Source organism: Bidens hawaiensis, unplaced genomic scaffold (genome assembly GCF_021521415.1).
Source record: "Bidens hawaiensis isolate Kalapana, Puna unplaced genomic scaffold, B.hawaiensis_p1.1 tig00004618_1, whole genome shotgun sequence".
Taxonomy (NCBI): domain Eukaryota; kingdom Viridiplantae; phylum Streptophyta; class Magnoliopsida; order Asterales; family Asteraceae; genus Bidens; species Bidens hawaiensis.
In genome coordinates this window covers 1,475,987-1,548,075 of record NW_027491282.1, presented here as the reverse complement: position 1 = coordinate 1,548,075, position 72,089 = coordinate 1,475,987, and the positions used below count along the sequence as shown (strand labels likewise).

At 35.2% G+C, this 72,089-nt stretch overlaps 1 protein-coding gene and 2 pseudogenes across 1 annotated transcript; 2 read left to right on the top strand and 1 right to left on the bottom strand.

Annotated features, from left to right (window-relative positions):
- Positions 1-29,074: 29,074 nt before the first annotated feature.
- LOC143627267 (cytochrome P450 87A3-like) lies at positions 29,075-41,423 on the top strand. Its single transcript, XM_077097127.1, has 9 exons — positions 29,075-29,280; positions 30,130-30,448; positions 30,523-30,672; positions 39,833-40,084; positions 40,164-40,253; positions 40,727-40,805; positions 40,889-40,995; positions 41,084-41,211; positions 41,330-41,423. Exons 1-9 carry the CDS (start codon positions 29,075-29,077, stop codon positions 41,421-41,423), a joined length of 1,425 nt encoding a protein of 474 aa, XP_076953242.1.
- Positions 41,424-41,746: 323 nt separating this feature from the next.
- On the bottom strand, positions 41,747-53,617 carry LOC143627266 (protein HAPLESS 2-like; annotated as a pseudogene).
- A 5,570-nt stretch (positions 53,618-59,187) lies between these two features.
- Positions 59,188-61,694, top strand: LOC143627265 (cytochrome P450 87A3-like; annotated as a pseudogene).
- Positions 61,695-72,089: the final 10,395 nt, after the last annotated feature.

Genomic DNA, 72,089 nt, shown 5'->3' with positions numbered 1-72,089 from the left:
ACAGTTACAACAGGTGGGTGTGGATTGTGGGGAAACATTCAGTCCGGTTGTTAAGCTGGTTACTATTCTGACTGTGTTAACTTTGGCACTCGCGTAGTCTTGGCTTGTTCATCAGTTGGATGTTACCAACACATTTTTACATGGCAACCTTTATGAGACTGTTTATATGTACCAACCTATGGGGTTTCGAAACAAAAATTTTCCCAATCTTGTTTGTCGGCTAAAGAACTTATTATAAGGCTTAAAACAAGCACCGCAGGCGGCTTGGTACCAACGGCTCACAAATTATGTGCTAACTTTGGGTTTTGCTCAAAGAAAGTGTGACAACACTTTGTTCACCATACATCATTACACTCATACGGCATATATTCTCCTGTACGTTGATGATATTCTCCTTGTCACCTCTAATGATAGTCTTTGGGAACACCTAATGGAGAGTCTTGCAAAAGAATTTGCCATGAAAGATCTCGGTCCGGTTAATTACTTTCTAGGTATTCATGTCTCTCAATCTGGATACAATATGTTCTTATCTCAACATGCGTATGCTATGGATATTATTCAAGGGGCAGGTATGCGTACATGCAAACTGGTTGCTACACCGGTTGACACCAACCCGAAACTCGGTCTCAGACAGGGGCACACTTTGAAGACCCCACCCTCTATAAAAGTCTTGCCGGGGTACTTTAATACTTAACTTTCATTCGACCCGATATTACATACGCAGTACAACAAGTTTGCATGCACATGCATGACCCACATACAGAGCAGTAGGAAGCCTTGAAACGAATAGTTAGATACGTTCAAGGCACATCAAGTCAGGGCCTCACCCTATCCAATAGCGCGGATCTCAACCTTCTTGCCTATACGGATGCGGACCGGGTCGGGTGTCCGGACACCTGCCGCTCCACCTCAGGATATTGTGTATATTTTGGGAATAATATTCTATCGCCAACCCACAATCTCCCGCTTCAGTGCCAAAAGCAGAGTATCGTGGGGTGGCCAATGTGATAGCTGAAATATGTTGGTTGCGCAATCTCCTCCTCGAGCTTCGACACCCTTTGTCACGGGCTACCCTCATTTATTGTGACAACGTGGTAACCCCGTTCAACATCAAAGAACACATCAAAGAACAAAACACATTGAGCTAGATATACACTTTGTGCACAAACAAGTTCAGAGAGGTTGTATCCGGGTTCTCCACGTGCCGACTCGACACCAAATCGCGAACATATTCACCAAAGGTTTACCTCGTTTTCTTTTTGAAGACTTTCGATCCAGCCTAAGCATTCGGTCACCTCCTGCTTCGACTAAGGGGTGTAATAGCATGAGCCTATGTACAACAATGATTTGATTTGATTTGATTTGTGTAAATATTGTATAGTTATAGTTGATATGGTTTCCATACTTAGGGCATGTATGTATTGTAATTATATATATTGTTTCATGATTGAGGAGCCAAGGTTCCAATAAGTGATTATCATATCCCACAGATTCAATGTACAGAATATATCACAATTGCACTTTCACACAAAATACTCTTGAGCCTCCTTTAATTGAGCAAATTCAGGCCCACATCTATGATCTAACCAGCCCTATCCAGGACTAACTGCTGGCTACTTAATCCATGATTATATCGAGGGTTGTACATGAGATTTTAGAGGTAACATAATATCTGGTATTTAACAATCAAATTATCTAAACTAAAGTTTCAAGCTAACATAATAACCTTAACAATCTAACTAAAGTAGACTAAATCAAGCAAATAAATGAATACTTAAATAGTATCTCTCTCTCTCTCTCTCTCTCTCTCTCTTCTTTTTTTCTTAATAGCATAATTTTTATAAAAAACACCGACTAGCAAGAAAATAGATTGATTTAAAACCAGAAAGAAAATTACATGACTAAAAGAGGATTATTTAACCACTCCAAGATAAACTACACTACACACACAAATCAAAAGAAAAACATATACTTTTACTCGAGTACCGATAAATAAAATGTAAACAACTTCATCAAATAACAATTTTGTCTTTAGACGACTCTTCAAGAAAAGTGTCATTCTGAAGTTTCCAAATAGCCCACGACAGTGCAAACATTGTTGGAAGTAATTTCAGACTTCAAGTCACAAGTCGGTGAAATTGAGGGACCAATATTGACAAGTAGGTCATAGTGGTTATTTTTCATAATTGTATTGTGATTATAATAGGTAATGTCTTTGCTAGCAAGTTAGGTTAGTCTATATAAACCAAGTTATGTTAAACATTATATATTGTGGTGTGAGGTGTAACCGAGTTAAGGTTCATCTGGAGCTCACACGAGATGTAACCGAGTTAGGGCTCATCAAGAGTCAAATCGAGTTAGGGTTTTGAGGATTGTAATAAGTTTTTTAAGTGAGATTTTCTGAGTAATATAAACGAGAGTGATATAATGCTAAATATATATGTTTCCCTTGTTCATTTTAATTAATATTTTAATAGTTTTTGTTCGTTTTTAGTCAATATTTGTATACTACTAACATTTCTATGTTTCGTAGGTTCCGGGATTTGATCGTGATTAAAAAGGGCAAAAAACAAGCCGAAACGGAGATCCGAAACGTGTTAGGAAGAACCAGAACAGAGAACCGGTCAGACCGGGCCGGTCTGACCGGCCCCCATGGAGAAGCACGCCCGCGCTGCACGAAGGGGAAGGCCAAATGCCCTTAGCGCGGCGCCTAGGGGCTGCTGATGGGTATTAATTCGTTTTTGCTTAATGCCGGGCTTTGTTTTCGCTATTTAAACACCTTTAACTTAAACCTGACATAACCTGAAACCCTTGGCCGATTTTGGAGAGTTCTTGGAGCTATTTTACGCGTTTGTTGGTGATTTTGAAGGCGAGATTACATCCGGTGAAGAGCTACACGTTCACGTTCGAGTTTACGGTTTTATCATCTTCGATTCCCCGTTTCTTATACTTTCACCATGTTTTCGTTATTATTTGTTTTGTTTGATTTCGATATTAATATGCTAGGCTAAATTCCATAGACTGCCTAGGTCGTGATGAACCTTAGTTCGGTTTGATTTTATTTGGATTTTCGTTTCGTTATGGATATTATGTTCTAAGTAAACGGTTGAGTTTTATTTAGTTGATGCGTATGATTGCTTGGTTTTGTTTACTTGAATTTATTGTTTCACATTGCCCTTGTTGATTGTTTCATAGGATAGGGTTTTGTTAGGTTATTTACTGTGTGTTCTTGACTAGTTTATGATTGATATCGATTAAGATCATAGAAAAAATAAAATCAATTAAACAAATAAAAGTGAGCCGCTAGTCTAAAAAGCTGTAAAGTGATAGGCTATTAATAGATCTTTGATTGTTGGGATTGCTAGATTTAGTTCTTCGTAAGGAGTCCGTCTAGATTTGATTGTCAGCTTAGTCTATTAAATTAATTGGGTTTGCTTTGCTATCTTTTGAATTCCGCGCTATAAGGTAGGTTTTCGTCATAAAAGATACTTAGACATAAGCAATTAAATAACCGTAAGGAAGTTTAATATAAAACTGGTGAATCTTAAAACTTGTTAGAAATCCATAGGCATCTTCTTGAAGTTCAAGGGTCCTGTTCGGGTTTTCTGTCAAGGGTCTATCTTATGATCCCGGTTCCATAACTTGCGTTTTTCCATTTAAATTAATAACCGTAACTTTGGGGATTCCGGCCTGGGTAGTTATTTTAATCACCTGAATTAATCCAAGTTTTCTAAATTGTTTATTAGTTAAAATTAATTAGGGTTTAAGTTTTATTAATTAATTAATAAGTAATGATTATGTTTTATTATTATTCTAATAATTAGGGTTTGTTTTATTATTATATTAATTAGTTTATTAATAGTTTAATTAAAGTAATCATTAGTTAATTATTATTAGAGTTTTAATTAATTAGTTTTAAAATCCCCCTAAAATATTATTAATAAATAGTCGTGTCTTGTAGTTGAGTCTAATTTGCTAGTTTCGTAATTTAAAGAGTCTCGTGGGTTCGATATCCGAACTTACTTAGCTGTACTAGAGTCGACCGGTTCACTTGCCGGTTAGTAGTTTAAGGGTCTAGAGTACTACTTAGTGTCTAGATTAGTTTATTTTTAGTTAATAATTATTTGACTACTTCAAGCACATCAGAGAGTTATTCGTTTAGTTCGTGTTTGATTATCGATTTGGGACTTGAATTAATATCAGAGCCAGGTTCTAGAAATCGATAATCGTTTGGTGGCGATCCAGACAACAAGCGGATTCTTTTGATCGATTTTTTCCGAGTAGCAGTTTCAGGTTGTTTCTTGCGAGAGATTGGAGATTGGGATTTCGAATAGATAACTATTTGGTTTTCTTTATTCTGTTTTGTGATTACCGAGGGGTCACGAAAGTCTAGAGTGGTTTTCTTGAAGCAATTTAAGGGTTTGTCACGAAATTCAATAGGTGAACTCTAGGTTACGAGGAAAAAAAACCAAATAATAATTAGTTGCAATTAAGTTATGTTTGATTTTTCTTAGTGCAGACGTAGAAGGAAAAAGGAAAGAAAGAATTAACAAGCTGTGGTTTAATTCTTTTTGGTTTTCTTGGTTCACCGAAGTTTTTGGTTAAACAAGAAGGTTTAACCGTCGTTGGGTTTTTTATTTGGGTTGAACAAGACAGTTTAATTTAGAGTTCGTTTTTTTATAGGGTTAAACGAGTTAGGTTTTAACCGAGGTTTGATACTGTGAGAAAGCGGGTTCGGTTCTGAAAAGTTGTTCGGAATTGATTTGTTCATATTGTTCCGACGGACTGGAGCAAGGGGTTGGACGAACGCGTTTAATTTGGAGTTCATTTTATAAGGGTAAAACGAGTTATATTTTAGTCAATGTATTGATTTAAAAGACGTGCTCATGTTTTGATTCGGGAACAAAAGGAGAAAGAAATATTGATGTTCGCTCGATTAGATGACCGGAATCATAACCATAGGAGTGGATATGCTAGTTCATACGACTGAGTGAATGGTTGGGGACATAGTCACAGAGGTAGTTGAGTTCAGGAGAGCCGAAAGAACATAGTCATGGATCAAGGGGAGTTCCGGGAGATCAAGACCAAGATGGTTGTGAAAGGCGTGAAGGTCAAGATCAAGGGTCAAATCACACGGGTCAAGGAAGACACGTTTGGAGACAAAGTTTCACATATTTCGAGTCAGAAATTAGGGGGTGATTGTTGGAAGTAATTTCAGACTTCAAGTCACAAGTTAGTAAACTTGAGGGACCAATATTGACAAGTAGGTCATAGTGGTTATGTTTCCTAATTGTATTGTGATTATAATAGGTAATGCCTTAGCTAGTAAGTTAGGCTAGTCTATATAAACCAAGTTATGTTAGACATTATAGATTGTGGTGTGAGGTGTAACCGAGTTAGGATTCATCCGGAAACAGACATGAGATGTAACCGAGTTAGAGTTCATCAAGAGTTAAACCGAGTTAGGATTTGAGGATTGTAATCAGTTTTTTTAGTGAGATTTTCTGATTAATATAAACAAGAGTTATTCGTTTAGTTCGTGTTTGATTATCGATCTGGAAGTTGAAACATAATAGCTCATACCATCTCTTTCTTTACCAAAGTTAAGACCGAATTATCAAGCCAAACTACAAGATCTTAAGGGAATCTCAAAGCCGGGAGATTCAATTCTAACTAACCATCAATTAAATCCCAATTCTTTTTCACCGAGTTACACTCTCCAAATATATGAAGACTCGTTTCCGACGCATCCTTGCACAAGGAACAAAGAGTGGATGGAACCACAACTTACTCACCCTTTCAACCAACAAAAAAATAAATCCTTATAACAACTCTAAAGCATATAACCTTGATCGTTTATCACCTAGGCATATATTTTGACACAAAGTATCCTTCCAAAACAATGTTTCGTTGCCACAACCTATATGCTTCTGTATCGAAATTAACAGAACAATACCCAACTCATTTAATTTTTGAAAACCTTTCAACATACTTTGCCACACTATTTCCTTTACCATGAGAGTAAATACCCGCCTTCTAACCATACAGAGATGAAATAGTTTTCATATAAATAGCATCCAGCTCATTTACAAGTCTCAATCTCCACTTTTACAATAGAGCTTTATTAAAACCTTCCAAAGATCCAATACCTAAGCTAACTTTCCCTTTCGAAGCTAAAACCAATTTTCAATACTCCCAATGCTAATCTCTAACCACTTTACCCCACCCTATTTTCATAATGACGACTTTGTTGTATTTAGGCTACCACACTTTTCAAATTTAGAGAGCCCGTTGTCCCACTCTAGTCAAACTATGTTGTCTTAACTAAGCTCACGCTGGTTTTCAGAGTTTGGCTTGGGTGTCCTCGGGAAACCATACCTCTGACCGCAACTTGACTGTCATTGTGTCACCAAAAGAGCAGAACTCTGTAGCACAACACATGATGAGACGAAAACCTGGGTAGGCTCATGGTTCAAACTGACAATCTTTGCACGAGGCTTAGCTCAATTCCTTCATTGCCAATATCTACCGAAAGTGACACAAGTGGAATCGAACTTGAGTTTTCATTGAAAAACCTAAACCTCCTACCACTAAACCACAATTAAGGAATTACTCCACCCCCTCTTATCGATGCATTTTTGGTACTTATTATTTTATACTAGTTATCATAAAAATACATCGTTGTTATTATTAAACTAGTGTTTTACCTATCGCAACAGCAATAGTAAAATCCAAGCCGCAAGTGTTAAAGCGGTAAGTCGACGCAAATTCGGTCGGTTCCGGTTACGTGTGTTATTGTACTAGAACTAAAACAAAAAAAACAATGATAAAAAAATTTGAGGTGAACCAATGGGTGGTGTTGGCCGGTGAAACTCGGGCGTTGGTAAAACCCGATCGCTGTTGATCCCGGTCGTTTAGGCAGTGAGTCTACACAAATTTGGTTGGTTTATGTCACATTTGTGACGATACCGAAACTAAAACAAAAAAAATAAACAAAATAGGCACTATGCCGATTTCATTATGTTTGCCACAGTAAAACGCGATACCGAAACTAAAACAAAACGCGATAAGTTTACTCGAATTCGGTCGGTTTCCGTCATGTTCGTTATGGTATCTTAACTAAAACAAAACAAAACAAAAATTACGTTCGGTCATTTTCGGTACGTTTGTTACACACCGAAACCAAAAAGTACCAATAAAGTGCCACAAAGTTGCCCAATCAGGATTTTACGCCACCAAACTTCTTGTTTATATTATATAATATTATGTTACCTTGAGTTATTTTTTATATTTTATAGGTTTGTTGATAAAACGAGTAAAAATGATTAATATTTATAATGATTTATTAAACTATTAAGTAAAATAATAGCACGTAATTAGAAAGCAACCTCATTTTTCGTCACTATGCACAGTGAGTAATGAAACCAATTCATGTTTATTAAATTTTCTTTATTATTTTGAAATGTGATTTTATAGCTCCAAGTCTCGTAGACTTTAGTTGAAAGCTTATTGGGCTGGCTGCTGGAAGTAACAAGGGGCTCAAAAGAGTAATTAAATGAAAAGAGAGATGAAATCGGTGGACGACTGGACGCATAGCTGAGAGGAGACGACATTCGGTAGGGGTGAGTTAATCAAGCTGAAACCAAATTAATTGGAAAGAACCGAACTAAAGCATTAACCGACAACGAATTCTAAAAAAACCGAATTTTCAGTTTTGGTTAAGTTATCCATTTTTATATATAAAACAAACTGAACCGATTGATGGTGATTAAGATTGAGACTTAACTTTGAAGATGAATAAGATACTAAATGAAGGATCGGGACTAAACTTTAAGTGTTTTTTTTATTAAAAACTTTATTGAATTTTAAACTTTACTAGCAACTTTGTATTCTCGTATGGTTCTACGTAACATGAATCTATTTTTGTTTTTTAAATTCAGTATATAGGTGGTACTCTAATACATTATTACAAGCTTAAAATCTGCATTCTCATTTTTTTTTTTTTTGCAATGTCTACACAGAATTGCAAAAAAAAAAAAACCAACTACAACCGAACCGAATCGAAACAAAAAACCCGAAAAACCTAAAAACAAAACGGTTTATATATTCAAATAACTGATGACTTTGGTTTCGGTTTCGCCTAATAACCGAATCGTGCTCAGTATATGATAGATGATGTTGAATTGATATTAGCAAATCTAAGATATTAATTTTGATCCATTAGAACCAAACTTTTCATGTAAAGTCAACTCTAGTTTTCGTATAATCTGAAACCCGGGAGTGATTTTGCTTTTATAATTGTTACAGTCCGTTTAAGTGTTCGTTTGTTTTCCAGTCAAATTTTCTTGTGTAATTAGCACTCAACATAAAAATTTATAATTGTTCTTTACATTTGTTTTTTTTATATTAATTAATTAATTAATTAATCGAATGAAACGTATAATATTGACCACATGCTTGTCACACCCAAACCTACGGCGAAACATGCCGGAGAGCGACTATATTTATATCATAGGTCAAAGACACTAAACTAATATAAGTGTCAATACCTAATTTATTTCATTCATATTAAAGTACAACAATGTCATTCAACAAAGAAATAAAACAAACCAAAACCATTACATCGATCTCAATTCACTAAATCCTTTATGTTATCCTAAGGTCCAATCTAAATTCCCCACTCAGTTCATATGAGATAACAACCTGCAATATGCGTAAAAATAATTTGTCAACAACACATGTTCAGCGAGTTACCACAATTTGATATATAATATTATTAATAATTTAAAAAATATAAACAATTCCTTGCGACATGTGAATTACACAAATTAATATAATAACAAACTAAAATAAATGTGTCATTTCCCCTTGACCCAAAAATTTTGTCAGGTTACTCTGACGGCGTATGATGAGGATGATGATGAGATACCAACCAACCATAAAAATGGTAAACACATAGTCATATGACATTTAGCAACTAACTGAGGAGTTACACAATCCTGCAAATAATGAATTGTATTTAAAGTATATATAAATAATATGATAAATGATAGAGTATTGTACGCGTAAATCATCCAAAGCATAATTAGGAAAAGAGGATGTGATTACTTATCTTGATTGGTGAATGAAAAGATCGGGTCTTTGGTTAAGGTTGGGTGAGTCCTAACGAGTAATTCCTAAATCCAAGTAATTAAGGCTTCTTTAGAATATGTTTGATAAATAAAGGTTAAAGATACATATGTGTATTAAAATAAGACAACTAGAATTTGAAAAAGAAACAAGAAAAACAAAATCAATTTTGAACATATTTCTATACCCATTGCATAAATGTTTAAAAATATCAATAACTTCTCAAAAACTGTAAGAATACGCAGTCAACTAAATTAATATGTAAGTACCGATTTAGATTTAGAAAGTTTGCCTAGATTCAGACCCGAGATAGACTAAATTAGTGGATCTTCACATATGGTACAAATTTGCGCACTAATTTTAAAACAACGATTGTGAAGCCAAGCGAAAGAATGAAATTACAAATAAATAATCGTTAGAACCGTAACTCAATAAAGTTAATGATAAGATTTAGACTTGCACCGTTCTAGTATGTTATGATGAAGCTATGGCTCAACCTTTATCGAACAATTCTGTTGTCAAATCTGGAACATTGTAAACAACAATGTTTTTTGATAATTTGGATTGGATTTTTTTAATAAAGAAACTATGCACAACTTTTGGTATGATAAATACAATATGTTTGGTCATGTATCATAAAAATCCTTATGGTTCTTGAATCAATATAAATAAAACAAATAAAAACTTCAAGAATGTAGGAACTTGTTAAGGTGTAACCATTAAAGATCATCTTGTAACCTTATGTTTTGTCTCCTCCACCCTATGCATCATAGTAAATAGATTACGTGAGATCATAAACATAATTATGTGATGGTCTTAGAACCATTATAACAATAAGAAAATAAGAAGAAACGAAGAACAAGTGCAAGAACATGAACAAGAACAAAACTTTATGCCTACCTTGTGATCTTGAGATGAACAAACACAAGAACATATAAATTAAAAACTCCACTGTTTGGCTATTTTCGATCAAACCATACCCCAAGAAAACTGCATCATATATGGTAGAACAAATGAGAAATAGGCAAACCAATTGAACCTACTGTAAGGCCCCGAGCCCGGTGCCCTACATTATCGTTGGATATACTCATAAACACAGTTCTAAATATTAGAGTGAACTAAAACTTGCGTGGAATAACACAAACTCAACCATTTGTTACAAATATCTAAAACTCTTATAAATAACATTAACACTTGTCTTTCGAGTTCATAACATAAAACATAACATGATGCTTTCTCTTCCGATGCCCGCCTTTATTCTTCGATGCCATGGTTCCCACCTCAAGCCAGTTGTTTCATTCTACTCACCTGCGTGCATACTAAAAATCAACTACGTTCAAGTTTAACAAGTCACATGTTAGTTTTACACATTTAACATACGTATTCGTATCCGAGGATACCATTCTAACCTTCAACATGTACTTACTTTCTTACTTCTTATATACCCTTTCATTACTCTTATATAAATATATATATATATACACATATATATACATACATACATACTCTTACACATTCTTACATAATCATACAACTATTTTTTACATTCTTGCACATATATTAGAAGGGTCTACCACCCTGACTCTTACATTCTATTCTCTACTTGACTCATAAAAGCATAAACATATTAAACACACGAGACAAATTCATAAAAATCGTTTTTATATTCTTGTAATAGTGATTCACACGATCATATATGTGTATATATATTCCTAGTCTTACAAGTATGCACACAACCCCGAAAACATTCAAAGAGAAGGGGTTAGAACTCACATGGATCAATAAACTACTTCCAACAAGATCATACTTTTTAAGTTACTGAAGCCCGTAACAAACGGGGTCCGGGGGCAGCACCCCTGGTAACGGGGTCCTAAAGGCGACAGTCTCTAACAGGATCCAAGTGACAAAGCCCTTGGCTTATTTTCGTTATCAAGGCTTTATTAAAAAAGTCATCAGAAAAAAATCAATCGAATCGAATCCCAAACGAATAGATTCGAATCGAATTCCAAAACGAATCGAATCCCAAATGAATCGAATCCAATTCCAAAACGAATAAAATCAAATCCCAAACGAATCAAATTAAATTTAAACCAATCGCATCGAATTTTTACAATCTAATCGAATTTTCATAAATTCGATTCGAACCGGGTTTTCCTAATCTTTCGTTATAAACATTTTCTTTCAACCCTTTATGATTGTTTGGAACATCACGTAAATTTCGAGTTAAAAATGACAACTTTCAAAGTCAAGGGACTAATTCTGCCAAATTCCAAACTCCAGGGACTAAAATGAAAATTCTGTTTTCTTGTCCTATCGCGATACGCGACGGGACAAAAGGACAAGCCCATTGCGTATCGCAAAGGGCTTGGTCAAAAGCTTCTGGAAGGGACAACAGCGATACGCGATCGCTGTTGAACCAACGTCATCGCGTATCACGATGACGTGGTCTGACAGGTTGTGACACGTGTGCCACGTGTCAGCCAGTGGCACGAGGTCACGCCACGTGTCACCACATGGCACAGCGTCTGCCACGTGGCGCCACGTGGCAAGCCTACATGGTGACTCGCCAACCCTATATCGCGATACGCGATAGTGTTATCTGGTGCCCATCGCGTATCGCGAAGGGACACCAGATTTGCCTATAAATAGGAGGCTCCGGGTTTGTGCTTCTCACACCTCAAAACACACATATTTCTCTCTCTAAAACATCTCACTAACATACCTCGAAGTTCATGCCGATTCCTCGATAAACTTACCCCCGATTCCTCGATATTCGTGCCACCACCCGACGGCGTTCAAAAGGAGAAGGTGTTATAATCCCGACGTCCCGACAATCAACTCGAAGTGTATGACGTGAAGTATGGTGTCTCGATAAGCGTGCCAAGAGAAGGTGCTAGTCAAGAAAGATAAGAGAAAACAAAGTGGCGACGAAGTGCTGCTCGATTGTATAAGATTTATTAAGCCAAGAAAAGGTAGGCATGATGCCCGAATAAAATAATAATGAAATATTGAAAAGGCTTAATACCGTAAGTCGAGATTATACTCGATACCTCGATACATAAGAGAAATTATAACAAAGAAAGGAAAGGAAAGAAATTAAGAATATTTATATGAATATATAAATGTGTGTAATTCTTTGTTATAAATATTATTTAAGTATAATGAGTATTCTTAAATAATAAAGAAGAAAGATATACGTTTCTTAAAGAAGAAGAAACGTAGGGTTTTATGAATAAAATATTTATAGGTTATCTTATAAAGAAAGATATTTTAAACTAAAGTTTTAAAAAGAAAAGAAATGAGATTACTTTATAAACTAAAGGTTTTAAAGTAAATCAAGGTGGCGATTATAAAACTAAGACTAATGGTCTTAAGCCGGATTGTATATCCGACTAATAAAAAGTTATACTCGTACTATAGGTGCGAGATAGCAAGGGAAATACCCTTGGACGGTGTTGGAAGCCGATCCCAATCAAAAGGTGAATACGCCCAACTTTTACAAACTTGTTTTCAAACGAGTCAACTTGTTATATGAAAAACTTTACATGAGACTAAGTGTCTCTAAAAACATTATGAATAAGAGTAAAAGCCTAGCCCTCAGGCTGTAGTATACATTTGTCTGGATCCTTACATATGTGTTAAAATGAGGTGGGCACATCGCACCACGCTTGGTCACAACCTCCAGCTACGATGGGTCGGACCTAAGTACATTCGAGTGAGACTGACCATGTGTATATTTATGGTACCTAAGTACGTCGTAACGCTGCGGTGTTTTAACTTGATTATTCCTAAGCCAAGATGGGCCGAGGCTTACGTGGTCTCGAGGGGTAATTAAGTAAAGAAAATATTTTTAGCGTCAGCATATTCACCAGCATTCGTTACTAACGTATTTTCTTAACATTTTGCAGGTAATCAGGATTAGCGCTTGAGAAGACGAAGGGCTCAAGAATCCGATGGCTCGGATGTTTTGTTAAACTTATTATAACTAATGGTGATTTTGTCAACTTATAAACAAGTAAACTTAAATGAGACTTTTGTCTCATCTTTTGTAATGTAAATATTTACAACTTAAATCCCAATGTTTTATAAGACTTCTGCTTAAACCCGTAACTCTGATTTAATTACAATTGTGGTACCAACTATTGATCACACTCCTAGGCCTAAGATGGGGGTGTGACAGGTTGGTATCATAGCCATCGATCCTAGCAAATTGGGTATCATAAGACAATACCCAAGCTTCGATCCAAGCATAGGAAAATATATTTACTCATTTATTTGAATAGGAATAAGATTGGTTGGTAACCCTTTCTTTCCCTCTCTACATTCTAAACCACCCATAAAAGATGTCTTACGAGAAATTAATGGAGTATTATGATCGTGAAGCAAGAAGAGCAAGAAAATACTACAATTTCCCAAAAGACGTAATGAGCAAGGATTACTTCGAAGCATTTTTCAATTCTGATATGGATCACAATCAAAGCAAGCCAAATCAGTATCCCGGCATCGAGTAAAGTCCAATCTACCATCTAGATAACACTCCACATCAAGTATACCAAGCACCAAGGCACTCGAGCTACTATCCATCAAACTTACCAATGTATCACCCATCGGAGATACCAACATATCAACCAATGGAGACTCCACCATACTATCCGTCACAATATCAACATATGTACCGCCAAATCCGCATCCGTCATACTATTTTCTCGCTAACAAGCAAGTAAAGGATGAACCCAAATCTCCTTCATCCGATTGGATGCAATGACACTCAGATCAGCGAAGGTGGCATACCGGAAATTCTACCATGGATGCTGTTGACTCCCACCTCAACAATGGAGGACCCTCTCGCAAACCTAAAATGAGGGTAATAATGCCATATCAAAGTTTCCGAATGTCCCCAGTTGTGAAGGATACTTCTCAACATATGGAAGAGGAGGAACCTGAAGAGGAGGAGGAAGAACCTGATGAAGAAGAAGAGGAACCAGAGGAGGACCCAGAAGAAGAGGAAACAAAAGAAGAATACCCCGACAATCCGAATGAAATCACAACACCAGTTGAAGAGCCATTCTCTCACACAAGCTATGGTTCAGTTGATCCTACATGCAATTTCTCCAAGAACTAAAAGGCAAAGCATCATCAAGCATTCCACCATACCAAGGGGAAATTCCATCAATTGAAGACCAAGCTAATAAGATTCGGGAGCAAAACGAGGCTGCCGAAACTTTCTTCAACTATAAATCCGATGTGACTGTATCACCATACCCAGATCCAAGGAATCATTACAATGTTGTTATGATGGGGTACCGTGATCCACCACCCCCGCTACGGTTATCCCAATGACATCCCTCAGTCACAGAAGGAGCATCTCGATCGATCCCTACATGAGACAGACGACCTTCGGAAGAAGATAGCAAGTAGATGGGAGAGACACTTCTTCGCAAGTGCAACAAGTTAACGAGGGTTGTGAAGAAATTCATGAAAGATTGAGACGATGGTGATGGCGGTGTAATTGCAAGAAATGAAGTTTATATGTTAAAATAGTTTGTGTGTTATATGTATCATATGATATAATAAGGATAGGTGAATATATATATCGAGTAAACGATATATACAGTGTTGTAAAATAATATATATCATCTTTTATGATATATATGTGTGTTAAATAAATAAAAATTGTATATTAAGAAAAGAAGTTTGTTAAATTTCAGATAAAAAGTTGATAAAGAAAAGACAAAATGTCACAACAAAGTAACAACATAGTGAATAAACAAAAATAGGAGGAAATAAGAAAAGAAAAAGGGAAGGGTCCTGAAAATAAACAAGATGAACCTATTCCTGAAAAGTATATGAGTCAAATTCAACGAATGATCAAAGATGCTGTTAGGGAAGAATCTGCAGCTAGATCTCAATCTAGAGAAACTAAACATTCCCAATATGTTAATCCTTCTCGAAAATCCGTAAAATCTCGACCTAAACCATCTCATGAGGAAAGTGTTCATGAATCGAATGCCGATAGTGGAATCCGTCGAGAGTTTAAAAAGTTGAAGATGAAGGATGTTCGTTTAAATATTTCAAGTACTATGGACCGAAAGAATTCCATGGAGACAAAGGAGCCATCACAACCGTGAGGTGGCTTGAAGAAATGGAGACAATTGTCATAACAAGCAAGTGTTCCGAACAAGAGAAAATTCAATATTATGCCCTTATGTTTAAAGGAGAAGCACTCGAATGGTGGAACACGTTGATTATGAGTAGAGTAAGAGAAGTGATGTATAATCTAACTTGGAATGAGTTTAAAGAATTGTTGATGGCAAAGTTTTTTCCAATGCACGAGACCGACCAAATTCAAACCAAATTTTGGAATCACAAGGTCGTTGGAACAAACCTTCGTGAGTACAACACAAAATTTCACGAATACTGTCGATTGGTTCCCCAGCTGGTTACCCCTGAATCCAACAAAGTGACACGTTATATTTGGGGATTACCACGAGAGATTCGTGACATGGTGAGGTCTCACTTGCCGCAAACCGCCGACTCCGCGATGGAATTGGCCGGTTATTTGATGGGCGGAATGATCCGCAACAAGGAAGAGGATAAAAAGGTGGTAACAACGCATGACCCGAAGAAAGAAGGAAATACCCGTTTCAAGGGTAAAGGAGTTGACCAACGAAGGTCCGGCTTCAACCCCAGCATTCCACAATGAAAGATCTGTAAGGAATATCATAGGGGTAGATGCCATTTAACTCCACGAGTCTGTGAATCGTGTCATAGACCCGGCCATGCAACGGCCGATTGTTGGGAGAAAAAGATGTCCTGTTATAACTGCAAAGAAATGGGACATCTTAGCTTTGAATGCCCCAAAAATAAACCCGCGACTGGTGGTGCGGGTGGTAGTGGTCAAAAGAATGAGCCCAAGAAGGGCAATGCAAGTGTCTTCGTCCTAGATACCAAGAAAGCTGCCGACATGCCGGAAACCATTACCGGTACGTTCCTAGTTAACAACATATATGCTAGAGTCTTGTTTGATTCAGGTGCCAACTTAAGTTTTATAGATTATAACTTTTGTAGTATATTAAACGGACCCTTAATCAAACTTAATAAAACTCTAAGCGTTGCCTATCAAATTGCTACCTATGACTCTTGCGGGTTTTGATATTGTATTGGGTATGGATTGGTTATCCGATAACCATGCTCGTATCCTTTGCAATAGCAAGACTGTTGAACTCCAAGCCCCCGATAAACGAACCATTCGAATTGAAGGGGATAAAGACGCTGGCCAAGTTAGTCTAATCTCCATGATAAGGGCTAATAAATGTTTAAATCAAGGATGCTTAGCATTCATGTCCTACGTCACTAAAGAATCTAAACCTAAAGAAATCAAAGACGTTCCTGTTGTTTCCGATTTTGTTGATGTCTTTCCCGACGAACTTCCTGGAATTCCTCTCGATCGTGAAGTAGAATTTAGAATCGATATCATTCCCGGTACCGCTCCGATCGCCAAGGCACCATATCGTTTAGCACCAACCGAGATGAAGGAACTAAAGAAACAACTTGACGAACTTCTCGAGAAAGGCTTTATACGACCAAGTTCATCACCATGGGGAGCGCCAATTCTTTTCGTCAAGTAGAAGGATGGATCTATGCGTATGTGTATCGATTATCGTGCGTTAAACAAAGTCACAATCAAGAATCGTTATCCACTTCTTCGAATCGATGATCTTTTTGACCAACTTCATGGTGCTAGCTTCTTTTCTAAAATTGACCTTCGTTCCGGCTACCACAAACTCAAAGGTCAATACGAAGATATTCTGAAAACTGCTTTTCGAACAAGGTATGGCCATTATGAGTTCACCGTTTTGCCATTCGGACTTACTAATGTGCCAGCTGCGTTCATGGACATGATGAATCGAATCTGTAAGCCTTACTTGGATAAATTTGTTATCGTATTTATCGACGACATACTCATTTACTCTAAGTCTAAGAACGATCATGAAATCTACCTTCGAACCTTACTTGAAATTCTTAGAACCGAGAAGTTGTATGCTAAATTTTCAAAATGCGAATTCTGGTTACACGAGGTGCAATGTCTTGGTCACATCATCAATGTCAACGGTATTCAAGTCGATCCCGCTAAGATTGAAGCTATATCTAAGTGGGAGATCCCAAAATCGCCAACCGAGATCAGAAGTTTCTTAGGTATGGCCGGCTATTACCGTAGGTTCATTGAAAATTTCTCTCGTATACCCATTCCCCTAACTTCTTTGCCTCGCAAAAATATCAAATATGAATGGGGAGCGAAGCAACAAGAGGCGTTCGATATACTCAAACAAAAGCTTACTCAAGAACCTATACTGCCCTTGCCAGAAGGTACCGAAGATTTCGTCGTCTTTAGTGACGCATCTTATTCTGGCTTGGGATGTGTGCTAATGCAACGAAAGAAAGTAATCGCTTACGCCTCTCGTCAACTCAAAGTACACGAAAAGAACTACACAACTCACGATCTAGAGTTAGGAGCCATAATCTTTGCACTTAAGATATGGAGGCACTATCTCTATGGAGTACGATTTACCGTGTACACTGATCATAAAAGCTTAAAACATATTTTTGATCAAAAAGAGCTTAACATGCGCCAACAACGCTGGATGGAAACTCTAAACGATTATGATTGCTAAATTGTCTATCATGAAGGTAAGGCCAAAGTCGTGGCTGATGCCTTAAGTCGTAAAGATCAAGAAAAGCCAAAAAGAGTCCGAGCGTTAAGGCTAGAACTTCAAATTGATCTCCTCGAACAAATTAAATCTGCTCAAACTCAAGCGATCAATGAAAACTAAATCTCCGACGTAAAACGCAACGACACCATTTACTCGTTAGTCAAAGGTAACGACGGCGTCCTTAGAATGGGAAACCAGATTTGGGTAACAATCGTTGGAGACTTACGTGAGAAAATCATGAATGAAGCTCATAAATCCAAGTACATGATGCACCCAGATAGTGACAAAATGTATCAAAATCTTAAACCAAACTACTGGTGGAATGGAATGAAAAGGGATATTGCTTCGCATGTGGAAAAATGTTTAACTTGTTTGAAAGTCAAGGATGAACACCAAAAGCCTTCGGGATTGCTCCAACAACCAGAACTTCCAGTGTGGAAACGGGAGTTAATAACCATGGACTTTATAACCAAACTCCCAAAGACGACTCGTCAACATAATGCTATATGGGTGATTGTGGACCGCTTAACAAAGTCCGTACACTTCATACCCATCAATGAGTCGTACTCAATGGACAAACAAGCGCGTATCTATGTGAACAACATCGTTGCTCTGCATGGAGTACCAATATTTATAATCTCTGATCGAGACAGCCGTTTCACATCTCATTTCTGGAATAGCTTCCAACAAGCCTTAGGCACAAAACTCAACCTTAGAACCGCCTATCATCCACAAACTTATGGGCAAAGCGAAAGGACTATTCAAACGTTGGAAGACATGCTCCGTGCTTGTGTGATCGATTTAGGTGGAAGTTGGGATGACCACTTACCCCTAATGGAATTCTCGTATAATAATAGCTATCACATAAGTATTCAAGCCGCATCATTCGAAGCGTTATATGGTCGAAAATGTAGAACACCCGTGTGTTGGTCTGAAACTGGAGACAACCAATTGTCTGGACCCGAAATAGTCCAAGAAACCACTGACAAAGTCCTTCAAATCCGAGAACGACTTAAGACGACACGTGACCGCCAAAAGTGTTACGCCGACGTCCGTCGTAAGCCGTTAGAATTCAATGTGGGTGACAAAGTCTTATTAAAAGTCTCGCCATGGAAAGGCATGATTCGCTTCGGTAAGAAAGGAAAGTTAAGTCCTCGATTCGTTGGACCCTTCGAAGTACTTGAACAAATTGGTAATGTTGCATACTGTTTGCAACTACCCGAGGAAATGCAAGGAATACACGACGTATTTCATGTTTCGAATCTGCGAAAATGTCTTGCCGATGAATCTCTTTCCATGTCGTTAAAAGATGTAGAAATTAATGTGAACTTAAAATTTCATTAAAAGACCAATACAAATAGAAGATTCGAAAACAAAGAAACTCAAAAGACGAACCTTGAAAATTGTAAAAGTAAAATGTGACTCACGAAGAGGGCCCGAGTATACATGGGAACTCGAAACGGAAATGAGAAAGAAATACCCTCACTTGTTCTTATAAAGCAATCCCGAGGACGAGATTTATTTCAAGGTGGGGAGAATGTAACATCACATAAATTTCGAGTTAAAAATGACAACTTTCAAAGTCAAGGGACTAATTCTACCAAATTTCAAACTCCAGGGACTAAAATGAAAATTCTGTTTTCTTGTCCCATCGCGTATCGCAAAGGGCTTGGTCAAAAGCTTCTGGAAGGGTCAACAGCGATACGTGATCGCTGTTGATACGCGATGACGTGGTCTGACAGGTTGTGACACGTGTGCCACGTGTCAGCCAGTGGCACGAGGTCACGCCACGTGGCACAACGTCTGCCATGTGGCGCCACGTGGCAAGCCTACATGGTGACTCGCCAACCCTATATCGTGATACGCGATAGGGTTATCTGGTGCCCATCGCGTATCGCGAAGGGACACCAGATTTTCCTATAAATAGGAGGCTTCGGGTTTATGCTTCTCACACCTCAAAACACACATATTTCTCTCTCTAAAACATCTCACTAACATACCTCGAAGTTCGTGTCGATTCCTCGATAAACGTACCCCCGATTCCTCGATAAATTGCTTGGATGGGTTGAGATTGGATTGGTTAAAGTTGATTTAATTGGGCTTGGTAGGCTTGATATTGAGCGGTTTGAGTTGGGTAGGATTGAATTTGGTTCATGTGTGTGAGTCTTGGGCATGCATTGCAAAAATGACTAGGGTCTCCACAATTGTAACAAGCTCTAATAGTTGAGGGTGCTTGAGTAAACGTTTGAGTGTAAGGTAAGGGTTGGATAAGAGGTGAGGTAAATGGTTGCATCAAAGGTTGGTTGCGTTCACGACATGTGGTAAAGAGGTGACCAAATCGATTGCAATGGGTGCATTGTCGACACTTGAGGTTAGGTGAATGGTGAAAGTTACATGTATCACATAATGGGTAGGGTCCTGTGTAGGGCTTTTTGGTGGGTTGGGCTTGCGATTGGGCCAATACATAGCTTTGAGAATTGGACTTTCTTTTATTGTTGCAGTAGTGGGGAGAGTTGTTGTTGTTGTGCTTGAAGGATTCGGGATTAGAAGACTCGAGTTTGGGAGATTCGGGCTTGGGTTCCTTGGTGGTCTCGGATGTAGGCTTATCATTGGGCTTCTTTGAATTTTTCTGCGTCAAGGTCCCGGCCTTAACGTGGTTTTCGGTGAGGGTACCGGCTAAGGTGATGGCATCATGGAGGGTTTGAGGGTCACGACTTAGGACGGAATCTTGGATTTGCATAGGCAGACCCGAGATGTACTTGTCGATTGAACGTTCAAGGGGGGTGACCATGTGAGGGATGAGAAGGCTCAGTTCATGGAAACGATCGTTGTAGATGGTGTCATTTCCACTATCATGTTTCAAATTCCAAAAATCCTCTTCCAACTTCCGAATCTCATGTTTCGGGCAAAACTTCTTGAGCATGAGTTTCTTGAGGTCATCCCATGGTAAGGCCATGGCAACCTCAGCGCCAAGCGTGTGCTTCTCACCGTTCCACCAATTGAGGGCATTCTTATTAAGCTTGCTCGAGGCGTAATTGGTTTTCTTGTCCTCGGGGCATTCACATTGGAGTAATATGCTCTCCATTTCTTCGAACCATTGGAGGATAATGGGCATAATTGGTTGGCCCTATTGAATTGTTTGAGGGGGTAAGCAATTGAGTTCGGTGTTGTGGATGATGTAGGGGCATTCACAGTTTGGAGTTGAGAGATGATTGTTGGTAGGGCTTCCACGATTCCCTTAGCGATTCGGGATGACATGCTACGGCCTGAGTTGCCGGTGCGACGGTTACGGTTAATAAGGCGGGAAGAAGACATGCTACAATGACGATACGTGAAAAAAATTTAATATGTTTTTGAAAAAAAAATTGTATAACTATGTGAAATTTCGAGTTTTGTGAAAATTCATGAGAATACAAAATAAAATTTTAGTAACCTTAACTTAAGATAATGATGAAATTGATAATTAAAGAAAATATTCATTCTTAATAAAATAAAATAAAAAATTTAGGGAAAAATCTCATCATTGATTTGAGAGTGTGATCGTCACATGACCACATTTGATACAATGAGGGTAGCAGATTCGGGTACGTTTGGTGTGATATGCTTTGGCCTAATAAGTTTCACACCCTTACCGAACACTCAAGGAAGGCAACCAGGTCTCGCGGTTGATTGAGATTTATGCGCATTGCACTTCCTTAGGCTCGCAAGCCTTGGTGTCAAGAGTTCGGTAAACAAGTGCGTCCCTCTTACAGTTACTACATATCAGTCCCACGAATCATCCTCAAGGAGAGGGGAGTAAAAAGGCGGGATTTCTTAAGGAATTTCCCATTTTTTTTAAACCGTCCAAAAGTTTGAAAACAATTTTGAGAATGAGACATAGCCTCGGATTAAGTGTGTGATTTTGTGTACAAGAATAATATTAAATTATTAAATAATATTTAAGCTACTGCAATCAATAATATAATTCAGGGTGCAAACAAGTAAAGGCATATCATGTATAAGGACCCTAAGCATGCTACTAGGCCGTTATATCTAACCACCTATCTTATAGCCTTCAGCTCTGATACCAATCTGTCACACCCCGACCAAAGGCGGAACATGCCGGGGCGTAACGTATTGATTGGACAGTAGCTCGAAAGACACTAATTAAAGTGACAATAATTATTCAATTCATTAATATCAAAACAAGTACACAAATTCAATTAATCAGAACAACAATTACATCATATTTATTGTTCGGATAAATATCCTAAGGTAAAACTAATTTCTTCGATCTTGAACATTGTAAATTACTTGTACCTGTAGCATGTATAAACATAAAGTTTGTCAACACGAATGTTGGTGAGAGTACATAAGTTTTAGTTGAGATATATATATAGATAAATCACAATTCATATGCAAATGATAAGTATTACAATTCTTATGAAAATGTAAACAACTAAATAGATGTGGACCCGTTCTTATTGATACGAAATCAAAGTACTTGGGTAAATGTATGATCATACTAGATAAGGATAGATGAGGATGAGATACCAACCACCAAACATAAAATAAACAATTAAGCACATAAAGCATTAACATAGAGCATGCAATAATCACACATGAACATATATTGAATTGTGTTTTAAATAGATGTGAGAATAAAACATAAGTAAACTTGAATATGGTATACATGCTACCCCCAAAATATAAAAGATGGAAAAAGGGGTATGTAAACTCACCTTAACGAGTGGATTAACGAATATGAGATGGCGATAAAAATTTAGGTAGAAATGGTCGAGCCCCTTGGGATACGTCAACGAGAGCTCCTAGTTGTTTAAAGATAGTATTAATTTATTATAATAAGGTATTAACAAAACTTATAAAGAATGAGATTTGATTGGGTCTTAAGTACAATTGTTATTTAAAATATCATTAGGTTAATTATTCAAATTTGTAAATAATATGAACTAAGGGGTAATTGGGTATAAACAATAAAATAATACGACATGACCTTACGGTTACAAATCGGTTTAAAAGAATTTCGGAGTGTTTTAGGGTTTAAACTATTACTATTAATATTATTATTATTTATATTTTAGATCTACTATAAAGTGATATAAAAGTTAGGAAAGTTAATACGTACATGAATCTTTAAAATGAAAACAATTTGCATTATTAAACGGGTTATTATTACATATATATAAAAGAAAAGCAACAAGTCTAGAGGTTTGGTATATTATATTTACGTTTATTAAAAATAAATTGATTAAAAGTCTTTAAAAAATTAAATAACAAAAACCAGGACCAGGGGGCTTGAACCCGCGCCTGGACCGGTTCCGGTGTGTTAACAGCCCACGCACCAGCCATTGGGCTCGTGTGTTAATTTGTTACTTGAGCCAGTATGTTTAAATATAACCAGAAGTTCATAAAACCCAATTCTTATTCATAAACCCTAGAAATCAAAACGTCCAATTCGTTCAAGGTTTGTTAAAATCGATTTAGGGTTAATGTTAATCGCTGGAAAACGAACTGAATGCATCTATCACTTACCTTGTATGATAACAGGTTGAGGGAGAACGGCTACTTAGGGTTACGGTTCTTAACTTGAATGCAAACTGATCTTAACAGCGGCGTAGGAGTTAATTGACTTAGGGGTTTAGGTCGCGAGGTAGAGAGGAATGTGTGAGCGAGTTTAATTGTAAAATGGTCGAGTTTATATAGTGATTAGGATTGATTTGGGCCGCGGTTCGTTTTATACGCGATTACGAATCAATTAGTGTGTTAAGGTTAACCAATTACCATGTATAGAACGTGTTTAAGCTGTCAATGATTTGATTCAATCAATTTGCCCGAAATTTGAGGAACAAGCAAAAAGGGGGGGGGGGGTCTTAGCCGTCGGTGGGAAGAGGAAGAAGAGAAGAGGGAAAATATTTTGTATGTTATTTGCACTTTGGTCCCCGTTCTATAGATTTGGGTTCAAAATGAATTAAGGTTGGTTGGGGGTTGTTTCTTGTACAATCTTAAAGTTACAATCAAATAAGTTAATAAATAAATAAAATACAAAACAAATGCGGGATTTATTGATAAAATACCCGAACCCGGGTCGGGTAATGGTTACCAAACCGAAAGGAAACGGAAAACCCGAAATGTTACAACATCGCACCACGCTTGGTCACGACCTCCAGCCACGATGGGCCGGACCTAAGTACGTTCGAGTGAGACTGACCATGTGTATATTTATGGTACCTAAGTACGTCGTGACGCTGCGGTGTTTTTCTGAGGTGACCTAGTGAGACTCAAGTTTATAATGATATTGTTTTAACTTGATTATTCCTAAGCCAAGATGGGTCGAGGCTTACGTGGTCTTGAGGGGTAATTAAGTAAAGAAAATATTTTTAGCGTCAGCATATTCACCAGCATTCGTTGCTGACGTATTTTCTTAACATTTTGCAGGTAATCAGGATTAGCGCTAGAGAAGACGAAGGGCTCAAGAATCCGATGGCTCGGATGTTTTGTTAAACTTAATTATAACTAATGGTGATTTTGTAAACTTATAAACAAGTAAACTTAAATGAGACTTTTGTCGCATCTTTTGTAATGTAAATATTTACAACTTAAATCCTTTTGTTTTATAAGACTTCCGCTTAAACCCGTAACTCTGGTTTAATTATAATTATGGTACCAACTATTGATCACACTCCTAGGCCTAAGATGGGGGTGTGACATTGTTTTACCAATATAACGGGTTCTGGGTCTCTAACAGGTTCACCTATCAGCTCTTACACGGTCAAAACATCACCCGTTCGTCCCTAATTGCACCCAACAACCCGTTTATTGAAAGTTTGGGTTTTTCTTACATGATAAGGTCGGATTCGCCTTAGTGTCGAATCTTATGAAAAATCGACCTCAAACGCTTAACTTTTTATCTAAAAAGTACGGAAATCAGCTGCAAACCAACCTCTCTACTGCTAATATCTGAATCTGAGTTGGAAGGAGAGGGTTTACGTGTGTTTTTTAGTGTAGGGAGGCAAGATGGTGGTAATGAGGCTTTTAGGGTTTATATAAGGGTGTTTAAATACCCCAAGCTCATGAACCTAAGACAAATCACCATCACTTAATTCATCTTTCATTTTCTACGCCCAAACTCAACTTATTATTCTACATAACTAAATAATAACACCCATTAAATAAACAAAATTCTTTTATATATTATTTTAAAAGTAGGATGTTGTACCTACCTGAACCTCCTTAATCATTCGGGCTTTAGTAGTCTCCTCAATCATAACATATAGACCCTCCATAACCAGAATAAACATGAACGGGGATATTGGGTCACCTCCTATGCATATCGTGAACCGGCTACCATACTTAAATGGTCTAGACGTCTAGTCACCAAAGTTTATCTAAACTACAATAGACAATTAATTGGTTAATAAAATTCAAAGTCACTAGTCTTAGTTTAATCATGAACTAATTAATTTCAAAAAAGAAATTCAAAGTAACCAACCTTAAAAATTAAAAATTCAGTTAAGTGAAAACATAAAAAGGCTACCCATGAGACCGTCTCAAGGAAATAAAAAAGATAATTTGAAAAAACCATCAAAGATTTAATTAAAAGTCAGGGTAAAGTTAAAATAAAAAAGAGACAAAAATAAGATGTGAGAAAGATTTATGATCACACAAAAAATCTTTGAAAAAAATTCGAAAAAACTAATAAAAAAATGACAAAACTTAAAATATAAATAAAAGAACGAAAATTAAAAAACTAAAATGTGTCCCCCGTCATTCCCGTTCAAAAAAACGAGGAAAAGACACAATACCGAGATCAAAGACACATTGACGAAAATGAATAAAATACACAATTATAACTAAAAAAAGACACTATAGATCGCAAAATATAACTCATTGCCGAATAAAATATAACACAATATTGAGTAATATAACACAATACAAGGAAAAAAACATAATGTAATGGAAAAAATACACAATAAATGGCGAAAATAAACATAAAACACAATGATAAACAAAAAGACACAATGATCTTTTTCACTCAACATTGTGTCTTTTTTTAAAGAGAAAGACGGTGGAAACATTTATTTGTTTTTACTTTATTCGTTCTTTTAATTAAATTTTGAGTTATGATTTTTTTTATTTTTTTAGGGGTTTATTTTTGCTAAAAATCCTTCTTAATCTTCTCATTTTTGTTCCTTTTTAGAATAAGTAGACCCATATAAGGTTAAAGCATCTTTTTTGTTAGCCTTTCTTATTAAGAAAAACTCCTAAAATAGTCAACTTTAATCAATTTTTTTAGAAACAGCCTAAGTTTTTTAAATCCTCGAAATAACCTTTTATTGTCGGGTCATACTGAAATAAGAATTGGCCCGACCAATTAGTATAGCCTATCAGATGTTGACACACATTCAAATTTTTCGGTGGATCCGACGTTTTATCAAGCTATCCGACGGATTTCGTGTTTTAGGTTACAGAATAATAAACAATCAGATCTGAAGGTTCAGTTCCTGCTTTCGTCGACTGTTTAATTTGTCTGTCGAAACCTATATTTTCAATTTGGGGGTTTTCGTTTTTGAGTTATATTATAAATTGAAATTGAACATTATGGTTGTCTCTTCAAAAAACTAAGTGATTTGCACTATTGTTGTAACACCCGACCATGTGCATAATATGTCAGGGCGGAATATGTTGGGAAATACATACATATTACTCACAAGCTCTGACACTATTAATGTGATAAGTATAATTACTTCATTTCATTAAATCGCAAGTACACAATTTGACATTAAATCAAATAACAATACAATAATTTTAAATTTCATTATGATATGGTTCTAATAACCTAATGGTCTAACTATCTAGCCTTCAATCCGCAAATTAAACTTCAGCCTGCAATACGTTTAAAATAATATATTTTATAACAATAATGTTTGTGAGAATTCATAAAGTTTTGCATATGTATGGAATATGAAAAGTAGAAAATTCATAAGTCAAGAAGTAACATCTAAATCATAAAGTAAAATAAAATAAATACATGATATTCATGTTCGCTTGACGTAAGGCAAATCTATTAGAGAACCTCCGTTCGCCAACCTACTAGGAGTATTAGATGAGAACCACCAAGCATTCCAAAATAAGTTGAAGAATTATGCGGCACATGTACGTCCCGTCGGACCCTCCCACTATGAGTATGTGTATGTGTATAAGTCACTTCCATAAACAAAATAGTAAACAACTAGCACGTAATCAGATAATCTACAAGCATTATGATATGAAACAAATACATACGAGACACATATGTGAACTTTGATTTACATGAAATATGAAATAACAATAAAAATGTGTAATGTACTACACCCTAAAATGTTAAAAGATGAAAAAAGGGGTTATGAAAAACTTACTTGTTAACTTAAGCGAGTGAAACAAGCTAAGTGTTTAAGCGAGTTGAACCGGACAAGTTCGGTTCAGAAAACGGTCCTAGATAATATTCTAGATTCAAAATAATTGACATGAAATAAAATATCAAAGACGACGATAAGTTTTATTCAAAGTTTGAATTTTTAGAGTTTATAACGAAAATTATATTTTTTCCTCTATAATTGGTTTAGTAATGTTTTTGACGTAAAAATAGCCAAGTTGGTAAAATTTATTAAGAATTTGGGTTGCGGTATTTGTTAATCAATTTTTATTAGTTCGGTCATTCAAGAAAGTTAAACGGGCCTAAAAAGTAAGAAAACGGTTTAAGCGAATGGTTCGCTTTTAGTCGGACCCGAACCCGGTTTTTATGTCGGGTTCATTTCCGTCATGGTAAAAATATTATTCTTTAGATAGAACTTTAGTAGTTTATATGTTTTAAAAGTTATATATGAGGAAAAATAACCAAACTTTTGTCTAAAATAAACGTAAGCGAGTTGAGTTCGTTTTCGGTCGGAAGAATGTCGTTGAAAAAAATTTCAAATGTAGCATAACGTCCTAAACAACTAAACTAACAGAAAAATCAACATACTAACCTGAGGAGTGAACACAAGATATAAAGAACAAACTTGAACTTAAATGGTTTGACTTTTCTTGGTCAAACTTGGGCTTTGCACAAATTAGATAGCTAGAACACAGTTGGGAGTGAAATGAGTTGCGGTGAAAGATTTGAAGAAGTGGAGGCTAATATATATACGCCAAGAGTCGTTAAAAACAAGGTCAATACGAATGAAATTGATGGCTAGTCAAGTGGCTAGTCATAAGGCTAGTCTTATGAAGAAAATCATGGAATTGACTCAATTGAATGAGTCAAATGATGAATTGATGATAGAGACATGTCTTGGTTCATGAAATATCTTCAAAAAGAAAGAAAGTTTGATTTTTGAGAAGCTTAAATCCATGGACTTTAATAAAATTTGAGAATAAAATACATGAAAAAGAGTGTGTGATCGGGTCCGAAACATCGTAAACATCAAAAATCAAAATCATAACTATAAAATATAAACATGAGTTATAAATGACATGAAATTCAATACTTTCAATAATAAACGTGGATCGAATTATATCAAAATTTTGAAACGGGTCGGGTTTTCGGAATTGAAAATTAACGAATTTTACACTTGCTTTGCTTGATTTTGTGGATAAATAAGAAAGATAGGGATGGAGATTGTTTATGAAGGTTAAGGGGTTGAGAGGTTGAAGATGATGAATTCCGTCTGACCCACTAAAATTCTGTCGGATCCGACAGTTCTTTATAAAATTCCGTCGGATCCATTAATACGTTGACACGTGAGGCAGTTCTAAAAGTCCACATATTCCGTCGGACGATGTTGAAATTCCATCGAATTCTACAGAAGAAATAAGCTATTTTAGAGATTTTTTGAAAACCAATGCTATTTCTGAAAAAAATTGTCAAGCTAGGCTATTTTAGGAATGTTTCCTTCTTATTATCGTACCGTCTTTTATTGTTAGTAGGCGTAGCCATTGCAGTTTCTTAATCTCTCTCATAAATGCATGGCTGTTGGAGTTTTCTCAATATCTACACGCTTTTTGTAAGACGCCCCTGTTCATCTTTATTGTTAGTAGGCATTTTTCAATCTCTCGTTAATGCAAAATTATTAGTAAAGATGACACTTTGAATCTTTCTACATGCATATCACTATATAACTAACTACCTCCTCGCCATTTGCTTAATTCTCGTCAACAATTCATTCTCATTCTACTACGTTCTTTCAACTCTTTAATTTTATTGCACACCACAAATAATGTTGCAAGTTGGTCTATGCCTAATTGCAGCTTTATTTGTAATAAGCATTACTCATTGGGTTTATAGATGGAGTAACCCAAAATGCAATGGAAACCTTCCTCCTGGCTCAATGGGTTGGTCGCTACTTGGCGAAACTCTACAGTGCTTCTTCACCCCGAATCACACTTGCGATACCCCGGCTTTTATTAAGAGCAGAATAAAAAGGTAATTCGTTTGTTTTCTAGGAGACGGATTTAAATATACATTAGAGGTTGTATATATGACACATGTAGATTTTTATATTGCATATTTAAATGAGTAAGTTGCGACGGGTGCCCCGTAATTATGATTAAAAATTTTGGAACATAATCCAACCTACTTGCACATATCAATTTAGGAGATTAAAAATTTTGAATACACTTCGGACAACTTATATAAATTTTAGTTAAAGAGTATATATATATATATATATATATATATATATATATATATATATATATATTAATCATTCATATTATAACCCAAATTCTAGCAATTAAGAGATTGCTACCTCAATGTTTGCTATGACATGTGTGTGTTGAACGTCTTTTAAGTCATGGAAACCCCTAAGGCTCTACTCTAGATAGCGCTACGTACCGGCTACTGCGCTAGGGAAAGCAGATTTTATTGTTTCCACAAGAAGCATGTGGTCAGTATTATACGCAACGAATTGACTTATCATAAAAGCGAAATGCAAAAGTTGATTGTGGAATGTTGAATTTAGATTGAGACAAACACGTACAAAAGGGAAGTTAACGAGGAATCACTGATATAGTTGATAAACATCAAAGTTCAAATGACTTTTAATTTATATTCAAACCAGGTGATCAAATTCTTATTATTATATTTTTTTTATTATTATTTCAACTCATTAGTTCTTCAAACTTCAACATAATAAAAAAAAAGTAAGTGATGGATTTATAGGTGCATAAATAACTAATATGAAATCATAAAGTGTATACGAAATGTAGTACTGATCATTGTGTTTAAGGACTTCAAGTCATTAGATTGTGATAATATTCAATTTTATTATAGATATGGATCTATATTTCGAACTAGTTTGGTTGGGCTGCAAGTTATAGTATCAACAGATTCAGAACTGAGTTATATGGTGTTTCAACAAGGTCAATCCTTTGAAAGTTGGTACCCGCCGAGCTTTACAAAGGTATTTGGGAGCCAAAATCTATCTTCTTTATATGGGAGCTTGCATAAGTATCTCAAGAACATGGTGCTCTCTGTAGTCAGCCCCGAAAGCCTTAAAAAGATATTGCCTGAAGTTGAAAGTGTAGCAACAAGACACATTGAGGGGTGGGCTAATAAAAAAACTGTGGAATTGAAAACAGCAGTTGAAGATGTAAGTAAATCTGATTTAGTTACAAGTTATTAACTCATTTTTATGGGGTTTTTTTTCTTTTTTGGTTTAATCAGATGATATTTGAGCTCATCGGAAAAATGTTGATAAGTTATGATTTAGAGAAGTCATTGGTGAATTTGAAGAAGAATTTTGAAGCTTTTATTCAAGGATTAATTTCGTTTCCTTTAGAGATACCGGGGACTGCTTTTTACAAGTGTCTACAGGTAGACATATGATTTACTACTAGTACAAAAGATGCCATAAGGCGAGTTGTTTTGGTCAAAGGATGTGGTTGTGGAACCACACCATTAGCCTTGCATCTTTTAACTCCAAACTGTACTTTTAAGGTTTGACAAATATGGGGGCCAACATGTTTACTTAGAATAATGAAAACCACTTAAGATATAATGTATTATTAAACGACTATATATAGGAGTGCAGTGAGATAAATACAAGGAAACATAATCAAATACAGTCTCCTAATTACGGTTACAATAAAATAATCAAAATCGAATAATATATTCTATAATATCCCCCCCACCGGCAGTCAGAGTGGTAGGAAGTCGGATGATTAGACTGGAGAATAAAGCTTGTGAAGATACACAACCGGTTGTTAAGTAGAGCAGGTACTCGATTGGTTGTAGGATCAAAGAAGATCGGCGGAGTCTTGACCTAGGTCAGGCGGCTAGGCATGATGATATATTCTAACTAGCAGTATAATAATCAAACTCGAATAATGTATTTTATAATATTCCCCCCGCAGTCAGAGAGGTAGGAAGCCGGGCTCTTAGACTAGAGAACAAAGCTTGTGAAGATACATAATTGGTTGTCAAGTAGAGTAGGAAATCGATCGATTGTAGGATCAAAGAAGATAGGCAACATCTTGACCATGGTTAGACGGCTAGGCATGATGACAGGAGCTACAACTGCGACAGTAGGAGCTATGACTGAGTTGGCCGAAGCAACGATTTGACAGAACACAACGGCAATTTTTTTCTTCTGAAGAAAGAATAAAACTAACAAAATAAAACTAAAAATATATTTCTTTTCAATCGGTTAAAAGAACACAAAACTTCAAGTTAGAACAAATGAGATGTTGGAGATGAGGGTTGGAACCTTTATTAAATTTTTTTATTCTAAATCAAATTACGTAAAAGGAAGTTATTGGACCAAACGAAATGAACAGAGACAAAATAAAAGACAACCAAAGAGAATCAAAGAAACACTAAAATAAAACTAAGAAACTCAAAACTGTGGTTGACCCGGACCAAAACAGAGGAAAATGAAAGAAAGAAAGAAATTGCTATGGGTTTCCTCTAGCCGATGGACATTTAGATTTGACTCTTTAAGAGACAACGGCGACAAGAAAGAAATAAATACATGCGTGTACAAACGTCCACGATAGGACGAGAATGGTGCAGGGCCGGCCTAGGGGTGAGGCAGGGTAGTCGACGGCCATAGGCCCGACACCCGTTAGGCCCGATTTATTTTTTTTATAAAAAAAATTATATGTATTTTTATGAAAAAAAGTATGTATAATCAATGTTTCAACATAATTACATGGCCACTAGCTTGGTCTAGTGGCAAAGAGGTATGACCTCTAACCAAGTGGTTGTGGGTTCTAGTCTTACTTGAGACATTTTTAAGTTTATTTTTATACAAAGCTTTTTTGCACAACTCAAATCATAACCAAGTAAGTCCACTTAAAATAAAATTGTTTAAACTCAACAAAATGTTTCTTTTACTTAAAGCTCAAAAATTTTTTTTGCCTTTGACCCAAAAAAAAAATTCGACTTCTCGGAGCCGGCCTGGAATAGTGGACGAGAATAAGAAAAAAAAATGAAACAAGTCAGAACCTTAAGACTTTGATACCATGTAGAATAATGAAAACCCCGTAAGGTATAATATATTATTAACCAACTATATATAGGATTATAATGAGATAAATACAATGAAACATAATCAAATGCAATCTCCTAATTACGGTAACAATATAATAATCAAACTCTAATAATATATTCTATAATATTATCTCTAATAGTGTAAAGGTGTTGGTTGGGAACCGCACCTTTTGCCGACTTGGAACCCGAACCACTAGGGCTGTAAGCGAACTGAATCGAGCAGGACGAGACATTATCCATGTTTATCCGTTAAGCTTTTCACAGACAAACGGACAGTTCACGAACACTCTATCGAACAAAAATTCGTGTCGGACCAAACCGAACTGGGCGAGACATTATCCATGTTTATCCGTTAAGTTTTTTCTTGGACAATCAGATGGTTCATGAAAATTCTACCAAATGAATATTCGTGTGTGTCCGGTCATTAAGGAATTGAGTTTGTCCGTGTCCGTTCGTTAGTATTGTAAACGGACGCTAATGGACTAATGGACAAACGAACACACGAACACTAATGAACAAACAAACATTAATAGACACTAATGAACATTAATGGACAAACAAAATTAAACATATTAAAATACTTAACATAAACACATTTGATATTTCAACTAGAAAATAAAGATAATATTTTTTTTTCCAGTTTACTAAGAAACCCAATATACTCATCTATACTAGACGGGTACTCGCGTGAAGTAGCGGGTGTTTGAACACGGGCCCTGTTAATCACGTGACAATTATGAGTGTTCATGCTTTGTTTTAAAACCTTGAAACCGTTTAAACCGGTCATCGGTTCGGGTTCATGGTTGGGTTGTTTACTTTCAGTCTGTTGGCCGGTTTCAATATTTTCAAACCATAGCAAACGGTTTGACTCGCGTTTTATACCAAAATCGGCCAAATGAAACCAGACCAGATTGTAAATGTTGAATGCATTTTAATCTTTTTATTATATAGTTTTAGATATGTTTTGTTATATATATTAAATATAGTTAAAATATAATTGAACAAAGTCTTTTTTAATGCAAGTAAACTTGGCTATTACAATTTTTAATTAACCTAATTCCAATATAATTTTTTGTAATCCTTGTTATTTCGTCTCTTATGTCTTCAATCAATGGTTACCATTTATGTGGCTAAAGTTATCATTCTTTCTGTTATGATTCTCTCAAGTATCAAATTTTATTAATACTGAGTTAAAATGATGATACAGTTAAATTAATAAACATTTTAAACAAAGTTTATTATCAAAGCATAAACTTTGCTATCAAAACGGAACTAAACTGTTAATAATAGTTTGGTTTCAATTTTCAATGGTTTAGTTTTGGTTTTGGACGAAAAAAAATGGGTACCAAACAATTGGGCTCACAAGCTTAACTTAAAATCAATCAAAACTGGCATTGAACAATGAACACCCCTAAGTAACGTATTATTTTTTTTCAAATTGAAAAATTTATAACAATATCATACTCAAATTAAAGAGGTTATTTCCGTTAAAATATTAACGTAAAAGGTTATTGTCGTTTAAAAATCGTGGATGGGAAGTTGGTTTAAAATTGAAACTAAAAACATATTGAACCTGTCCCATTAAAAGTGGTATAGTTTGAAAAACACAAAGTTTAAGGTAAATTGAATGATTACTTTTTTGCATAACAAATGACAAAAATGCCTTGGTAAATTGAGTCCATCAATATTATTTATTAATTCTAATTGTGTGTGTTTAAGGGTAAACTTGAAAATTGACTTATAAAATTTGAAAGTGGACATTTGTAATGGGACAAATAAAAAAGAAAATATGGACATTTTTGATGGTACGGAGCGAGTAATATGGTTAAATATAAGAGAGAAAACTTGTAAGTTGGGTGAATTGTGTTTAAAAGACAATTTTACGCTTATTTACACATGTGCTTTAAGCATTAGACTACCAAGTATGAATGTCTCTTTGCTTCCCGTTTTATAGTGCAACGTCAGCGTCACATCATACCTCACTTCATTCCACCTTCTTCCATAATATCAAGAAAATAGTCATCAATTCAACATTTTCCTTTCTTTTCAAATAAAATAATAATTTTATTTTATAAAAGTTATTAATACACTTAAAATGGAAAAAATTTAAAAAATTTAAAAATATTACATTACATATTAAATATTAAATAAAAAACATAACTAATTCGTTAATAAGTCGTAAATATGATCCGCTAAATCCGGCTTAAGAACATTAAAATATAATGATAAATTTGAACTTATATTTTTTATTAAAAAAACAAAATAAATATACAAAATTTGAGTACGGTAATTCGAACAGATTTCAAACTTTCACACCCAAATGAATTCAAAAACTGTGTTAATTCTTTTATAAGTAAAATAAAACAGGTAAAATGAATTTATGTCAAATCTTTTCATTTCTTCTTTTATTAAAAGTTTTAAACCCATTTATCCCCAAATAACAAAAAAAAAACTAACCTTTTCACCAAACACCCCATCTTTCTTTTCACCAAACATCTCATATTTTCAACTTTTCATCCAAACATTAACATTAAGTTTTAAATATATATATAATGTGTAGTTTAGCGGCATTTTAAGCGTGGAAATTTCCACAAAAAGTTCACCGCCGGGCGGCACCAAGAAAAGAGGAGTGGTGTTTGCCGTCGACGTCGCTTGCCAGGTTATCTCTCCCGCGGCATTACGGCATCCACTCCGTTTAGTCTTAGCATTTATAAAACTCTTAAAATCAAACGTCTTAATTTACCCTGGTATCATATATTATATATTTTGTAGATATCATTAGAGGTGAGATCAAGAAAAAACTCTTTTTAAAGAGAAAACTTAAAAACTCTCAAAGAATTATTTTTAACTTTTTTTAAAAATATGTTTATAGTTATTTATTTCTTTCATTCTTCATATATATATATATATATAGATAGATATTGATATTGTTCAAAAAAATCTCGTTGATGTAGTGCAATAGTATGTATTACATAAATCCAAGAGTGTCGTATTGCATAGAATACAACACTATTGTACATATTTGATACATGCTATTGTATATATGTAATATAAGACTATTGCACATATCGAATGCACGCTATTGCATATATGTAAAACAATACTAACAGCATTCTCAACCCATCCCCTAAAATTATGTGAGGGGAGTTTGCAAATTATAAGGTGAGGTTTTGAGTGGTTGTGAAGGTAAATTATAGGGTGGAGAGAGAAGAGTAGTGATTTTTGTAAATTTGGGAAAACTTTGTTTGCCTATATTTATATTTTAATATTTGTTGATTTGGTTATTTGTAGAGGAGAGAAAAAACTGTAATGATAAAAGTATAAAAATTATGATTTAATTGAACATGAGAGAGAAATATAGTGATTTTTAGTGTAATTATATAGATGAGAATGGGGGACGGAATGAGAATGCTCTAATGCACATATGCACTACATCGACTTTTATTTTTATTTTTTTATATTTTTGTATATAATACAACACTATTACACATATACAATACACAATATTGAATATATACAATTAAACACTATTGAACATATAAAATACACACTATTGCGTATGTGCACTGCATTGACTTTTTTTTATATTTTTTCCGGTGAAGAATATAAAATATAAGAAGGATGAAAGAAAAAAAAATGATACTATTTTTTTTTTAAATTAAAAATATTTCTTTATAAGTTAAAGTTTTTTAGGAGCTTTCTCTTGATCATCTCCAATATAGATATGCCTAAAAATGAAAATTGTAAACAAAAAAAGTTTCGAATATACAAAAAAAAGTCTCAAAGTACAACGTGCGTGCGCACGCGCGCGCGCGCACACACACATATATATATATAAAGAGAGAAAAGAGTTCAAATAAAAAACAATAGTTTTGTGAGAAGTGTGAGAAAACTTTAAAATAAAGTACACCACCTAAATAGGACACTATACCATGTAAATAGGAAACTATACAACTTTTAGAAGCTATCAATCTCAACCACTAGATCCTGGATCCAAGGGTCTACATCTATTCTTATGCGTCTCACAAAACTATTGTTTTTTACGTTAACCCTACTATATATATATATATATATATATATATATATATATATATATATATATGAGTGTGATCTAGAGAGAACTTCTCTTAAATAGATAACTAAAGAACTAATACTGAATTATATTTTAACTTTTAAAATAAAAATATTATGTAATTTTTTTTCTTTCATCCTTCTAATAAGTTGATATTGTTCATAAAAACATTATCGATGTAGTACATATGTGCAATAGTGTGCGTTTCAGATATACAATAATTTTTTATTGCGTATAATACAAAACAATTGCATTATACAATACATACTATTGAATATGTGCAAATAAAACATTATTGCTTGTATACAATACACACTATTGTGTATATGTAATACAACACTAATGCAAATATGCACTATATCGATTTTTTTTATTTTTACATACAAAATTACACTATGGCACATATACAATATAAAAAATTACATGTATGTTATTTAACACTATTGAACAAATGAAATACACACTAGTGCACATATGTAATAAAAAAAAGTTGATGTATTGCATATGTGCACTACAACGAGTTTTTTTATTTTATTATTATTTTTATATTTTTTTCTAATGAACAATAACAACATATAAGAAAGATGAAAGAAAGAAAAATTAATTTTTTTTAGTTAAATTAAAAATATTTATTTATTAGTTTTCTAGTTATCTCTCTAAAAAGGAATTCTCTCTTAATCATCTCCCTATATAGATATACTAGTTTTTGTCCCCCGTATTACGGGGGCTGTTTTACATTACTCGTTTTTAATGTTTATATACTTTTTTGAGTTTAATTTTATTCATTGTAAGGAAATTTATAATATAATTAGAGTTTGATGATAAAATGGTTTCACAAATAACTAAGTTGTTATAACTCGGATTAAAAGTTATTTGGGTTTGGTGAGACCCAAGACCCGCATATAAATAACTATTTGAGTTTAATTTTATTTATTGTAAAGAAATTTATAATATAATTAGAGTTTGATGATAAAATGGTTTTACAAATAACTAAGTTGTTATAACCCGGTTTAAAAGTTATTTGGTTTTGGTGAGACCCAAGACCCGCTTATTTTTTTACTATAAAAATGTTTTTTAATTTTAAATAATATCTTTTAAAAAAATCATATAATAATTTTTAGTATATCATATTTTATAGGATTTTCACATCAATAATTTGGTGAGAATAATTTTTAATTTAATGAGATGTTATAACCCGTTTAAGAAATATATGGGTTTGGTAAGACCCATACCCGTGAATTCGGGTCAAATGCATGAGAAACCTCAATTTAAAAATTAAGCAAATCTGGTGACTCCAATAAAAGGGGGAGCGACCACATCACGACACATAGGATTTTTATGTTTTCGTTTGTATATATTATAGATATACACTCAATAAATGGTTGGCTAATCATTTTCCGATAAAAAAAATTAACTAAATTTGAAAACCATGTCAAAGGTAGTTATAGTTAAAAATTCACTAATAAAACCATTTTTTTTTCACTTTATTATAATTGTTTTAAGTTTAATATACTAAGTAGGGATTACTCCATAGAATGGTAACTAACTTTGAAATTTGTTCCAACCAGGTCATTGATAAAAACTTTTGTTCCAATCAGGTCATTGAACTTTCATTTTTATTCCAATCCTAAATATTTTACCTAGATAGCAGGTAATCTAGGTTTTTTTTTTTAATGTTTTTACTTTGCATAATAACTTTTAAAGGTTGCAAAAATTAGTAAAAATGCGAAATATAATTTTAAAATTCCGAATTTGTAAAAAAATTCGGAAAATTAAGGTTTGGGTTAGAACGGGTCAAGGTCGGAACGGGGTTCGGGTCATTTTTATTTTTTTTGAACCAACGAATCACCGCGTTTTCAACACGTTACAACTCGTTTTAACAGCAAAAGCTCGTTTAAGTGATTCTTTTAGTTTGTTTCAGCACCTAAAAGCTCGTTTAAGCGATTTTTAAGTTCGTTTCAGCACATAACAGCTTGTTTAAGCGATTTTTCAGTTCATTTCAGCACTTAACAGCTCGTTTAAGCGATTTTTAAGTTCGTTTCAGCACCTAACAGCTCGTTTCAGCACCTAATCGCTTAAAAGAGTTGTTAGGTGCTGAAACAAACTTGAAAAATCGCTTAAACGAGCTGTTAGGTGCTGAAACGAACTGAAAAATCGCTTAAACGAGCTGTTAGGTGCTAAAACGAACCGAAAAATCGCTTAAACAAGCTGTTATGTGCTGAAACGAACTGAAAAATCATTTAAATGAGCTGTTATGTGCTGAAACGAATTTAAAATCACTTAAACGAGCTGTTAGGTGCTGAAACAAACTAAAAAATCGCTTAAACGAGCTGTTAGGTGCTGAAACGAACTTAAAAATCGCTTAAACGAGTTGTTAGGTGCTGAAACGAACTTAAAAATCGCTTAAACGAGCTGTTACTGAAACGAACTGCAAAATCGCTTAAACGAGCTGTTAAGTGCTGAAATGAACTGAAAAATCGCTTAAATGAGCTGTTAGGTGCTGAAACGAACTGAAAAATCGCTTAAACGAGCTGTTAGGTGCTGAAACGAACTTAAAAATCGCATAAATGAGCTGTTACTGAAACGAACTGAAAATCGCTTAAACGAGCTGTTAAGTGCTGAAACGAACTGAAAAATCGCTTAAACGAGCTATTATGTGCTGAAACGAACTGAAAAATCGCTTAAACGAGTTGTTAGGTACTGAAACGAACTGAAAAATCTCTTAAACGAGATGTTAGGTGCTGAAACGAACTTAAAAATCGCTTAAACGAGCCGTTAAGTGCTGAAACGAACTGAAAAATCCCTTAAACGAGTTGTTAGATGCTGAAATGAACTGAAAATCGCTTAAACGAGCTTTTGCTGTTAAAACGAGTTGTAACGTGTTGAAAACGCGCTAATTCGTTGGTTCAAAAAAATAAAACTGACCCGAAACCCGTTTCGACTTTGACCCGTTCTCACCCGAACCTCAATTTTCCGAATTTTTTTTGCAAATTTTCGGAGTTTTAAAATTGTATTTCGCATTTTTACTAATTTTCGCAACCTTTAAACGTTATTATGCAAAGTAAAAACATTGAAAAATTAAAAAAAATCTAGATTACCTGCTATCCAGATAAAATATCTATGATTGGAATAAAAATGTAAGTTCAATAAATTTCAAAGTTGGTTACTATTCTATAAAGTAATCCCTGTGAGGTATATTTAAAAAAATATATATATCAGCAAAGAAACACAGTATTCGAGTATGATGAAATTCAAAAAAGTAATGGGAAAAAGTGTTTTGTGTTTAGACAAACCGGACCCAATCTCACCAATTAAGCTCTATATATAGCTTATTTTTAACATGAACCGATTCAATTTTGCCATTGTAATGGGCTCTTCCAAAACCTCGTTCTTGATCCTAAGTTTAATCAGGGAAGAAAGGCGGTGATGGTTATGCTCAAGAACATGTTAGAAACAAGATGGGCTAAGCCAAATAAGGTCAACAATGATTTCTTTGATTATGTCCTTGAAGAACTCAAGCAAAATGATACAATCCTTACGGAAGAAATTGCTTTGGACTTTATGTTTTTGCTATTGTTTGTAAACTATGAAACAACTTCCAAAGCAATAATAATGGCAATCAAGTTTCTAACAGATAACCCTCGGGCATTGAAGGAATTAACGGTATATGTAAAGAGTTGAGTGTTAAATCCATAAAAGGATTTCATACATGTAACACATATATCCTTGTTATTTAATGTAGGAAGAACATGAGAAAATCCGAAGGAAGCGGGAAAACCAGACGGTTGGACTTTCATGGGAAGAATATAAGTCGATGACGTTTACCTTTCAGGTTAGATTAGAAGATTCATACAAAATGGCGGTTAATCGGTTATAACCATTTGATTAATTGTGAAATATATAAAAAGATTACTCAATTTAAATTTATAGTTGAGTAAATTTAGGGAAGGTAGCTTGAATTTAACTAATCAAAAACTATGTTAACTGATTAAATGCTAAATTTAATTAAAACAATGCTGTTGTGATAGGCTTTGCATGTAAGCTTAAGTCCTTAACAACACCATATTCATCACTCAAGTTTAATTAAATTTGACTTTTTAAAAGGATCCAAAGTTTCTGAACCCTAATCTCATACGTATGATTGTATCATCGTTCTTTGATCATTCTATCAAAAATCTCTTGTTCTTGTCTCATTATGAGTTTTATCCGATTGAAAGATTCAGGAGAACCACTGAATTATTTCGATCTGAAAATGTTTCACGACGTACTCTGAGTTTATCAATGAACTAACTACATAACTTTCAGCTTATCAATGAAACACTAAGGCTGGCGAATATAGCTCCATTACTATTCAGAAAAGCAGTAAAAGATATCAAGTTTAAGGGTAATACTAAATATATGACATATATGTTTCTAGATGCATTAAGATTCATAAATGTTACTGATATTGAAGCTTGCTTAATTCAGACTACACTATCCCATCTGGTTGGGCGGTAATGGTATGTCCCCCTGCTGTCCATTTAGATCCTGTGAACTATAAGGATCCGCTTAACTTCAATCCATGGCGATGGGAGGTACGTAATCTATGTTTATACTCGTACATCATTTAGAGAAATGGTAATAAACTTCTTGTGAAATAAGTGTATCTCAACTTTCAAGCAGGCAAAGGATTTGAAAAGTGCATCAACGACTTTCATGGCTTTTGGAGGTGGCCAAAGGTTTTGTGTTGGAGCAGATTTTGCTAAACTTCAAATGGCTGTTTTTCTTCATTGTCTGGTGACCAAATATAGGTAAAAACAAAGCAAGAATACATTATTGTGCTAGAGATAAAATTATATATATATATATAAATATATATATATATATATATATATATTAACTTGTTAATTTTCTCCTTTCCAATCTCAGATGGCAAGCAATCAAAGGAGGAGATATTGTACGAACTCCGGGTTTACAATTTCCTAACGGATTTCATGCAACATCTGAATCTAGCTACGTTTAATCATCAACTATCATAGTTTCAACCGTGTATACAATCCATATATCTCTGTATAAGGACTTTGCCACATCAGATAATGAAATATATTATAACCTGCACATGTGTATCTTCACTTAGAATATATTGCTTAATTAGTGTTAGGGCGTTGAATCTTTAATACTGAACACTTAAAGAGGAATTTAGATGCATAAAAACAAAACATTTAAACTCTTTTCGCATAGGATAACAAAGCATTCAACGTCTACTTCTGCTATTCTAGCCATGTTTGTATCCTTAATGATGATACTACAACTAAACAAATAACTAGCAAAAGTACTGTCATTCCTCTATGTCCTTCTCTTAGTACGAAAATGCTTATGCCCGTGCTTGTACGCTGTCTTTGAGGTTCCATCATCACGTCTAGAATATATGTTTTCGTCTTCCATAACATCTTCCTGTTTACTTGCATAAAGCGGATGCTGCGTGATACTTGCATCTTTAACTCGCTCGGATTTGTGTTTGTCCCTCTTGAAATGATGATGATGGTGCTCAGTTTTGTGTTTGTCTCTCTTAACACTATTATAAGTACCATCTGAATGATGTTTTGTTTTCTTCTTATGATGTCTAACCAAATCAACTACCCTGTGTTTATTAATGTGTTGGAGTTTTCGTTCATTGTCCCAAAAATGGTCTTCCCACCAGTCGTAAACGGGATCAAAAAGTCCGGTTTCGTGTAGAAGCTAGATTAGTGTAATCACTAAAAGTCATAAAAATGAAAAAAAAAATAGAAAGTTAAATAATTAACAAAAAAATCAGAAAGTGAAATTAGAAGTAGCTTAATTACCAGTAGGGAAGACTGCCAAAAACAGACCAAATAATAGCATCCAGGTCATACAAATGTGGCGTATGTGACAACCAATGTCGAAGAAACCCGAGCATTTCATTCTGCTTGCATCGAGTAATGTAACAATCAGATCAATAAACATTTATGGTAATTTAATGAAAGTTAGATTAAATATTTTAACCTGCAAGTTTTTCCAGTGATGAAATCCACCATATACTCCCAAACCGAGTGCCAAAATTCCTCAAAACCTGCAAAGTAGCCTTGTGCACCCTCCTCGCCCTCAGGCGGTTCCCATGGAATCTAAAATAAATAATATGCAAGCAGATTAATGAAATATTGTAAAACCATAATTTTTTGTTTGTATAGATTATATACAGATACAATACCTGTGTTCCATTGTCAAGAACTGTGGCGGTTGTTGTAAACTGGCACTCAGCTCTATCAGTTTCTTGATAGTCCGAATCTTTCAATATAGCTGCAATGTGATGTTTTTTTTTATTTGCAACAGATTAGCATACTATTTATAAGCAAATGTGGCAATATGATGGTTATACCGGCCATACCATTACACACATATTTGGCAGCTTGATCTGTTGTTGGTTGCACTTTAAAATATCGATTTACAACTTCTCTTGGCTTCATGATGAAAAATTGTTCCTGTACAAAAGTGTTCAAATTAATTATTCAGAACAAAATATCCTTAAATAATGGTTTAGTTTAATGCATACCTCCATTTGACTGACACCTCCAGAGCAATCAAACTGCAAAATATAAACATGTATAATGAAGTCTGTAATTTTAATCCAATACTTATATTAAGAACACATATGTTAAAAAATATTATTACAGTTAAGCTGTAGGAAGCTTCCACGTCACCGGTGTTGTTAGTTGTGATTGTGGGAGTCCCAAATTGAGTGAGGGCTTCAAAAGTGGGGACTCTGATGCTTAAAATGTTCCCGGGACTCCTGCAACCAAACAAGATATACGAGTTGTTGTTTAAAATGCAGAATAATAATGAATTTTTTTTTAAAAAATGTACTAACCTTTGATACACATATTCTATATCATCAGCACTCAGTTCTATCAAAAGGTTTGAGTTTACGACTTCTGTAACTCCTATGGAAAATGAATGGCTACTTGCATTCTGCATAAAATTTAATTAATTGGTGATTAATTGTTTATGTAGATATGTATAAACATACATATATAATATATATTCAGAATCTAAGGAACCTAACTGGATGCTCATTTATCCTTTCAAATCTTCCTACCACATCATAAAGAGGGAGCTGATATCTACGGATCCTATCCTGATCCGACTGTAACATTCAAGTTTTAAAATGAACAGGTTAAAACAGCAACAGCAACAACAACAACAACATTAATAATAATAATAATAATAATAATAATAATAATAATAATACTCACATCCCAATAGTTCCATAACTGATTATGCAGGCAACTCATAAATGGTATATTGCAGAAATTTGGATGGTTTCTAAAAGCTTCAAAGCTTGTGCCAATTTTATTGCATTCGAAACAGAGCAGCTCCCTTGTTGGAAGTGATATCCACCATTTGAACTAAATTCTATTAAATAATTTCCATAGGTTTTTAAATTATATTATAAAGTAGTTTTTACCTGGCACGTTGTGCCGGACAGATCGGTAAAACTCAGACATTGGTAAAACCCAAGCGTTGAGCCGAAACATTCCGTTTTCTGGTTTCGGTTAATAAACGAAAGTATGAGTTACTATGAGTCGGGCTAGTGTTGGGCAAAATGGAATTGGGTTATGGACTTGGGTTATGAAGGAAAGAGGAAAAGACCAAGGGCTTAAGCCCATGATCTAAAATTATATAAGTCATTAATACCCATTTAATTTCATTTCACATATATTTCATACACCTCCCAAAACACACACTTAAGCTTTCTCTCTCTAGCAAAAATCACCAAGTAAAACCGATCCCGATCCAAGGTATGATAGTATTTTGTTGTATGAGCTTAAACCCGTTAGATATAATCACGCAACGACGAGCCGACACCGTCAAACCGTTAAGGGAAAAGGGTAACGAATTACCCTTGATTCGTATAGCCCGTTCGTTAAAAGAAGATAACGAATTAGATGGACCGATTCGTTACCTGGACTGGTTCGCTATGGACTGATTCACTAAGAGTCCAGTTCGTTAGAGGGATTCAATTCGTTACAGGAACCAGTTCGTATGACAACCCGATTCGTTAAGAGTAATGTAACGAAAACATAATGACAAGAACACTCCCTGGACTTAGAAAAAGAATGATTTAATTACAAAGAAGCCCTTGAACTTTTAAGTTAGCTAATTAATTAATGATTCAAAATCCTAATGGAAAATGTGTTAAGACAGTTAACCCCAGCCAGGGGCTCTACCCCTTGGACCCCGCTAGGGGCTGCCGCCCCTAGAACCCCGCTGCCAGGGACGCTGCCCCCGGACCCCTTTTGTTGAGGGTTATAATTAGACTAGAAACGCGATATGGGTAGTAATAATTAATTGATACGTGTAATTGTTATACAGTTAGTCGTGCACAGCTAAGGAAAGGAATAACAATTAACGGTGAACGCAATCGAGTTCATGTGAGTTTCTAGCCCCCTTTCCTTGTTATGTTTTCGGGGCTGTGTGCATACTCGATGTGATTAGTTAATAAACTTACCTTAAGTGGTAAGTGTATGCCTTATATGATTATGTATAAATGAATGCTTGACGGTGTGTGAACGATATTCGGATATTGCATGTACCGTCGGGTGATAGTTGAAGATATGAATGATATGTATATAAGGTATGAATGATTGCTTGTCGGTACGTGAACGACCTTCGGATATTGCACGTACTGTCAAGGTATAATGTTATGTATAATGTACGAATGATATGTATGCATATTATGAATGAATGTAAGAGATAGTCAGGTACAGAGGAAAGGGACTGAGCCCTAATAATACTCAAGGTAGACAGGGATCGGACCCTAATAATATCCGAGGCAGAAAAGGGACCGAGCCCTTTATAAATCTCGAGGCAGAAAGGGACTGAGCCCTAATAATACTCAAGGCAGAAAAGGGACCGGACCCTAATAATATCCGAGGCAGAAAAAGGGACCGGGCCCTAATAATATCTGAGGCAGAGTAGAATAATGTAAAGTAGAGTTTAGAATAAAGTACGAAGGCAAGTACGTATATTATGAACGAATTACGACAATATGAAGTACGTATGGAAAATACGTAGTTATGAATGTATTGAATGTTGTATGATTAACTAGAACTCACTCAGCGTAGCTGACTTTCAGTATGCACGCAGGTGAGTAGAATGAGGCAACTTACTTGAGGGGAAGCACATGGCATGGATTTAAAGACACTGGCATCTCAATGAAGTTTTATGTTATGATGTTTTTAAAAGACAATGTTTTAAGTTTAAATGATTTGAATGCTCGTTAAAGACAAGAAATGATGGGTATTTAATATATTGGTTTGAAGTTTATTATTCCGCGAAAGTTTTAATTAACTCTGATATTTAGAACTGTGTTTATGAGTAAATCCAACGTCAGATGTGAGGCACCGGTAACGGGGCCTTACAAGTTGGTATCAGAGCAAAGTTCGAGAGATTTAAGCATCCTACATGCTGAGACTCGAACAGAGAATGAGATAAAAGTAAGAAAAGAAAGAAGATGCCAGTACGAGAATGCCATGTGTCACTCAAGCAAGCTAAGTAAAGGTAAAGTATGTGAATAAATTCACATGTAAAGTAGAATGATGAATGGATGTTTGCGTAATTTCTAAATAAATAATGTATGAATGATAGCTTAATGGCTAGGGATAGGAGTATGTGATGATATGAACTATTTGATTGTCTAACTGTTAGAAGTAGAATTAGCACAAATAGACTCATAAGAGGAAGTGTATAGGACACGGAAAGTAACGTGTGCAGCTAATCACAGTTGGCCACTGTTATTACCTGTTAACCTTACTATCCTTGTACTAAATGGTTCCTTAAGTGATAATGTTTGTGTTTCTAATAGAATACGAATGGCTGGAGCTAAGAAAGTTGCTGGAAGAGGAGGACGTACAGGACGTCGTAGTAGGCCACGCGTTGTCCGAGAAACGACAGTAGAAGCAGCTACTAACGCTGACGGAGAAGGAAGTGCAGCCGGTGGAAATCCGAGTAACAACGAAGGGTATCAACTTAACCCTGCTGTTCAAGCTGTCATTGCTCAGGCGGTAGCAGCTGCAGCGAAGAACTGGAATCCTGAAAAGTCCGCTGAGAAGTCGGGGGAAAAGAGTAAGAAGGATGATGAGGAGGAGAAGGAGGGATCAAGTGTGATTAAATCGGTGAAGGTTGATGATAGGAAAAGGGGCCGAGGTGGGTGCAACTACAAGTCATTTAAAGGTTGTGACCCGCCGAAGCTGATTGCCTTGGGAGACGCAATCGCTACACTTCAATGGATAACCGCCATGAATAAAATTATCCGAATTAGCGAATGCCGTCCCGACCAAGCTATGGGTTATGCTACCCAATCATTTGGTGATGAAGTCATGTACTGGTGGGAATCTGTTGAACAGAGGAAGACCAGAGAGGAGATCAAAGCTATGAGGTGGGATGAACTGAAAGATCTTGTGATTAAGAAGTTTTGTGCGGATGCAGAGGTTGAAAGGGTTGAAATGAAATTTTTGAGTCTGAAGGCGGGTAAGATGACACACCGCGAATACACGACGGAGTTCAGTCGCATTTCAAGGTTGGTGTCGGACTTGGTGAACACCGAGGCCAAGCGGATCAAGTGTTACCTTAGGGGTCAGCCGCAGAATGTTCGCGTCTTGGTCAAGGCTGGTAGACCGGGTACTTTTGATTCTGCTGTAGGACTCGCAGAAATGGTTTATGACGACTTGCTGGCAGATGATGTGATGGTGGAAGAGAAGAAGGATAAGAAATGGGTCGCTCCTGTCAAGCGCCCAGGTACTCAGTTGTGGAACCCTAGGGACAAGAGGCAGAGAGTATGGGAGAAGAAGTCGTGTAAGACTTGTGGCAAGGCACACGGTGGCGAGTGCAGGTGGAGTAAAGGTTCTGACGTTTGTTATAAGTGTGGGAAGAGTCATGCTGGTGAGTGCAAGTTTGGTACGAACGCTTGTTACAAGTGCGGGAAGGTGGGGCATTACGCTCCAGAGTGTACTGCGAAACCCGCATGTTACAAGTGCGGTAAAATGGGTCACTTTTCGAGAGAGTGCACCGATGGTGAGGCTGGAGGTAGTGGAAAGAAAGATGCTGATCAAGCGAGGCCGAGGACTAGGGCCTACATGCTGACCCAGGAACAAGCTAGAAAGACTCCCGATGTTGTGACCGGTACGTTCTTAGTAAACGGTATTTCTGCTTCAGTATTATTTGATTCGGGTGCGAATAGAAGTTTTGTAGCTACGACATTTAGTAAACTAGCTAAAATGAAAAGTTGTCGAGTGTGTGAAACCCTTATAGTAGAAACCGCTAGTGACACTTCAGTTAAACTAACGAAAATGGTTAAGAATTGTAAGATAGAATTAGAGGGACATGAGTTCCCTGTTACTTTGTATGTTATGACATTAGGAGGGTTCGATGTAGTTTTGGGGATTGATTGGTTGTCCGAGTATGAAGCTTAGATAGTGTGTATGAGTAGGATAATAAAGCTAAAGTCATTGGATGGTAGTGCAGTGATGGTTTATGGCGATAAGGAAAGTTCAGGGTTTAACGTCATTTCAATGATGAAAGCCGAAGGTTTGTTAAGGCGAGGGTGCGGTGCCTACCTGGCGTATGTTGTCAACGCTACGGCCGAGACTAAAGAAATGAAAGATGCTCCTATAGTGCGCGATTACCCCGAAGTATTCCCTGAGGATCTTCCGAGGTTGCCACCGGAGCGAGAGATAGAAATCCAGATAGATTTAATACCAGGAGCCCAGCCCGTTGCGAAAGCACCTTACCGTCTAGCGCCGTCTGAAATGAAGGAATTGATGTCCCAACTACAAGAACTCCTCGAAAAAGGTTTCATAAGGCCAAGTGTTTCCCCGTGGGGCGCACCAGTGTTATTCCTGAACAAGAATGATGGAAGTATGAGAATGTGCATAGACTATCGCGAGTTGAACAAGCTTACGGTAAAGAATAGATACCCTTTGCCAAGGATTGATGATCTGTTTGACCAACTGCAAGGATCAAGTTGGTTCTCATGAATAGATCTCAGATCAGGCTATCATCAATTGAAAGTGAAAGAGGCAGACATCCCTAAGACAACATTTCGGACGCGGTATGGACACTACGAGTTCCTCGTAATGTCATTCGGTCTAAAGAATGCTCCCACAGTATTTATAGACATGATGAATAGGGTGTGCCGGCCGATGTTGGATAAGTCAGTTATCGTTTTCATTGACGACATATTGATTTATTCAAGAAGTGAGTTTGATCATGCCGAACATCTGAGAGAAGGATTGGAGACTCTGAAGAAAGAGAAGTTATATGCTAAGTTTTCGAAATGCGCGTTTTGGTTGCGAGAAGTGCAATTTCTAGGTCACATGATTAATCCTGAAGGGATTACCGTGGACCCAGCTAAGATCGAGGCGATAACAAATTGGAAGACTCCCCAGAATTCGAATGATATACGAAGCTTCTTAGGGTTAGCTGGCTACTATAGGAGATTCATCTAAGGTTTCTCCAAGATAGCCGCACCGTTAACCGGTATGACCCGAAAGTCGATATTATTCAGTTGGGGTAAGTTTCAAGAAGAGGCTTTTCAGGAGTTGAAGAAGAGACTCATGCAAGCTCCAATCCTTGCTTTACCCGATGGTGATGAGGATTTGGTTGTTTGTACTGATGCTTCGCATCGTGGGTTAGGTTGCGTGTTGATGCAACGAGGGAAAGTGATAGCTTACGCGTCTAGACAGTTGAAAGTCCATGAAAGTACTTATCCGACGCATGATTTAGAACTAGCAGCAGTAGTGCATGCTCTCAAGATATGATCTTGAAGGCATTATCTATATGGTGCTAAGTGTACCATTTATACAGATCATAAAAGTTTAAAGTACTTCTTCGAGCAGAAGGAATTGAACATGAGACAGAGAAGGTGGTTAGAATTGATAAAGGATTACGACTGCGACATTAAGTACTACCCTGGGAAAGCTAATGTGGTACCCGACGCGCTAAGTCGTAAGAATGAGGAAGTCCTTGCAACAGTGAAGTCATACAAGTTGATTATGAACTCAAGTCTATTTGAAGAAATCATCAAGGTGCATTCAGAAGTGCTAGTAGATGAAGGACTAGTGAAGAAAGAAAGGATTTTCGGTCAGCAAAACGAGCTGATAGAAAACACGCATGGTGTTAAGACCAGGTTTGACCGTATGTGGATTCCACGCCATGGGGATCTCAGAGGTCGAATCTTAGATGAAGCTCATAAGTCAAGGTATTCGATTCATCCAGGAACTACTAAGATGTACCAAGATTTGAAAAGAGATTATTGTTGGCCGGGAATGAAGAACGATGTAGTAGATTATGTTAGTAAGTGCTTAACTTGTTTACAAGTCAAGGCAGAGCACCAGAAGCCTTATGGGAAGATGCAACCGCTAGAGATACCAAAGTGGAAATGGGTACACATCACCATGGATTTCATAACTATGCTACCTCGTACAGCTAAGCATCATGATACCATCTGGGTGATTGTGAACCGTTTGACCAGGAGTGCTCACTTTCTACCTATAAGAGAGGCTATCTCGTCAGAAACATTAGCAAGATTGTTCATTAAAGAGGTTATATCCAAGCATGGAGTACCGTTATCGATTGTGTCTGATAGAGATACTCGTTTTACTTCGAGGTTTTGGAAGAAGTTCCATGAAGCTATGGGAACAAGATTGAACATCAGTATGGCGTATCATCCTCAAACAGATGGACAGCCTGAAAGGAAGATCCAAACCCTTAAGGATATGCTACGTTCTTGTGTTTTAGACTTTTGTGGAAGTTGGGATGATCACCTGCATCTAGCAGAGTTCTCCTATAACAACAACTACCAATCAAGTATTGGTATGCCACCATTCAAGATGTTATATGGAAGACGTTGTAGAACTCCGGTATGTTAGGGGGAGATTTGTCAAAAGGATATGGGAAGTTTGGAAATTGTTCAAGAAACTTCTTCAAAGTTTGATCAGATTAAGGCATGAATGAAAGCTGCTCAAGACAGACAGAAGTCGTATGCTGATAAGCGGCGATGACCGATTGAGTTTAACGTTGGTAATATGTGAAAAACGTATATAATATTAATAACCAAGTTTTACCGAATTCACCTAAAAAACACACAATCGGCAAGTGTACCGGTCGCAATGTAGTTCGCAAGTAAGAACTGATATCGAACCTAGGACACTATGGGTAAACTCTAATTATTAAACCTAAAATATTACTAACCTAGACTTTCTTTTGATTTTTTAAAATTATTTTTATATTAATTAAACTAATAAAACTTAACTAATTAAAATTTAAACTAAAAATAAAACTTTATAAAAATTGGGTTTTACTAATATGCGAGAAACGACTACCTAGGTAATGGAATCCTACTAGTTAAACTTAATAGCTAACGAACTTGACTTGGTTGAAAAACAATATCTTAAAAATATGACACTAAAGATCACTAAAGTACGCTAGATTGCCTCCCGGCCTCACCAACGACACCTTAGAACTCTAATGACATGTGAAGCTCAATTGTTAAAGGGTTGGATCACCTCCCAGTCTCACCTTACCTAATAATACTATGATACCCCACAACCCAAATCACCTCCCAGTCTCTTCGGATACAATATATATTAATATAAAGTGGGTATTTTTAATTAACTTGAACAAAACTTGTATCACAATAATCTAAGGGACCTAGGATAACTCACTCCCGTGAAATTATTACCCAAACCCGCAAAAGACAAAGATGACACAACACTAAATTACCTCTCGCCTCTCTAGTGAAAGAACAATAAAATCTAAACCACTTTCAATACTTATTCCTACGATTTTTTCGACCATAAACCGCAAACAAGTTGAAAACACAAAGTAAACAACCTAATCATGTGTCTAACAATCACCAAAAAAAACTATTAAACACAAGTGGAATAAATATTAAAGTAAGAAACTAGATTTAATTACTCAACAATATTATGACCAAACCAATTAAAAACTTTTATCATAACATTAAATCAACCAACGTCAAATAATAGTTCGTCAAACCATTAGTCTAAACTAGTACTCAACCAATACCAAGATAGTATAAAATATTTAGCTACTCATAATAAAGTATGAAACAAAAATAAAATATAGTTCACAAAAATGATTCATAATAAAAATTAATAAAACAAACCAATTATTCTTCTTCTCGCGATTCTTTTTCAAAGCTTCCCCCACCAAATTATTTGGCTCTAACTTCACCTGACCCCCTTTTCACAAAAATTAATATAGATTGTGCTTTCTTCCTGTGACTTGTGTCGTAGAACAGTAGCCGGCCCCCCTTTCACAATTGTTCCACAGCCACTAGAATATATAATATATTATTCTTTATGCTTTCTGTCTTTCTCTCACGTGAGTTCCTCCACCAAATTCAAGAATCCCACAATAATGTTATTATATATTCTATGCTGTCGTCTCTTTATATCTATATTTAGTGTATTTGTAGGGGTTTTTTTTTGTTTATCTTTGTATCCATGTAATAGCTTTACAGCAACGGGCTTTCACCATTAATCTTTTGGCCCAAATCGATATTCCTCTTTACTTTGAAAGTCCATGTGACCAAACATAAGCCCAACCTTCCTTGATTTTGTGGGCCACTCTATCATTAGCCCATTAGAAATATTTTAACGAGCTCTTCTACAATTTGTAAAGAAATAAAACTCATAAGTAATTGAAGCATGGTTAACGTGTAATTTTATCTTTTAATAGGCATGTGAACATGAAACTCAACAAAATATGTGGCCATTTATTCCACCAATTATTATTTTGATGCCATTGTGGTCTCAAGTTTAGCATAAATACTTTAATTTAGCTCTTTTAAAAACTTAACCTTTAAAATCCAGTTATGAGCCAAATAGAAATATATTCAATAAAAAAGCTGGCTCAAAATACTTAAAAATGTAGGAAATATTTATATAATTACATGTATCTTTTAAACCATATCAAATATCCCCACACTTAAACCTTTTTCTTCCCCGAAAAATATATATATTGCAATGGAATCAGAATTCAAGACTAGTTTTCAAAACATATAGGTTATCTTTTAAGCACAGATAAACGCAAAAACTGCGATTGCCGATATTGTTATCCACTTAAACCCAGCCACCAGTCTATCAAGCCCCCAATTGCATTAAGCGCTTTAAGTTCAAAAACCACGGCTACACCTACCTTATCTCAGACAAAGAGAGCTAGAAAAACTAGAGTCAAAGCAAACTGGTTTGACAAATCACCATAAGCCAAGAACTCGTTGATGGTACTAAGTAGATGCACTCGGTGAAATTTGATGGATGAATGGTCTTGTGGAGGTCGTACGAGCTATTCCTAAATATTATTGGACTTTGTATGCTGATCCCCTAATGCAATGCTCTCGAACATTTCTTCGGCCTCCTCTATGGTGAGTTTATCGAGCATATTTCCTCCGACGGAGGTATTGAACGGCTGTTGGGTTTCGGGAGTAAGACCGTTATAGAATTTTTCAACCACAGCCCAATCGTTTAGGCCATGCTGAGGACAACGGCTTATAAGAGTTTGGAAACGCTCCCACGCGGAATAATAGGACTCATCGGGGTCCATATGAAAAGAACGGATTTGCTCGCGTAGACGTCCGGCCTTCGATGGAGGGAAATACTTCCTAAGGAACTTGGATTGCAAGTAGGCCCATGTGGCGATTGAAGCATTTGGAAGAGAGTCGAACCATGTAGCAGCACATCCAGAAAGTGAGAACGGGAATAATTTAAGATGAATGACGTCAGACGAGATATTATTAATATTAAAAGTTTCGCAGATCCGCACGAATCGGGACAGGTGTCCCGGAGCATCTTCATCATCCAAGCCGTGGAACTGAGCAGAATTAGTGATAGAATTCATGACGTGAGATGGAATTTGCCAGTTTTGGTTATTAGTCGCAGCAGGTCAGACAATTGCAGATCGGGCTCCCATGATGCCATCGCTGGCTCTAGCATGAACAGTTTGTCTCGGCGGTGGAACGGCGTCGCCCATATCTATTCTAAGAGTAGAGACGCTAACCTGGATGTCGGTCGAATCGCTCTCGCTATCAGTAGTCTCCTTAAGTCGCTCTTGAAACTCACTCTCAGGCTCTTTTGATGCAATGAATAAAGGTGGGCCTTGAGAACGGGTATTATGCATAAACTAAAATAAAAAAATAATTTATAATTTTTTTGTTTTTAAATTAACTAAAACTAAAGGCAAAAATAGCAAGTAAAAGCACCTAAAGGAAAAATAACAACTAAAAAAATAAAATAAAATAAAAAAATAAACAGATCAGATAATCAACTCGGTTTAAGCAAAGAATTTGTCGGTGTCCCCGGCAACGGCGCCAAAAACTTAATGTGTGAAAAACGTATATAATATTAATAACCAAGTTTTACCGAATTCACCTAAAAAAACACACAATGGGCAAGTGTACCGGTCGCAATGTAGTTAGCAAGTAAGAACGGATATTAAACCTAGGACATTATGGGTAAACTCTAATTATTAAACCTAAAAGATTACTAACCTAGACTTTCTTTTGATTTTTTAAAATTCTTTTTATATTAATTAAACTAATAAAACTTAACTAATTAAAATTTAAACTAAAAATAAAACTTTATAAAAATTGGGTTTTACTAATATGCGAGAAACGACTACCTAGGTAATGGAATCCTACTAGTTAAACTTAATAGCTAACGAACTTGACTTGGTTGAAAAACAATATCTTAAAAATATGACACTAAAGACCACTAAAGTACGCTAGATTGCCTCCCGGCCTCACCAACGACACCCTAGAACTCTAATGACATGTGAAGCTCAATTGATAAAGGGTTGGATCACCTCCCAGTCTCACCTTACCTAATAATACTATGGTACCCCACAACCCAAATCACCTCCCAGTCTCTTCGGATACAATATATATTAATATTAAGGGGGTATTTTTAATTAACTTGAACAAAACTTGTATCACAATAATCTAAGGGACCTAGGATAACCCACTCCCGTGCAATTATTACCCAAACCCGCAAAAGACAAAAATGACACAACACTAAATTACATCTCGGCCTCTCTAGTGAAAGAACAATAAACTCTAAACCACTTTCAATACTTATTCCTACGATTTTTTCGACCTTAAACCGCAAACAAGTTGAAAACACAAAGTAAACAACCTAATCATGTGTCTAACAATCACCAAAAAAAACTATTAAACACAAGTGGAATAAATATTAAAGTAAGAAACTAGATTTAATTACTCAACAATATTATGACCAAACCAATTAAAAACTTTTACAATAACATTAAATCAACCAACGTCAAATAATAGTTCGTCAAACCATTAGTCTAAACTAGTACTCAACCAATACCAAGATAGTATAAAATATTTAGCTACTCATAATAAAGTATGAAACAAAAATAAAATATAGTTCAGAAAGATGATTCATAATAAAAATTAATAAAACAAACCAATTATTCTTCTTCTTGCGATTCTTTTTCAAAGCTTCCCCCACCAAATTATTTGGCTCTAACTTCACGTGACCCCCTTTTCACAAAAATTAATATAGATTGTGCTTTCTTCCTGTGACTTGTGTCGTAGAACAGTAGCCGGCCCCCCTTTCACAATTGTTCCACAGCCACTAGAATATATAATATATTATTCTTTATGCTTTCTGTCTTTCCCTCACGTGAGTTCCTCCACCAAATTCAAGAATCCCACAATAATGTTATTATATATTCTATGCTGTCGTCTCTTTATATCTATATTTAGTGTATTTGTAGGGGTTTTTTTTTGTTTATCTTTGTATCCATGTAATAGCTTTACAGCAACGGGCTTTCACCATTAATCTCTTGGTCCGAATCGGTATTCCTCTTTACTTTGAAAGTCCATGTGACCAAACATAAGCCCAACCTTCCTTGATTTTGTGGGCCACTCTATCATCAGCCCATTAGAAATATTTCAACGAGCTCTCCTACACTTTGTAAAGAAATAAAACTCATAAGTAATTGAAGCATGGTTAACGTGGAATTTTATCTTTTAATAGAATGTGAACATGAAACTCAACAAAATATGTGGCCATTTATTCCACCAATTATTACTTTGATGTCATTGTGACCTCAAGTTTAGCATAAATACTTTAATTTAGCTCTTTTAAAAACTTAACCTTTAAAATCCGGTTATGAGCCAAATAGAAATATATTCAATAAAAAAGCTGGCTCAAAATACTTAAAAATGTAGGAAATATTTATATAATTACATGTATCTTTTAAACCATATCAGTTGGTGACAATGTGATGCTCAAGGTCTCGCCTTGGAAAGGAATTATTCGTTTTAGGAAGAGGGGAAAGTTGAGTCCGAGGTACATTGGACTGTTCAAGATTTTAAATCGAGTGGGTGAAGTGGCTTACAAGTTAGATTTTGCCAGATGAGTTAGAAGGAATTCACTCAACCTTCCATGTTTCTCATCTGAGAATATGTCTGGCTGATGACACGTCGCATATGCCATTAATGGACATTGAGGTTGATGAACAGCTGAACTACATTGAGCAACCAATTGAGATAGTTGATCGCAAGGAAAAGCAGCTTTGTCGTAAAGTTATCCCATTAGTGAAAGTGATATGGAAATACCGCAAAGGATCAGATGCTACTTGGGAAGTTGAAGAAGAGATGCACAAGTTTTATCCAGATTTGTTTATGTAATAGTTAGGTTTTGGGGACGAAACCTCTTTAAGGAGGGAAGACTTGTAACATCCCGTTTTCTGGTTTCGGTTAATAAACGAAAGTATGAGTTACTATGAGTCGGGCTAGTGTTGGGCTAAATGGAATTGGGTTATGGACTTGGATTATGAAGGAAAGAGGAAAAGACCATGGGCTTAAGCCCATGATCTAAAATTATATAAGTCAATTATACCCATATAATTTCATTTCACAAATATTCCATACACCTCCCAAAACACACACTTAAGCTTTCTCTCTCTAGCATAAATCACCAAGTAAAACCGATCCCGATCCAAGATATGATAGTATTTTGTTGTATGAGCTTAAACCCGTTAGATATAGTCACGAAACGACGAGCCGACACCGTCAAACCATTAACGTCACGGGATCCGGGTGGAATCGGGTATAAACCGAGCCAAAGATGAGCTTAGGGATCACCCTAGCTCAGATCTGGATCGAACGGGGCGAAAAACGGCGAAAAACGAGCTAAAACTCGTTTTTTCCGGCGAATCCACGGTTTTCAGGCGACGGCGCCGGAAATGTTAATACGAGGTAGGTAATGTCAGGGAATGTTCTGACATTCCCTGACCTAACCCTAGTTCGCTAACGGGAATTTAGCGAATTAAGGGTGATTCGCTAACTGATTCGTCTTAGGGAGCATAATGAACTAGCTCTAGTTCATTTCAGGTTCGTTAAGGAAAAGGGTAACAAATTACCCTTGATTCGTATAGCCAGTTCGTTAGAAGAAGATAACGAATTAGATGGACCGATTCGTTACCTGGACTGGTTCGCTATGGACTGATTCGCTAAGAGTCCAGTTCATTAGAGGGATTCAATTCGTTACAGGAACCGGTTCGTATGACAACCCGATTCGTTAAGAGTAATGTAACGAATTAGAAGTTTAACATAACGACAAGAACAGTCCCTGGATTTAGAAAAAGAACGATTTAATTACAAAGAAGCCCTTGAACTTTTAAGTTAGCTAATTAATTAATGATTCAAAATCCTAATGGAAAGTGTGTTAAGACAGTTAACCCCAGCCAGGGGCTCTGCCCCTTGGACCCCGCTAGGGGCTGCCGCCTCTAGAATCCCGCTACCAGGGGCGCTGCCCCCGGACCCCGTTCGTTGAGGGTTATAATTAGACTAGAAACACGATATGGGTAGTAATAGTTAATTGATACGTGTAATTGTTATACAGTTAGTCGTGCACAGCTAAGGAAAGGAATAACAATTAACGGTGAACGCAATCGAGTTCATGTGAGTTTCTAGCCCCCTTTCCTTGTTATGTTTCCAGGGCTGTGTGCATACTCGATGTGATTAGTTAATACACTTACCTTAAGTGGTAAGTGTATGACTTATATGATTATGTATAAATGAATGCTTGACGGTGTGTGAACGATCTTCGGATATTCAATGTACCGTCGGGTGATAGTTGAAGATATGAATGTTATGTATATAAGGTATGAATGATTGATTGTCGGTACGTGAACGACCTTCGGATATTGCACGTACTGTCAAGGCATAATGTTATGTATAATATATGAATGATATGTATGCATATTATGAATGAATGTAAGAGATAGTCAGGTACAGAGGAAAGGGACTGAGCCCTAATAATACTCAAGGTAGACAGGGATCGGGCCCTAATAATATCCGAGGCAGAAAAGGGACCGAGCCCTTTATAAATCTCGAGGCAGAAAGGGACTGAGCCCTAATAATACTTAAGGCAGAAAAGGGACCGGACCCTAATAATATCCGAGGCAGAAAAAGGGACCGGGCCCTAATAATATCTGAGGCAGAGTAGAATAATGTAAATTAGAGTTTAGAATAAAGTACGAAGGCAAGTACTTATATTATGAACGAATTACGACAATATGAAGTACGTATGGAAAATACGTAGTTATGAATGTATTGAATGTTGTATGATTAACTAGAACTCACTCAGCATAGCTGACTTTTAGTATGCACGCAGGTGAGTAGAATGAGGCAACTTGCTTGAGGGGAAGCACATGACATGGATTTAAAGACACTGGCATCTCAATGAAGTGTTATGTTATGATGTTTTTAAAAGACAATGTTTTATGTTTAAATGATTTGAATGCTCGTTAAAGACAAGAAATGATGGTATGTAATATATTGGTTTGAAGTTTATTATTCCGCGAAAGTATTAATTAACTATGGTATTTAGAACTGTGTTTATGAGTAAATCCAACGTCAGATGTGAGGCACCGGTAACGGGGCCTTACATGAGCCAGTAAGTTGACGTGAATTTCGTTGGTCTCGATCACGTGCGTTAATGTACCGGAATTAAAACCAAATATAAAACAAAACAATCATAAAACTTGAGGTGGGTCAATATGGTGGTGTGTGTCGGTAAAACTCGAGCGTTGGTAAAACTCGACCTTTGTTGATCCCGGGCGGTGAGTCTACGGATATTCGGTCGACTTCTGTCATGCTTGTTATGATACTAGAAAAAAAATTGGCATTCAGTCGGTTTTTGTTATGTACGTTACGATGACTGAACTAAAAAACAAATACAAAATATACGAACCAGTTCGGTGCCGCCAAGTGGCCCAATAGGTCCCTTGCGGCACCAAACTTGTTATTTGTTATATAGTAATAATGTGAAAAAAATTATGGGCCCTATAAGATGTTGGGCCTTGGGCCGTAGCTCTCCCTGCCCTACCCCTTCCCTCTGGGCTGGGCCTGGTTATGAACCCAGGAATGGAATTTTAAGCATCTTAGTTTTGCTATCTCAAACCGTTTAGCGACATATATTGTTGCCCATTTGCTTCTATTCCGATGTAAACACTGTTTATATGAATGAAAGTACATGATTTTATGTAAATAAAAAGTACTTATTTTTGAACAAGTCAATTTATGAGGTTTAATATTTATGCTTTTTAATTACACTTCAAGTCAATCATTTTTGTATTTTAGATACGGATCTATATTTCGAACTAGTTTGCTTGGTTCGCGAGTTATAGTATGTACTGATTCGGAACTTAGTTATATGGTGCTCCAACAACAAGGCCAATCCTTCAAAAGCTGGTACCCACCGAATATTAAAAAGGTAATAGGGAACCAACTTGTAGCTTCTATGCATGGAAGCTTCCGAAAGTATCTCAAGAACATGATCCTAACTGTAATCGGTCCCCAAAGCCTTAAAATGACACTTTCAGGAGTTGAAAGTGTAGTAACAAGGAACATGGAGGTGTGGGCTAGCCATAAAACAGTGAACTTGAAAATAGCAACGTGACAAGTAATTATTAACTTGTATTTGTGATATCAATTTATATTATAATGGTGTTTAACTAATCAGATGATATTTGAGTTCATTGGAAAAAAACTGATAAGTTATGATCCGGAGAAGTCACCTAAGAATTTAAGAGAAAATTTTGATGCTCTTGTACAAGGATTACATTCGTTTCCTTTAAAGATACCTGAAACTGCTTATTACAAGTGTCTGCAGGTAGAAATATGATTTTAATTCATGTGCATAGTTTATGACTATATTCGATTGTCTCAACAAAATAGACGTTGACTTTAAACCTTTGCTAAAGAGACATATCCGAAAGGTCCAATCCGGATATGACAAATAGGATCATTGGCTGAGGCATCTAAGGCTTAGCCGACACAAAAACTCACGGTGAAGTACAATTGGGTCCACACAATAGCCATTCATATTGAAACATGTGTAATTAGTGGGCTACGTTTAGCCAATGACTAGGATTTAGCCCGCAGTTTTATAGCCGTTAATTGCCCCCGCTTTTTTATTCCATTTAAATTTTAGCCCTCGCTTTTCATCCTCCAGCTAAATTTAGACCACGCTTTACACATGTATTTTTTTTTGTATTGTCTTTTTTTTATCCAAGTCTGCCTTTCAAAATTTTTTTGTGTTGGCTATGTTCTAGATGTCTTAGCCAACAAATCCTATTTGTAGGAGATTGGCTATGTCCGTTTGACAAAGGCTAAACGTTATTTTATTGGGTTTTTTTGTTTCAAAGTCTATTATGGTAATTTCACTCATTTAACATGCTTGCATTTTTATACAGGAAGAGCACGAGGAAATCCTAAGAAACCGGGAAAACCCGAAGGCATTCACTTTTCAGGTTTATATATTATCCTCGGTCTTTATAGTAAGTGATAATTGTAGAAATTGCAAGATATATAGACAGGTTAAAGTATCCTCGCGTTAGTTCATGTTGACTCAAAAACACCTTTTCGTCCACTCGTGAACCTTTTATAAAATGTTACAACGATAAATACGATTACAAAAACCGTAAGATTACACTTAGTAATCAATTTCTTAAATAAAGTAGTTTGTACATTCAAAAAGGATATACTTCGGACAACTTTGTGTCGTTTGACTCATTGCCTTCTTAACTAAGATTTTTTATTTGTCCCTTTTTCCTCAATTAGCATAATCGTATATTAACTGATTAGATCACTTACAGCTTATAAATGAAACACTAAGGCTGGGTAACATAGCTCCAGTGCTATTCAGTGAAGCTGTAACAGATTTCAAGTTCAAAGGTAAATACTGAATATATATCCATCAATATATATTGTATATCAATTTCTTGATATTATAAGAATAATTAATGGGTGTACTTGATTTAAAAATTGGTTAATGTAGACTACACTATCCCATCTGGTTGGCTGGTGATGGTGTGCCCCCCAGCTGTCCATTTGATCCAGTTAACTATAAAAATCCACTTGACTTTAATCCATGGAGATGGGAGGTAATAATAATAATATGTTCATTCTCATACATTTCATAGAAAATTAGTTAATGGTAATAAAGTACTTCTTGTGAAAACTTAAATTGCATGCATTGTAACTTTCAAGCAGGGGATGGATTTGAAAGGTGCATCAAAGACTTTCATGGCTTTTGGAGGTGGCCAGAGGTATTGTGTAGGAGCAGATCTGGCTAGACTTGAAATGGCTGTTTTTCTTCATTGCCTAGTGACCAAATATAGGTAAAGATGAATCAAGAATATATTATTAGGGTCATGCTATAGTTACATCACCTCCATCTCATTTAGCACCATGGGACGGCCGTTCAAAAAACACTCAATACGTTCGTGATGACAAAAAGTTCAAACTTTAAAAATTATTGGTCATAACGACTATCCGGCCAATATCGAGATGACTATTATGATAATAGACAGTCAAACATTGAAAATTTTTGGTCAAGACAGAAGTCCAACCTCTATCTCGACGATCGTTCTAACATCAAATTTGGAATTTTTGTCAAAATGACCGTCCAACCTCTATCTGGATGGTCGTCCACAACGGTGTGGGATTAGATGTGAAACACTTTGTCTATGTCTATAGCTGACCCCATATTGTTATTATGCTAGAGATTGAACTAAATTAAGAGATGTATTTAACTTGTTTTTCCTTTACAAATTTAGGTTGCAACCGATCAAAGGTGGAGATATTTTACGCACTCCAGCTTTACATTTTCCTAATGGATTTCATGTTCAGTTTTTTGAGAAAGATAAACAGAATTAGAATCAGTTTGTTAAATCTAAGAGTTATGAAAAACTTCTTTTATAAAGCTAGCTGCAAGCCTGCAAGATAACAAATCACATAGAGGATATGTAACTTGTCCTAGCAGTTTCAAGTTTAATTATCTGTTTTCATATATATATATAGATTTGCGGAGTGTGTCAATCCGCATCTATCAATCATGTATCCATCCATGTAAAAGACCAATGTCATCATATAAGCATTTGAATATAACGTTTACTGATCAGTTGATTTGATCGAGCTATATTAATTTCGTAACTTGCTTTTAACAGATTTATTAAGATTAAAATACTATATACAAAGTGCGGAAAAGTAGGTACCAAAAATTTTCTTTTGATATTCACAAATAACGAGTTCATTTGTCGATAAAGTTTGATATGCAAGTTTACACTATCCCAGGTTAACAATATTCATGTTTAAAAACAAGACATCGTTTAGTTACAAAATGTAAATAACTTAGTGATGCCATATCAAATGTCCGTACAAGTCCCGATCGTTCATCCTTTAACCTCGAGCTTTACCTAAGGCAAGCTAATCAAGATCCCTAAAACAAACCAACATGTGATTCTTGTATCATCAAGAGATGTGACAACTGCAGCCATTTTAATCTCTTGATCAACATTACAACTTGAAGTACTAAATCCAGTTCTCGTGTAACAATAATACTTGAGAATTAGAAAGCTTGTAAGTTGTCACCTTTTTCTTGTGAGCTCCCTTTACCTTGTGTATGTGCTATCCTTGACCATGCACCTATATGTTTCCAGTAATGTCTCGTCGCTATTGGTCCAATATCGCCGCTAAAGGTTGTCGCCGCTAAAGGTGTCGCTGGAATTCCGTTAACCGGCGACGTTGATCTTTGGGGGACTTTTAGGGATAATGCTCCCAAAGTCACCGCTACTGCCTCTTAATTACATGTATCGCATTTTTTTCTGTACTTTTGGCATTTCCAGCTTTTCGCAACTAAAACACACATATGCAAATTTTTTCTAAATACATACCGCAACCAATGGATTTATATAGACATACAAAAGTACATAAACATCAACTAGTTCATAAATTTTGTTTAGTTAAACATAAAACAAACAATTAAAACATATCATTACAAATATATGTGGTATATATATTTTGGATTTTCTTCACTCTTTCCCAAAGCTCAAACTCGTTCTCGATTAATGCTTCAAACAGTTCAGCGGACTCCTTGATAGCATCATCTACCTTCTCCCATTCTTCAACTCGTTCTTCAGCCCACGGGTCAACACCAACTTTCCCCCTTTTTCATCTACACCTCTAATATACAAGACGTTAAAAACCCATGTTAAAAAGATAAAAGAATTTTGTTTGAAAATGTTAAAAAAGCTTTTGTATATTTGAAATAAGTGATCAATTACAGTGTATGTAATCATTTACCAAGTCTAACAACTTATTTTAAATAACTCAACAATAATTGATGTGGTCTGGTGGTATAAAAGAACCAATCAAACATGAACGAGACAAATTCATGAAACCCATATTAATAGACATAATTTATATGACATCAAAGTGAAAATGTGGTTATTAGTTATTGTAGTAGTTATTAGTTTACCCGAGTTACACCATAAAACCTAAAACAGCCCTAAAGTGTATACGTTGAAACTTCAAAGTGAAAGTAAAGCCATTACATAATTTCACGTCATAGGTCACCAAGCATACTCTTTTTTATTAATTAATGTCTATTCTTAAGGAATAGACATCCTTGAAATCATTCCACGTTGCCCAAAGCGCTCCCGAAGGGCACTCCCAACAAACAAAGCATATTAGATAAGGCAAATGGACATAGTTTGCCATCTAAGTGTAGCAAAAAGAAGCTCAAAGTGAATGTAACATAGTCAGTATTGAAGGACTGAGATTGCAAACTATTGGTTGTGATTCGTGAACGGTCGAGTCAAATAAAGGATGCATAAATCTTTTATTTTTCTGCATACATATCAAATGTGCGGTTTGTTATAAGTAGGCAAAGGTATGGTCCTCAAAAAGTCAAACCCCGCAACTTTGGACATGTCGGCAAGTAGGTAAAAGGTGTGGTTGTGATAATCAAAAGATGTGTTGCTATTAGGTGAGTTCCTATGCCCGCTCCTTTGGCCGAAAGGACCGCACCTAAAAGCCTCTTATATACTAGTGACCCTAATAATCTATATCTATAATATATAAAAACGAAAACATAAAAATCTTACGTGTCGCGATGCGGTCGCTCCCCTTTTTTTTGGACTCATCAGATTTCCTTGATTTTTAAATGGAGGTTTCTCATGCATTTGACCTGAATTCATGGGTATTGGTCTAATCAAACCCATATATTTCTTAAACGGGTTATAACATCTCATTAAATTAAAAATTAATCTAACTAAATATTTGATATAAAAATTCTAAAAAGTAGGGATATACTAAAAATTAATATATGATTTATTTAAAAAGATATATATTATTTATAACTAAAAAACCAATTTTATAGTAAAAAAATTAAACGGGTGGTTGGTCTCATCAAACTCATATAGCTTTTAAACCGGGTTATAACATCTCATTTATTTGTGAAACAATTTATCATCAAATCATATATATGTTATTAACTTTCATACAATAAAAAAATTAAAAATTCAAAAAATAAATAAATATTAGAATAAAATAATATAAAACCACCCCCGTAAATAAACAAAACATTTAAAAGCTCTAAGGTTGTTTCTTACATTTACTCAAGCCACCATATTGTTTTATTTGTATATTAAGACTTCTCATGCATTTTACCCGAATTCACGGTATGGGTCTCACTATACCCAGATAACCTTAAACATGTTATAACATCTCGCTATTCTAAAACTCACCAAATATTTGATATGCAAATCCTATAAAATAGGGATATACTATATATTAATATTCAATTTTTAAGAAAAATATGTTATTTATAATAAGAAACAATATTATAGTAAAAAAAACAAGCGGATCATGGGTCTCACTAAACCCATAGTTTTTAAACGGGTTATAACATGTCAGTTATTTGTGAAACTATTTAATCATCAAACCTTAGGTATATTATTAATTTTTTTATAATAAATAAAATTAAAATGCAAAAAAATATGAATATTAGACACGAAAAAGAAACACAACCCCAGTAATACGTGGGATAAAAACTAGTATCTTAAATATATATAAATGAAAGCTTCTTAAATTCTCCCAAGTCATCAGATTGTTTATTCTTAAATGAAGGCTTCTCATGCATTTGACCCGAATTCATGAGTAGAGGTTTCACTAAATCCAGATAGCCCTTAAACGGGTTATAACATCTCATTATTTAAAAAATAATCTTATCAAATATAAAATAGGGATATACTAAAAATTAATATCTAATTTTTTAAAAAGATATTATCAATAATTAAGAAACAATTTTATAGTAAAAAAATTAATAAGCGGGTCATGGGTCTCACTAAACACATATAGTTTTTAAACCGGTACCCTTTTATCATCAAATCCTAAATATCTTATTAACTTTCTTGCAATATATAAAATTAAAATTCAAAAAAATATATAAATATTATAAACTAATAATGTAAAACAACAGATGAAGATGTAAATAAATTACAATACATGTATGTTGCGTGCAAATAAAAAGGAAAAATGAAAGGAAAAAAGGAAAAGAAAAGAAAAACTATAGAACTAAGAATCTTAATCTTAAATATATATAAATGAAACATTTAAAAGCTTTCTGATTGCTTCTTACATTCTCTCAAGCCATCAGATTCTTTAATTTGTAAATAAAGACTTCTCTTGCATTTGACCAGAATTCACAGGTATAGGTCTCACCAAACCCAAATAACCTTAAATGAGTTTAACATCTCATTATATTAAAAATTAATCTCACTAGATATTTGATATGAAAATCCTATAAAATAGGGATTTAATAAAAAATAATTTTCAATTTAAAAAAAAAAAGATATTATTTATATTAAGAAATAATTTTGTAGTAAAAAAAATAAGTGGGTAATGGGTTTCACCAAACTCATAACATTTAAACGAGTTATAACATCTCATTCATTTGTGAAACTCTTTCATAATGTAACATCCCGTTTTTCAGGTTTCGGTTAATAAATGAAAGTATGAGTTATTAGGAGTCGGGCTAGTGTTGGGCTAAATGGAATTGGGTTGGACTTGGTTTATGAAGGAAAGAGGAAAAGACCTTGAGCTTAAGCCCATGATCCATAAATATATAAACCTTTAATCACCCATTAATCATTCATTTCACACATATTCCATACACCACCAAAACACGCACTTAGCTCTCTCTCATCTTGCTTTCTCTCTCTAAGCCGAAATCACCAAGGAAACCGATCCCGATCCAAGGTAATGATAGTATGATATTGTATGATGTTAAACCCGTTAGATCTAGTTGCGAAACGACGAGCCGGCACCGTTAAACCATTTAAGTCACGAGATCCGGGTGGAATCGGGTATAAACCGAACCTATGATGAGCTTAGGGGTCACCCTAGCTCAGATCTGGATCGAACGGGACGAAAAACGGTGAAAAACGAGGGGCGAATCTGCGGTTTTCCGGCGGCGGCGGAAAGGCGGCGCCGGAAAAGTTAATACGAGGTAAGAATGTCAGGGAATGTTCTGACATTCCCTTACCTAACCCTAGTTCGCTAAGGGGTAACTAACGAATTAGAAGAATTCGCTAGCTGATTCGTCTATGGGAATATAACGAACTAGCTTCAGTTCGTTAAGAGGAAATGATAGCGAATTACCCTTGATTCGCTATAGTTAAAAGGAAACGAATTGGAGGGTCCAATTCGTTACATAGACTGGTTCGCTATGGACTGATTCGTTAAGGGTCCAGTTCGTTAGAGGGTTCAATTCGTTACAAGAACCAGTTCGTCATGACAAGTCAATTCGTTAAGGATGAGTAACGAACTAGAAGTTTAACAGAATTGCAGAATGGTCCCTGGACTTAAAGAAGAATGATTTAATTACAAAGAAGCCCTTGAAATTTTAAGTAGCAAATTAATTAACGATTCAAAATGTTAATGGAAAATGTGATAAGACAGTTAATAGAAATAAAATTTTTCCAAGCTGACCTGACAGCTTGACCCCAGCCAGGGGCTCTGCCCCTTGGACCCTACTAGGGGCTGCCGCCCTAGACCCCGCTGCCAGGGGCCTGCCCCCAGACCCCCATTCATTGAGGGTTATAATTAGACTAGAAACGCGAGATGAGTAGTGATAGTTAATTAATGCATGTAATTATTATACAGTTAGCCGTGCCCAACTAAAGAAAGGAATAACTATTAACGGTGAACATAACCGACTTCAGGTGAGTTTCTAGCCCCTTTCCTTGTTATGTTTCCGGAGTTGTGTGCATACTCGATGTGATTAGTTAATACACTTACCCTAAGTGGTAAGTGTATGCCTTATATGATTATGTATAAATGATTGCTTGTCGGTACGTGAACGATCTTCGATTATTGCATGTACCGTCGGGTGATAGTTGAAGATATGAATGATATGTATATAAGGTATAAATGATTGCTTGTCGGTACGTGAACGATCTTCAGATATCGCACGTACTGTCAAGGTATAATGTTATGTATAATGTGCGAATGATATGTATGCATGTTATGAATGAATGTAAGAGATAGTCATGTACAGAGGAAAGGGACTAAGCCCTAATAATACTCAAGGTAGACAGGGACCGGACCCTAATAATATCCGAGGCAGAAAAGGGACCGAGCCCTTTAAAAATTTCGAGGAAGAAAGGGACTGAACCCTAATAATACTCAAGGCAGAAAAGGGACCGAGCCCTTTATAAATCTCGAGGCAGAAAGGGACTGAGCCCTAATAATACTCAAGGCAGAAAGAGGGACCAGACCCTAATAATACTCGAGGTAGAATAGAATGATGTAAAGTAGAATTTAGAATAAAGTATGAAGGTAAGTATGTATATTATGAACAAATTACGAAAGTATAAAGTACGTATGGAACTACGTAGTTATGAATGTATTGAATGTTGTATGATTAACTAGAACTCACTCAGCGTAGCTGACTTTTTAGCATGCACGCAGGCTAATTGACTGAGGCAGTTGGCTTGAGGAAGACACATGGAAGGATCCGAAGAGGCTGACATCTGGAGATTTGTCGTGATGTTTGATATACTATGTTTTATGTTATGTTTTTGAAAGACAAGTTATGGATCTTTGTAACGAATGGTTGACTTTTATATTATTCCGCGAAAGTTTTTATTAACTCTGATATTTAGAACCGCGTTTATGAGTAAATCCAACACTAATGTAAGGCACCGGTAACGGGGCCTTACACATAATCAAACTTTAAGTAAATTATTAACTTTCTTACAATATATAAAATTAGAATTTAAAAAATATAAATATTAGAACCTCCATAATACAAGAGATAAAAACAAGTATATTATAAATTAATAGCATTTTGCTAAAATACAATAAATAACAAATCACATTTGAAATTTCATACAAAGTATTCCTAGCTAGGCTGGAACTCATTTGATAATCATTTTTATTTAAATATTCAGAAAATTTTCAAAATGACTCTTTTGTAGCGAGAAAAACATAAAACGGTCTTTAAGTTTCAAAAATTCTAGAAATATCATGGGGAATTTGGACGATGTGATATTTTGAGAAGTGTTCCAACGGGTTTCATTGTCCACTAAAAAGGTGTCATGTGTAGAAATTCTAGCAAGTCCGAATAAATATGAAGAGAACCCATCGACTCCATCCATTTTTGAGGAAACATCAAAACTTGTCGTATTCGACTGCTTTTAAATTGTTCTCGTCTTCCCAATCTAAGTTTGCACCCATCCAAGTTTGTACCAAACGCGTCTTCCTGTCCAAGTTTGCACCAAACTCATCTTCCCCATCCAAGTTTGCACTAACTCCGTCTTGCTCGTCCAACTTCTAAAATATTCTATTTTTAAGTTGTATTTTAATATTATATAAGTATAATTAATTTCATTTATATTTGTTTTCTTTTATAACTTTTGAATAATAGAGTTTTATAAAATTATGAATATATTGTTGAGACGTACCTATTTTTTATCTACGTGTCGACATAAACTTTATTCAAAACCGAACCGAATCAAATGTATGTCGAAACGTTTAAATAGTTTGACATTGCAATTTTTTTTTTTGAAAATTGAAACAATTAGTAAAAATTGAGAAAAAAATTTACTGCAAAAAATAAAAAAGTAGAAAATTTTAAGTTACGGTTTTCTTTATAAGAAACCAGCATTTTTTTATTAAAAAAATTCAAAAAGATAGTTAGGTGATATTAAAATATTTAATAGTAGAATTATTAGTTGCTTCGATACAAAATACAAAATAAAAAATAGGAACATATTAATTATACTGGAATTTTTCGTAATTTTCAGTTTTGTTTTTATCATTTTTTCAGGCTTTTTTTGTAATTTAAAAAAAATCACAATTTTTACTATTTTTTTCAATTTTTTAAAAATATTAAGCAATGCCAAACTTAAAAAAAAATAACTAAATAACCTGTTCAGTAATAATCTGTGATTGGAACAAAAATGTAACTTTAGTGATCTAGTTAGAACAAATAGTAATCCATTGATTTTACTAATAGTTATATTAATAATATGAATTAATCGTTCCTTCTAAATCATGATTACTTAGAAACTCACATATTTCATAATTAGCGTTTTGTAAGGGATATATTTATAAGATATATGCATGTCGTGTCAAATGATTTAGAAATATAATTTACTAATCTATATATAGCTTTTCGTATCAACGTGTTAAAAAAAACTGTTTAAGACAACATATGTTTTATCAAATTGAGTTGGTTGGCATATATAGTTCTAAATGTTTATTAACGTAACATTAAACCAAAACGTTTGTTGCGTACTATTTTATATTCAAATTTATATATAAATCAATTACGATTTGTTTATGTCATTTTATTTATAAATCGTTTTATCATTCTTTTCATAAATGCATACATCTACTTCAAGAAAGTAGCATGCGGTTCATGATCGCCAGATTATTATTAATTATGTTATAAATTAATTTGTTAAATTCCATTTTTGAACACTTTTTATTTCAATTTTCTAGGGTGTCAAGCGGATTTATTATCAAACTTAATGATCATAATATCACAGAGCGGAAAGCAAATAGACTTTAAAGATTTGATAGGCGTATTATGACACTTGGGTAACCAGGGACCAGTTCTTGTGATTAGCTTATAGGGGTATTCCTTTTTATTATACTAATATCAGTTTTAGTTAAGAGTTTTTTTTGTTTATGTTTCTATAAAATCATTGCCATTATGCTTAAGGCATATACGAGTACAAAACATACTACATGTGATGTGATGTGATGTGATGTTTTAAATGAAACATGAGGGGTTTCTCTAGCAGTTATCATACTTTGTTGTTTATTCATGGACAACCTTAATTGATGTTTATTTATTCATTAAGTTGTTGCAAGTCACGTGAGTGTCTTCTTTAATTCGGTTACAGCTTAAGTTATAATGTTTATAATCATTATCTAATATCTATGTCTGACATACTTTCACAGTTACACCACAATTATTTTGAGGCAAAGTAATTGATTCTCGTACTAACATTGGTCACACACTTCTATTAGCTGAAGCGGCTTGACATATTGTAAAAAAAATCGGTTATTGTAAGAAATACGGTTACAAAAAATTACGTTTACATTGTATGAAATACGGTAACAAAAAAAGTTTGAAGCGTTACTCCTAAGATTTCCGTCTAAATCCGCCACCGTGGTTGTAACACCACGACTTTAAACTGAATATGCCCGAGTGCAGCGTACAGATCACTCATAAGCTTGTAATACCATTAATAGTGATAATATATTTATTTTATTCAATAATTTTGCAAGCGCACAAATAGTTTGATAATAAGACAAACAACATTACAACTAAATGAAACAAATATTATTCATTGAAAATCCTAAGGTATAACTAGCTTTCTTGTCATGACACTTCATCGTATCAACAATTCACCATTTTATTAATAATTGAATATCCAAAACGTGTTGAAATTTTAAAATGAGTGGGCTTTTCGGTTTTTAAAAAAAACAAATGTCACAATGGTCAAGCCATAGGCTCAAGCATTAATAAGTTCTTCTAGCTCCTTTAACTGAGCATGTTTAGTCCCCCATCTAACACTAGCTCCTTCTAGGGCATGATAAGCATCTTAATTATTTCTTACAACATTAAGCAGGTTGTCTACCTGCTAGCCTTTATCTTTGTATAATCTATAACTTTATTCTTTAGACAAGTATAAACACCGGAGTTTTCGATCTCTCTAGTAAATGTAAAATTATTAGTAAAAAACTAGGAAGTGACATGTTTATTTAGTATCTGAATCTTTATGCATGCATGACTGCATCACTATATAAGACTATGTAGTCTATGTGTTTTTGTTGAAGTTATCTCCCGGATTCATTATCAAATATTGTATATGCAATGCTGACTAGACACTCAGTCAAAGCCACTGTTGAAGCCACATGAGCCTGTTATGGTTCAGGCGAACAACGGATTTAACTAGTTTCTTTTTATTATTATTTTTTTTTTGGAAATGTAAAACAATAATAAAAAGTTAAAAATATATTTTATAATGAAAATAAAATTTATACACTAGTTTTATAAAAAACCAAACTTATATAAATTATATAATAAATCCAAATTTTTACTAGTTTTATAAAAACCAAAAAACAGAAGAAAAATAGCCAAACACCTCCTTGTTCTCCATTCTTCTTGTTCTTCACCTTCATAAAAATTTACCGTCAAAACCCGCTTTTTTTGTTTTGGAAATGTAAAACAATAATAAAAAGTTAAAAATATATTTTATAATGAAAATAAAATTTATACACTAGATTTATAAAAAACCCAAACTTATATAAATTATATAATAAATCCAAATTTTTACTAGTTTTATAAAAACCAAAAAACAGAAGAAAAAAACATAATTATAACCAAAACAAAAAGGTAGACAAAAAAAATAAGAAAAAAAAACTAATAGCCAAACACCTCCTTGTTCTCCATTCTTCTTGTTCTTCACCTTCATAAAAATTTACCGTCAAAACCCGCTTTTCATTTACCATCAAAAGCCTCAAAAAACTTTGGCGAATGCCCTTTTTGGCAAAATCGCTCAGAGCCTGGGAGATGTTTTTGGATTGTTCCCCGACAGAAGGCGGTTATTGAATGCTTACAAGGTCCTCATGGCCAAGATTTTCTGACCGTTATCCCGATTGATGGCTTGGGCCAAAGCATGTATGCGGTCGAGTATAGGGCCATTCTTAAGTACCGTTTGATGGTCCCAATGTACCCAGAAGACGAAACAT

Coding starts and splice junctions, on each gene's coding strand:
- LOC143627267 (XM_077097127.1), top strand. CDS start 29,075: ATGTTGCAAGTTGGTCTATGCCTAATTGCAGCTTTATTTGTAATAAGC. Junction 29,281..30,129: donor ATTAAGAGCAGAATAAAAAG/GTAATTCGTTTG, acceptor ATTTTATTATAG/ATATGGATCTATATTTCGAA. Junction 30,449..30,522: donor TGAAAACAGCAGTTGAAGAT/GTAAGTAAATCT, acceptor TGGTTTAATCAG/ATGATATTTGAGCTCATCGG.